Below are 60,948 nucleotides of genomic sequence, written 5' to 3' on the forward strand. Positions count from 1 at the left end.
TTTGGTAGAACACCTATTAGACACATTATTGTTACAATCAACATCAAGTACCATGATTTAAATCCATGTTAATCATTTCTGTGGTTTATATATTTTTAGGAAAATCAGGTGTTACTCATCATTTATTGCTATGTTTTAGGATAGTAATGAGTCTTGGTAACTGCCAGATATACCAGAGGTATATAGACATTTAACACTTGAAAAACCATTTAACCCTGCGATTCTTGATCATCTACTCACTCAACAAACACCTGATGATATGGCACAAGCAGTTGCTTCACCTGTTGTAAGAAAGCTGTTTATTTCGAGAAAAAAAAATCATTAGCTCGATTATTACCCAAACTGGGCCCATTTAATCACTTCTAGCTGGAGGGGATTTAAATTTGTTATGAATACATTGCAATGAATGAACAGTTAGAATTACCATTAAAATCTTCTATTTTGAAGTCTTCTCAAAAACCACTTGGCCAGAAATGCTGAAACTTGTCTGGAAGCATCCATAGTTTTTTAGACCCATACTTTGTAGGCCCCTATAGTGATCAGTCTGTCTGTCTCTCCTTCCAACTGTCCATCGCAGATCACTTGTCCGGGGCATATCTTCTCTCCCTTGGCCCAATCTGGCTCATACTTCACCTACAGAGTGTTTTTAGCTGGATGGCGTACAGTGCTCTTGAACCAAATTTCAAGGTTTAAGGTAAGGTCATAAAAGAATAATTTGCAAAATCCTTGTCCATATCATATATTCTCTCACCTTGGTCCAATCTGGTCCATACTTTACATACAGAGCGCCTTTTGTCATAAGGTGTGCATTTTGAATGACGTTTCTAGATCAAGGGTCGATGTCATATTGAACTACACAAGAAAAGCACATCTCTTCCCTTTGCACAATTTGCCTTATACTTCAGATAGCGTGTGCAGTGGCTTTAGTTGGTATGGGACACCTTTATATTGTGACGCACTTCCTATCAGATTAAACAATGAAATTAAATATTGATAAAAGTTTTCTTTTCCTTTGTTGTTACATAACAGCAAACGCAATGTGTTAGATCGTTAACGACGGGTCTGTAAGTCACTAGTTCGAATCCCACTGGGCCTTTTACAATTTTTACATTTTCAAATATTATATTTAAACTTTTTTTTGCTCAAATATTGTAAAATTTTAAAAATTCTAAACCGGTGAAAGTATTTAAATTTTTATATAGTTTTATCCACATTTATACCAACAGTGTCCTACACAACCTTAAACCACGTTTCAATGACAAATGTAAAGGTAATAGCAGTCTCTTTAAAATTTAGTTTTAGACCACACATTATTTTCCATTGGCTTAATCTTGCTTATATTAAACCTCAAAAAGCCTAAGGTAAGAGATAATGAGCTTGACTTAGAGTTCTATGCCAACCCGAATATAGGTCAATGTCAAATCATCTGATATGCCTTCATCCTATTTTCCATTATATAAGAGCGGCCCTTTGAGATGGCAACATCTCAGTTGTGTCTAGTACAAATTATAATCTATAGGAGAAGAAAGTGGCTATTATGAGGACTTTTCTCAACTGTTTTGATCTAGGCCTAACACTATTTATAGAACGGGAATTTTCAAGATAAACACTGTCAACAAAATGCAAGGTTGTGTCTGTTTTATTGTAAGAAAACAAAATGAAAACACAACCTTGTGAATATAAAAACTTGAAAGTTTAACCTTCAAAAATAAACAAAACACATTATTTGATTCACGAAATAGAAAATTAAGCGTCTTCTCACGATTTCGTCTGCTTGACATCAATCAACATTACAGCAAGGCTGGCTGTTCCTTTTCCAGGAATATTATAACGAACATATATGCCTATATACTTTCACGGTAACACTGCTGTTCAAATTTTTAAATTTACACACGTACATGATCGGTCATCAGAATAAGCGTCGTAAAGAAAAGCTATGAGTAATGCATCAACTCCTTTGGCGAATTCCAAGCGGCAGATATACCATTTAAGTACATCGCTGGCTATCTACATGTAGTTACCACACCGTTTACAAAAGTCTCTTATACATACTATTCTTTGTCGACATATCAGCTATTTTCGTCCACGATCGCCTTTCCTTGGATGTTTATGTCCAGTTGCATATTCCAGCGATCTCAATTGAAAATTAGTTTAATTAGTTTTATTACGAGTTTATCTGCACATTGAATAATATCACAAGCTATCGCATGTATTTTCCTTTCGTTTTCAATTCAGCCGGTTCAGATTTTAACTCACTATTTGTGTTTAATCCTTTAAATTCAGCTCAATACCTCTGCATCAGCTGAAGGCGCATCCATTTTGAAAATTGTTGCTGTTGTTGTTTTGTATTCATACGCGCCGCTTCATTGACACTATTTACATTTTTATCAATGACTTTTCACGTTAATTTTTTTTTATTTGAAAATGTTTTATTAAATGATAAGAAATGAAGATAATAATTTTTCTATTGATCGACGTATCAAAGAAAAAATTGACTAGAAAACTCTACGCGCATTGATAAAGTTTTCCGTTAAATTTTTTCTTTGATACGTCGATCAATAGAAAAATTATTATCTTCATTTCTTAATTTAACGTCAAAAATCACGTTTGTAACAGTAAAAAGTCAAAACCCTTACGGACAAAAACTAATTTGGATTAAGGATAATTTGATAGCAATAATATATAATTATCTTATGGTGCAAACGTGTATTCTTATAAAATAAGTCTGAACAATAGTTTTTACTATCATAACAATCATATTTACCGTTAATTTGCAAAACGTTAAATACACCTTTGAAAAACCACAATAAAATATTTTTGAAATTCAATTTCATTAAAGAAGAAACGTAAACTTAAACAACAAACATCTTTGACAAACATTTATACGCTTTAACAATGTTGGATCAAATGATGAAGAAAAAAATCAGGACGATTCTCCAGATTTAAAAAAACTTTGTAAGGGTAAAAAAAGGTGTAACGGAAAAGACACCACCTGTGCTTACTGTGTAGTGACTGGGCAACACCCACTAATAAATGGTTACATATCAAGTGCCGCAGTAATCTTTGACCAAATGTCCGGCCAAATTTGAACATGACGATTTGTCACATGTTCCGGTTCCGGGAGAAACATTGGAACGTGTTCATAATCATACCAGATTATGTTCAACATTGGCCAAAAGAAGCGATTGATACCTACTTTCATGCATCGACTTCAATTCAGCCGAGTCCTGGTCTAATTCTTGAATAGTGCCTCGATACGGCATGTAATCGTATACTACTACACACCTCTTTCCAATAATATCTGCGTCAGCATTGCCATGAGTAGGAGGATACATCTGTATATCATGTAACTCATTTTCCTCTTGCTCTGGTACAGATGCTTGAGAAACATCTTGCTGTGGTGCAATGGATTGTAAAAGGGGCAAAAAGAAAGTAGTATCTTTTGCATTAAAACAAGAACAATCCACAGATTTTGTGCAGAGACAGGATAGAAGTCGGGTTCGCACTGCATTGGGTTCATTGTTGAGCCGTGACTGATGGCTTGATGAATCATCATTGTGCCTGGTATGGCTTTCAATGAAATAGAGGACATTTTGTCCATACTCTTTGTTCAGGGACTGGGCATATTTTGCAGGATCGTGTTTCTTATTTTTACGGTACTTTCGCATTCTCTCTGACGCTGACATACCCATGTTTTAGCAGTAACAATTTCAATTTGTCCTTTCCCTGAAGATATTCTCTGGTGTTTTTTTCTCATCACCTTCTTATAATTAATGTTTTGTAGAGATAATCCTGATTGTGATCACAGAAAGAATCTGGTCGTCAACATCAAACATCTTAACATTCATTAATCTTTGGATGGGAGCGTCTACCTTGCCGAACAAAATTACATGAAGGTCAAAGGTTTCTCTTTACAAATACAGAATTGTAGTAAGGGTATAGCTTGCTGGATTGCACAATTAGGTATTTAATTTGGTCAGCCATGTATCACATCGAGGTCCTGTGGTTGCTCAAGTGGAAATTTTTTTTTCCCAGTCAACCCATTCGAATTCGTATTGTACTATTGTTAGGTTTGTGTAAAGAATATTCTCTTGGCAAGCAAATCGGAAAAAAATATTCAGAGATATTTACGACAGGGAATTCTTAAATCAATGACTTGCAATACACAAAAATCTCTTTAAAATTATTTATGGCTTTATGGTTTTCCCCTCTAAGACCTCTAACTGTTCAGGAACAATTAGTCTACTAGTCTTTTTATTAATTTTAATATATCTTCAGTAACTCTAACTCATATAAAATTTTCATGAATATTACTATTCCAGAAGAAAATTGGGTCCGTCGTCCTTAAGATGTAAAATAATTTTTTGGGATAAGAATCATTTTGTGGTAGCTTTAACATATAAATAGGTATTTGTATTTTGACGGTAGGCATTAACATTGCTTTTCTTGAATTTAAGTAGATTGTGTGGCTTTGAAATGTAAATATTAACTATAATTTTACGTCAGTAACTGTCTCAGTGTCTCATTCATATGAAAAAAAAGAAATAGGCTTTGAAAACAAATTTCGAACGGGCTACACATGATAAAAATGAACTTCCGCCTGCAAACGACTTAACCGTTAACGGCAAAGAATAACAAATTACATGTAATAATGGTTGAAAATCGAAATTAGAAAAATAACAGTCTTTTATATGGCAAGCGATCCACCCTGTCCTCAAAAGCCTTATAAAGTTTAGAAATATGACAAAACTATGGGCAGAATAATAGTTGCATCAAATCTGGAGAAACTGCAACTGAATGGTGGGCTAATGATTGTAGTCATTTGAGTTCAAAATACGTGACTTTTTGTGTTATATTTTACAAATATTAAAACAGTTCATTTGTTATAGGCATAGAAACGCTATGCAACGTATTTTTTTCTGTCGATTAGTGGAGTGTTACCTTTGATAATAGGATATATCAATATGCACTTATAAATGCATACTAAAAATTTATTTATAGACTTTTAGACGGCGTCTTTTCATCCATAACTTAAATCAGAGGATTAGATACTCACTCTAACAGATACAAAATATTGTGATATACCTTTCCAGATATGGGGGGGGGGTGTTGGCATAGGTTTTGTAGATGCCAGGTAACTAAATTGTTTACGCAAATGACTACATAATTTTCTTGAATGGAATTTAAGTTTAGCATTAATATTTTTACACTGTGTTTACAGCAAAGAGAGAATTTGACATTAGCATCAACATTAAGTTAGTATAAGAAGATGGGTGTATAATTGATGATGAAGAGGCCTTCCAAATGCTTCAGGGTAGCATTAGTGTATTCCGAATGCTTCAGGGTAGCATTAGTGAAGTGATTTGCAAAAAAGAAAGTGGAAGTTTGTCCTTTGCAGGACCATCCACTCAGTCTTCCCCGTCAGGTACGATTTATTGTGTAATGATGGTCTGAATAAATGGCCGATGTTTTCCGAGTTTTTCAAAAATAGTTTTAACTGACTCTTAGGACTCTGATGCATTCGTTTGTTTAAAAGTAAGGGCAGTTTAGCTTATCAATATTTTTGAACCCATTGAGGCAGTGTTGATATTTTTTTCTAAAGACTGATACGTATTTTAAAACATTTTTCTTGTTGAAAATTTACTTTGCTGTGCTTGATTTTCTTAAATTTACATTGCCACAGCGGGTAATGCAAGCCATCTGTGCACCTAGGACAACGCATAAGAAAAAACAAACTTTAGTAAGAATGCTTGATTACATTTAGCAAATACACAGGTCATATGAAAACAAATTCAATTTATTAAATTGAAATGCTTTAAAACAATATTGAAAAAAAAATATTCATTTTTTTAATTAATACCCTCAGTCATTAGGTCTTTCCACCATCTTTCTTCTCTATTTTCCAAGAGACAGCTTTTTTATTATTAGACATATTGAAACAATTTTTTCTTCATGTAATTGGCCATTTAAAGGTATGGAACAAAATGACCCTTATTCCTGATAACCCCCAGAACTTACAAAGTTATTGCCCTTGTTAACGGAAAGCTTGTTATCGCTACTCCTCTGAAACCATAAGAGATAGATACTTGGAAATTTAACCGATGTCTTCAGTACACTTAGAAGTTTCTTTAATCTATTCATACCGAAAGGATCCGAGGCCCCCTTCTAGCAGGTATTGCCCCTGAAAGTATTTCAGTTTCTATGGAATCACTTCCAACTTGTTTATTATTTTTCGTAGAAACTTCGGACCACTTGGGATGGAAGCGTCTACCTTGGGCAAACAAAAATGACATAAAAGTCAGTTTTTAGATCTCTTGTTAAAGGTGGTAGAAAATTTTATTTCATGTTTGTAGTAGGACATCTGAAGACAATTCAAAATATAACTCTTAAACCCCTACCTTGAAACAATTATAGAGTTATTGCCCCTATTGAACAAAATGCTTGTTGTCGCTACTCCTCATAAACCGTTAGAGATAGAGACCTCAAACATATATTAATGTATTTAGTACACTTAGGCGCATGTTTAATCTATCATACCGAAAGGATCTAAGGCCCCATTCTAGCAGTTATTGCCCCTTAAAGTTCCGATCATTCAATTAAAACACTCACAACTTTTGAACCAATATTCATAGATACATCGGACAACTTGGCTTTGAAGCGCCTGCCTTGTTCGAGCAAAATGACATAAATGTAAAAGGTCAAGGTCAAGCAATAAAAATGCATACTGAATCTTTTGGCACTTTTTTAATGAAGTAACGCAGAAAAATAATTTATTCTATTGAAACAATCTTATTTAAAACATAAAAGACAATGAGGTGGTAAGACCTCTAATTGTTCGAGAACAATAAGTCTACTAGTTGTAATATGAAATTTATCTCACAATAAAGAGCTATAAGGTCCCATTCAGACTAAATGTTACTATCTGAAAATAATGTAATATGTGATCAAGTGATACATGAAGAAGCCTCTACGGTGTAATTTCAAATATAGGTTTTAAACTTGTTATAAAAAAGCATGATTTAATTGCTTATTACGTGTAAAGAACTTACTTATTATTTCTCTAATAATAAGAAATGAAGTCCTAGATATTTTGAAGTCTTTTGTTTGTTGTTAATTTTTTACATTATTCACTACTTCTTAAAATCGTTTTATTAGTTTCAACCCAGATTGGGTATTGTAGATTAAAAATTAAAGGTGAGGAAATAATATCTGCATAAACTCTCAAGAAGACCCTCACACCCTAAAAATGCATGCTGCAGGCAATTTTATATTCTTGCAATTTGATACAAAAAGTGGATTTACGGAATTGAGCACTCGACTAAATTAAGATAACTGTCACATAAAGTAATGCAAAAAAACAACATGAAAGCCAAATAAACTAGATCTGCATTATTTCTTTAATTTATTCTGCCTCCGTGCATTAACATTTGGTAGAACACCTATTAGACACATTATTGTTACAATCAACATCAAGTACCATGATTTAAATCCATGTTAATCATTTCTGTGGTTTATATATTTTTAGGAAAATCAGGTGTTACTCATCATTTATTGCTATGTTTTAGGATAGTAATGAGTCTTGGTAACTGCCAGATATACCAGAGGTATATAGACATTTAACACTTGAAAAACCATTTAACCCTGCGATTCTTGATCATCTACTCACTCAACAAACACCTGATGATATGGCACAAGCAGTTGCTTCACCTGTTGTAAGAAAGCTGTTTATTTCGAGAAAAAAAAATCATTAGCTCGATTATTACCCAAACTGGGCCCATTTAATCACTTCTAGCTGGAGGGGATTTAAATTTGTTATGAATACATTGCAATGAATGAACAGTTAGAATTACCATTAAAATCTTCTATTTTGAAGTCTTCTCAAAAACCACTTGGCCAGAAATGCTGAAACTTGTCTGGAAGCATCCATAGATTTTTAGACCCATACTTTGTAGGCCCCTATAGTGATCAGTCTGTCTGTCTCTCCTTCCAACTGTCCATCGCAGATCACTTGTCCGGGGCATATCTTCTCTCCCTTGGCCCAATCTGGCTCATACTTCACCTACAGAGTGTTTTTAGCTGGATGGCGTACAGTGCTCTTGAACCAAATTTCAAGGTTTAAGGTAAGGTCATAAAAGAATAATTTGCAAAATCCTTGTCCATATCATATATTCTCTCACCTTGGTCCAATCTGGTCCATACTTCACATACAGAGCGCCTTTTGTCATAAGGTGTGCATTTTGAATGACGTTTCTAGATCAAGGGTCGATGTCATATTGAACTACACAAGAAAAGCACATCTCTTCCCTTTGCACAATTTGCCTTATACTTCAGATAGCGTGTGCAGTGGCTTTAGTTGGTATGGGACACCTTTATATTGTGACGCACTTCCTATCAGATTAAACAATGAAATTAAATATTGATAAAAGTTTTCTTTTCCTTTGTTGTTACATAACAGCAAACGCAATGTGTTAGATCGTTAACGACGGGTCTGTAAGTCACTAGTTCGAATCCCACTGGGCCTTTTATAATTTTTACATTTTCAAATATTATATTTAAACTTTTTTTTGCTCAAATATTGTAAAATTTTAAAAATTCTAAACCGGTGAAAGTATTTAAATTTTTATATAGTTTTATCCACATTTATACCAACAGTGTCCTACACAACCTTAAACCACGTTTCAATGACAAATGTAAAGGTAATAGCAGTCTCTTTAAAATTTAGTTTTAGACCACACATTATTTTCCATTGGCTTAATCTTGCTTATATTAAACCTCAAAAAGCCTAAGGTAAGAGATAATGAGCTTGACTTAGAGTTCTATGCCAACCCGAATATAGGTCAATGTCAAATCATCTGATATGCCTTCATCCTATTTTCCATTATATAAGAGCGGCCCTTTGAGATGGCAACATCTCAGTTGTGTCTAGTACAAATTATAATCTATAGGAGAAGAAAGTGGCTATTATGAGGACTCGTGGTAGTGGAAAATTTTCACATAGCAAAATAGAGATAATTCTGTTAAAACTTTTGTCTCATAACTGAAAAAGAGTGTTTGATGTTTACAAGGAATATGTGGAGAAAAAATGTAGAGTTCTTTTTAAACAAGAAATACTCTACTTATTTTTCAAGATAATTTGTATTTGATGACATAAAGTTACTATAATACTGTGCTGAAGACTCTGGCTATTGTTGCTCTGTTGAGGAATATGACCCTTGGTTGCTGTATTACGGTAATAAATAAATCAAATATGGTATTTTATGAAAATTAATAAAAAAATACTACATTTAGTTTTTACTTGTAGACTATTAAAAACCCTCTGATGCCCGTATGCACAGAAAGATTCTCCGACACATTTTTTTATCCCATGTGGACATATCGCCTGCACAGTTTGTGCATTTTTGTGCAGCAAAATTGGAAAATAGAGGGCAACAATATGTCATATCAGCAGAGGAATTTTAATTCTACCTTTAAATTATTTTCTTTTTTAGATGTATACTAAACCAATATTTCTGTATTAGTAGAGAGAGAAAAGGTGCTTTACAAAATCCTGGAAGTTTAACTTCAATTTCACTGTTTATTTCCTTTTTTTTTACTTGGTCCATAAAAAAGAAGGGGGCAAACCCCATTTCATTTAAATTTATGTAAATGTAATGTAAATTTAAGAATAGTTATGTCATAGTCCAAACTGTATTTGATATATCTCCCAACCCTGGTAAGTAAAGTAGCCCCCTTCTCTTACCTGATATAGGTGACCATGATATTGTGTATACTGAGGCAAATATAAAACCCCTGGTAAGCAATATTAACCCAGAAATGTCTATCTGTACAAAAAGACAGACAGGGATGGCTTTAGACACCATATTGCTCAGTATAAAGACAATGTTTTCACACAATCTGGATTTGTGATATAGTGCTAGAGTTGGCGTGTAAAATTAAGTTCGGTCGGGTTAACGAAAACGCCCATATTTTTGTTTTAGCATTACTACACGAATAACAGAATGCCAATTGCCAGCTTGCTACAAATTGGTGTTATTCAATGAGTGAAAATACGTGATTGGTAGAAGTTACATGTATTACAAGCAACTAACAAAAATGATCAAGCTTGCATAATGTCGTGTGGAATAAGAGATGCTCATTCATAATTGTATTTAAATGTATATTGCAGTCTAAGAATTATACATAATACACATACATTTATTCAATTTTTAACGAAAATCAACCATTTTGCACTATTTATTAATATATCAATCAAGCAGAAATTAATCAAGCAGAAATCACTTGACAACCATTTTACACATATTTTTTTGTGTAATAATTTATTCGATTTTTAACGAAAATCAACCACTTTGCACTATTTTATATTATATCAATCAAGCAGAGATTACTTGACAACCATTTTACGCTGCATGTGCGAAAACATCGACACAAGAAAACATCAGCTGTTCTGATTTTAAGAAAATAAAACGATATCTCTTTAACTTTAGTTTCCTTGAAAGTTATTATTTCGGCTGATGGCGTACTATTTGATCGTAAAATCAAATAATAAGTGTTCTATTAACAAGGAATTGTTTTACTTTCGAAGTTCATCTTGCTAACATATGCACTCTTGGGTTCTGCTCCGAGTAGACGATACACTTCTCTCATTTTTAGCTGGATTGACAGAAGATGTATCTTGTCTATTGGATATCATGACATCCAAGATGAAGAGTAATGTCTTTTGATAATCATTGGTATTATCCTGTAAAGTCTAACGGGTAACTCATGCGTTGATAAAATTAGAAATAAAAACAGCAGCGTAATCAAATTATCACACCTATATGAAGATGCCATGAAGAGAAAGTCTACGACTAATAAGTCCAGTTTTTCAACCCGCGTTAAGGTGGTATAAGACACTTCCATGTTGTGACGTATTGTTTATCGAAATAAACAATAAAATAAAGTGTAACATTACTACTTAGTAGTTTCTTTCCAAAAATGGTCACCTAACTCCGTAGCGCGATGGGTTAGAGGGTTAACTACGAACCTGTAAGTCATGAGTTCGAATCCCGCTGGGTGTTTTACAATTTTTACCTTTTCAAATACTTTTAAAAGCTATTTTTGGTTAAATATTGGAAAATTTTAAACCGGTGAACATTTTTAAATTATATAGTACTTTAATCCACATTAATATCGACAGATGTCCCATACCACCTTAAGGATGGCGTTTACTCATCAAAATGAAAAAATAAATGCCACTGGTGATGATGAAAAACCATTTATCATTAATTTATTCCTTTGATTGAAGGGTTATTTTTCAGTTAAAAAAAAAAGTAGGTCAATGACCTATTTTAGAGTTATAGGCGTTTGGATTTTTTTTTAATAAAGAAAAATCTGTCAAATGTTTACACTATAATTTCTTAGTAGTGAATATATATATATATATATATATATATATATATATATATATATATATATATATATATATATGACAAATGACTTCACATTAAAAAAAATTATAAATTATTCCAGTCCGAATTTCCTACACCAGGTTTTAAATTTCTACCGATTTTTAATTCGATTTAACAAAAACTGAATGACGATTACACTAAAACTTTAATAGTCAAAAACTAAATCTAAATTGTGAAATTCATGTCTCTACCACCTCCGGGGCGCCACATGTGGGGCCAACTATGAAAAAAAAAGCTACATTTTCAAAAATCTTCTCTACTCCCACACATGTGAGGAAAAAACTAAATCCATGAAGCCCTCTACCAAAATTGTGAAATCCATGACCCCTGTGTCACGGGTTCAGGCTTAGGGTGGGGCCAATATGGCCATATTGTAAAAATGTATTAAATCTTAGAACATCTTCTTCACTACTCCCATATATATTTGTTAAAAAACTAATGCATGGTTAAAATGTCAATGAGGCCCTCTACCAAAATTGTAAAATTCATGACCCCTGGGTCAGGTGTTCAAGCTCTAGGGTAGGGACAATATTGCCATATAGTATTAATGTATTAAATCTTAGAAAAACTTCTTCTCTACTCCCATATATAATTGTTAAAAAAATAAATACATGATCATAATGTCCATTAAGTATAGCATTATATTCAAAATAACAAAACGGAGTCAAAATAATACGTATTTTCTTCAATTTCTATTGAATGATTTTTCAGGGTTAAAATCGTCAGAATGCAAAATCTTCAAGGGGCTTCGCTTCCTAGTCCCTTACCAGGTATTCGCCCTCGACCCTATCTATTCTGAGCATGCACCTTATTTTGTGACTAGGTAAGCCACTGGCAATGGCGAAATTTACAGATTTTTATACTCCAGTTGCAAAAAAATCCGCGTCAACTGTATGTAAATTGTTTCAGACGATAATTTCAAACGTGTTACTTTTTTAGTTTATAGTTTACTCACTTGCACATAATAGAGACGTAGTAGCTATCATCTTTGCACACAAATGTACATAGACCTTGTTTGTACATTTTCTCAATAATTAACTGATGGAAGCAATGGAAGGAAAAGTGAGCAAGCTCATAATTATACTCCACGCTCCCCGATTACTTGACAACATTTAGACGGAGAATGCAGATAGTACAGAGAATTATCTCTTAACGCAAGAAATATTTTTAACATCATCAAGCTGCTTGTGCTTCCCTTTCCCCAATGAGAAAAAATAAAGCTGATTTCTAGTGGTACTTAGCACCATATGAAAGTAACATGAATTTCATGACAAAAAACGTAAAATTGTATTCTAACGAAGACATCAAACAAACAGAATTCACGGTATATTAAAACATTTTTAGATTTTTCTCTCATTCATTTATCATCTTTACATTCTCACATACTAAATGTTTCTAATAGATTTCTATTGAAAAAGACACCAAATGCCTCATTTATTTATTACTTTGTGCATCAATATTACCATCGTTGTTCACTACTCAATCTGGCAGAGTGAAACATCGTCCCCGATGATAATAAAATCGTTTAATCGATAATCTAATTTACAAACAAAATCTGTTGCGCGAGCGCGCGGACGCGCCGAATACAGTTAGCCCAAAAAGGCCTAAGTTTTGAGAAATATAATGGAATCGGAATTTCGTGGTAATATGCACATTTGCATATTGTGTCCTAAATGTCTACAAATTCATGCAACGGTATATGAAGAATTGCATTACGATATTCAATATATTCCCATAATTCTAAGTTCAAAAGGGACAAATTTCTAGAAAAATAGTAGAAACAGATTTCCCGTGTAATGTGCACATCAACAGCAAAATTATATCATAATTACCCACACAGTTTTACAAAATTCTGTGCAGCGATTTACAGTGTAAGAGGATTTGCGCTTACAACAAAACAATACTTACGGACTGACTGTCTCGTCAAAACAATACATCCCTCACAACTTCGTTGCGTTTGGTATACTAAATAAAGCTGCATATTTTATAGATCGAGAGTAAGGACACATAAATTAAATAAACTGAAGACGAATCCCGATGATTCGATGGGCGCCTGTAAAGTGTGAAACGAAACGAAACGAAATCAAACGAAACGAAACGAAACCAATCGAAACGAAACGAAATCAATCGAAACGAAACGAAATCAAACGAAACGAAACCAAAAATCGAAACGAAACGAAACGAAACGGAATTTAAACAAAACTAATATCAATTTTGACTACATAAAAGTGAAAATAAATTCATTGAAGTAAATTTTTGAACCATAAAATATAACTACCTGTATGTTTCAGATTGGCGCTGTAAATTTTTAAGCCGATTATCCGAAATTTGTAAAAATTATATAATTATGTAAATAAGTGATGTACATTCCTATACCTTTTAATGTTTCTAATTTGTTTCATTAAATGATAAAAATGATATTCAGACGTTTTGAGAGAGAGAGGAGATGCCTTAAAACTTATCAGCGACATCACATAGCAAAGTATATACGCAAGTTTGGGAGAAAGAGAAAGAGAGATAGAGATATGAGGATGATACTAAAGGGGACATTCTAACATCAATTTTCTTTCTGTCGATTTGAAATATTGTAAAAACGAAACGATCGAATACTATGTGATTTATAGCATACTGGTTGGTTACCAGTTTCTAACATATAATAAGAATTGTTGTAATATGTAAAGCATGAATTTGGACGTCGTAATTTGACAAAATTAACCTGCAATATAAAGATGATTATACTGTAAACGTATTATAAAACTGTCTTTACCCCTTTGGCTATGTATTCTATTTTGCGTTTCTGGTGGAAAACGGCGTCCGCAAAATCAAGTACATTGCCAAATGTAAAATATATAAGTAGATAAAAAGGTAAATTCAGAAATGCGCTAAATCAAATCCATGCTAACTTGTTGAAAAATTATATTCCGCCAAATATTGTACACCCTAAATAAAGTGCGTTAACAGTATTTACGGAGACACTCCAACTACACGATTTTTTTTAAATCGATATGAAATATTGTAAAAATGATTCAAATACATTGTGCGTGCGTGTGAAAGGGAGAGAAAGAGGAGATCATGTTTGATTTAAGGTAAAAAAAAAAAACCAGGTAAAAAAACCTCTTTATATTGCACTTTAATTTTATTTCGTTTCGTTTGATTTCGTTTCGTTTCGATTGGTTTCGTTTGATTTCGTTTCGCACTTTACAGGCGCCCTGATTCGATTGTAACTTGCCTGTGTCGGTGTATTTTTGAATAGGGTGAAAGAATTTGTTGGATCTGTCTATTACTACTGCGAAATCCCACAAAGAACCGTGAGCCTGTATAGGTAGAGATAATGATACATTTGGTACAGGATGCCACTTAGTATCTATTCCGTCCCACTCCGGATACGCCACTGCTGTGATATGGGTAATGATCGCTATTCCACCAAAAACCAGAGAAGTAACTACCAAAGGCGTAAATCCTGTTCTGTTTGGACTCATTTTTCTCTAAAGGAGAGGTTTTCTGAATTAGTTTATAATATAATATACATAATAATAATAATAATTTTAATCATATCTTACATCACCCCACTATCAGTTTTACTGTTGTTTACGAAACTCGTACTAACGAATGTACATAAAAGATAAAGACATACGATTTAAAATTGTACTACTTTATAAGACATTACGTCACAAGATGGCGATTCAAATGTTTTGTTAAACTGTTTGTATCAAATGATTCAGATGTATATTGTCATAGCTCAGTGGTTACAGTATCAGGCTTTTAAACCGCAGGTCATGAGTTCGATTCCACCTGGGTTTTTTGTATATGTTTACTGAATGAAATTTTTGAATATATCATTTTTTTATCTAACATTGAACATTTTTTCGCCTATTTGACATTATAGACTTCTTATCAATCATGCTTTCTATCATAATCAAGTAATTGTTTGCTGATTTGAAACACTATTTAAATGCGTAGTGAGGCACCTTAACACGTGTCCACCGCTTAAAGTGGTATCCAATATAAATTAAAACGTTCTCTGTCAAACTGTTTTTTATTTCTTTTCTCTCAGAACGCGTTACTCCACTTCCAAAGGACCGACCACGTATTTCGCGTTGACATTTTGTGTACGTTCTTAAATTAGATTGTAACATCACGTGCTTATGAATTTTTCAAAGACCCGGTCAGAAAAAAAATTAATTGGCAGTTATATTTAATAATTTTAGGTGCGTTTGATTTAAACTGTATCATTTGCAGAAAGTATAACTTTCCGCAAATAACTTTTGTAGCTTAATTGGAAAACGTAAACATTTCTTTATTTTAAAATTTTCATTTCAAACGGCATATATACTTTTAAATCGATAATTTACTGACTGAGAAATCTAAAATCAGTTACCTTTCAAGACGAGTGCACATCGAAATACTGTCCAATCTATAACGTGTTTATGAACTTGTTCAGAAATTTATTGGATATTTAAGTCTTATCATAACTTCAGCAAAGGCTACAATTATAGTTTAACCCGTGTTACAATTAAAAACCTGAGCCAATCAAAAGACGGATACATAGGGAACACACAATTCAATAATTTAATTAATGGTAAAAAGGTATTTTTAATAACATTCATTCAAAAAAAAATTGTACGCCAATAACTATGCTTTCAACCTACATCACCTGAAGTAGTAACGCACACACACTTTACGAATTGCGAAAACGTGGGCAACAGTTGTGTATTCCTTAATTAATTTTCGTGATGCTGTTTATTGAAAGATAAACGTTGTCAAATAAATGCCTTAATTCTGCAATTGTATTTGTTTTTATATTAGTGAAAAACGCTGTCATTATTGTAAACACTTCAACACAAACTTTGACAATACTGATGAAATCGATCACACAGTACATGCCTGGAATGTTCGGCGGCTATTACTTTTTCTGTGTTGTTTGATTATAAAATAACTATTTTTATGTAATTACTATTCATGATAATTGCAGTAGTATGTAATATATGCATTATACATACCATTTTTACAAATCCGAACCTCTTCTTGTAAAACTTGTATACGTATCATTTAGATATCAGACACACATTCTTATTTTTATGATAACGGTCAAACACACAAAGATTTCGCCAGGCCTTTTTAAATGTTACAAGTGTCAGGAGACGTTTCTTTCTGAAACAGATCTCGATCACCACCAAAAGATAGAAGCTGGAGGCCTTCATTTTCGGTGTAAAGCCTGCGGCGCAAAATTTGAAGATGCTGCATACATTGATCTGCAAGACCATAAAGGATTTCTCACCGGAGATAAAAGACATATAATTTCTGCAGTACCCGTAAGAGAAAGCTCGCTATGGTCCAAATCTGAGTAGACACATGAAAGTGCAATAAAACTGAGGATAAAAAATAATTCTTTTTATTTGACACAAACATTCAGTATAGTAAGTTATTTTGTTTTGCATTTTATTTTACATTTGAAACACTTGTTAGATTTCAAAAATTTCAGAAATTGCACTTCGATGAACATTTTATTTCGTGGATCAACTTAACAATGAAATCCACGAAAATTGGTATTCGACGGATAATGATGAAACCTCAGCATTGTATTGCCCTTTCGAAACGAAATAAGATTTAGCCCATCCTGTAGTCTGTAGAAAGTTTGATTGATTAAGTCGTGTCTTTTCACACCTCACACCAACTGTCTTCTTTTCAGTTGCTGTTCGAATTTGTTGATACAATCGCCGCCTTTAATTTTCCTTTTCGGTGTTTTAAGACTTCAAGATCATACGTTTAATGAGTTATTTATCAAATCGACTTAATTTATTTAAAAAACAGTAGGTATTTAAAATAAAAAATTATTCGTACATGTATAAATATTTCGGTAAATGTAAATGTTCTATTGAATATCACGTTAAACAAACCCAATATTTAAAGTCTTTGTTTAGTTTGCCTTAGAAACAAAACACTCGTTATTTTTGTGTACAGACAAAGAAATAACCCCTACCCATTAGCAGGCGTAGATTTTCCGCCTTTTTGTGGAACGCAACTTAGTTTTTGCGGTTTAGTCCTTGATTTAGTCCGGACTTAGCTTACGCCTGGATATAAGCCTTTCAGAGAAACGGGCCACAGGACATTACGCAGATGAACTAAGTATATAGTTATGATTAGAAAGAATGCCTCTTCCAAAATTGAGAATTTCATGGCCCCTGGGTCAGGGGTTCTGGTGTTAGAGTGGGGCTTTAAAAGAATGCAATAATTCTTTGAATATCTTTTCCTGTGCTCCTGGGTATTAATCCGATAAATTAAGTACAAAGTTATGATGAGGAAGAATGCCTCTTCCAAAATATTAACTTCATGGCCTCTGGGTCAGGGTTTCTGGTGTTAGGACATGGCTTTAATGATTATATAGGGTAAGGTGGTGTAATTCAATCCATTATTTTTTTTTGTACTTAAGATTTGTTAAATTATATCACTGTATGTGATGCTACAAATTTTTTTTTAATACTTTTTCCTGAATTCTTAAAGTTTATTGGATTACACAATCCCGGAATATTAAAAATGATTTAATTAGCCCTATAATTATAATGGACATGGATATACATTTCAAAAGCCACACTGCAGTTACTCGGGTAATCGAGAAGACCCATGCGCCTCTTGTTAATATCTTACATCGAGCCAATAGTTTTACTCTCACAGTTGTTTCTGTGGTGTAGTGTATGGGATATTAAAGTTGGTTTTACTTTAAAGTCAGAATAATTGCTAATGATGTGAACTTCCGTAGTTGTAATTTACGGAAATTATATCATATCTGTTTAAATATTGGAAGCAATTCTGATGCAGGCATTTTGGGGTTTTTGGCAAAATTAATTCATTTATAAGCAACGACGTTTAGTAAAACTTCTAACAATTGTGATGAAGAGGTGCAGTGTTTACAGATGCACAAACAGACACACGTGCTATGGAAAATAAAGCGAATAGTGAGGGTGTATTATGCTTTATGCTCAAGTGAGCTAAAACAAACGCAGTTGTAGAATTTACAGTAAAAACTGAGGCTGTCTTATTTTACCTCGCGCAACGAAGTTGCGAGGGGTGTAATGTTTTTGACCCGTCTGTCAGTCAGTCTTTTTTGATCATTTTTATAAATTGTAAGCGCAATTCCTCTTAAACCACACACTGTGTAGATGTGCATTTTACCAGGACATTCCGATTCGAATAACTTTAATAAGAATTTCCGCCTTTTTAAATTGAGAATGTTGGCCCTATATTGAATTTATAGTAATATGTAGTTTTAGGCGCAACTCTTCTTAAACCGTTGCATGTAGTTTAGTGAAACGTGAGAGGTATTAGGACACAATATGCATAGGCGTCGGAACCGGGGGGGGGGGGGGGGGGGCAGGGGGGCTTAGCTTTTGTTTGAAAGGTTTTTTTTACATAATATGTAGCGTCGATGACTTCATTTTTCTTTCATAACTATATTCGGCAAAAGAGGATGTTAAAAAGAAAATTGGATGCAAAAAACGCTTCATGATGATCTATTTAACCAATAATATTAATAGGCTAGGGAATGTTTAGATAACTTTCGTAAGTCGTATTGATTTATCAGTCATTTAATTATGACCGAGTGTCCTTTTATCTCTAATGTATCTAAACCTCCTTTTCCTTCTAACAACCAATAAACGACGTATAATTTTGTTTACATTCATGCTTTGAATTTCTAGTACCAAATACCTATGCGTTCATCACCAACTACTATAGTGGACAAATTATCAGGAAATTTAATCTTTAGTAAAGTGTCAAAATTAAATTCATTAAGTACATGATTGAATAGGTCATGTCGTTTTGCCTCAATTGAATGCCTTATTGAAATGAAATTAATATAATAACGTAAGATTAAATAAAAAGGATCTGTCTTATCTTCAATAGTAGTCTTTAAACAGCCAGCTGCCTATAGAAATCTAAGAATTTAAATGAACGAAATTTTCCAGTTCAAAATTAATAAGGCAAATATGTTCCTTTCAAGTCTATCTTAACCGACTCAACTGATATAAATGTGTCTGTCACCCAGTTTCAAAAGAGTTATTAACTGAATACAAGTTTCCTTGTATTCTAGTATTTTAAATTGAATAATTTATAAAGCCCAGAAGCTTAATAAAATTACCATATTAATAATATTTTGAGTGCTTGTTTTTCTACAGCTTTACCTCCCATACGAGCAAGATCTCATATTTAAAAAAATGAACCAACGCGTATTTTTATGGAAATCAACAGACGGGTTAGAAATTTTAAACTGATGTATTTTCTTTACTCGAGGTTTTCAAAATGTTTTTTTGAGAAATTATTTTAAAATTTAGAACTGTAAAATACATGACCACTTGGTCAGTGGTTTTGGGGTAGGTTGAACTATTAGAGTTCTCTATAAAAAAAATCTTGTTATAATTACATGAACTCTGGGTTGTTCAACCGCCGATTACCAGAACTGGCCTCGGGGCCATAAAACTTAGATGAGCTCACTTTTGATCTCACTTTTCCACTATATATTCCTTTTGTAAAAGTGAGACTGAGATCAAAAGTGAGCTCGTCTAACTTTTATAGCCCCGGGACCTGGTCTTGTGTTTAATTGAAGGTAATACTTTCAGCAAATCGGTTGCCCTTATAGAAGTCATCACGCGTTTTGAGTGTATTTATTATTGTAGAATTAAATAAAACGTTTAAACGTACATAACCAATTTGATATGTAATTATAAAAAATAATCATTAAATTATATTTCTTTAAACTTGTCGTCTAACACTAACTCTTTATTACCTGCTATATTTTTTCTCATGGAATATGAATTGGCTAAGTGTATTCAAAGTAAATTTAACGTCGCAGATTTCCAAAGAACACATAAGGGGAAATATACGCTGAAGGTAAATATTAGGGTATTTATTGTCTACATATAGTGTGTGAACGTAATCTTAAGAGTTTACCTGCTATTGTAAATTAAATGTCTTTAATCTTCTGCTTAATAATTTTTTATATCTAACAACAAATTGAATACATTATTTGCCATTTTCTAATTATGAACGAAAAAAAATTAATTTAAGTCACTTGTATTGAACAATGCTGAATGTCAAATATGGCATGGACATTTCGTCTTAATTTAAAACATTAAAATATTTATTATTTTCTTCTTTAAAGTCAAATATAAAAAAGGTGATTAAGAAAGTGTCTTATCTTTAGGACTTCCAAAGTTTAACGAATTTGGTGCTTGAATGTATCTAACTTAATAAGAGTCATGCTCAAGATCATCCATTGGATTGTAATCAATAACATCTGTATTTATTAAAAACAGCTTAATTTCATGGGATAAAAAGAATATAAATATAATGTTATCTCCAAGGCTAATCAGTGTGCAGTTCATTGATGGATTACTTTAATTGCTCATCAAAACATTGTAGTCGTAATGGTAATTATAATTTTCGGGTTCTTTAGTTACTTTAATGGCATTTTATGACAAGTAAAAAGCATTTGAGCATTGCATAATGTGGTGCGTTTCAGACAACCCCAATCTATTTTTGAAAATAATTGAAACATCTGAATAATTTCAATTTATTTTAATTAAAACGTGTTTTTGATATGATCCTTCGTGTCAATGGGTTGCTTTTCTACACATTGTTATTTATACCCACTAGCAAGTTGAACATAAATCACAAGCGGATAAATTACTAAGCTCTCTATTACATGTACAAGGTAACGGACCTTTTTTTTATAGTACAAGGTGATATATCCAAACTCCACCTGATTGAAAAGGACAACATCCCTTAAAGCTGCTTGGTCCGATTTTTTTGTAATTACAGTATCAAAATTTTTTCCATACAAATCATTTATCTTAGAAAGTTATGGACTTTCTCCTATTTACACCAGCAGAATCAGTCTCCTTTCAAAGTTAGAAATATTCAAAGTAAATAAAAATAATTTCTCTTTGGGCAAACGAAAAAACAAACCAAAATGCATCACGGGAATGTTTAGAAAAGGAAACCGCTTGGTTTCGTCCCCCGAATGATTGCGGTTATTCAACCCGCATGCTATGCATCGCTTGTAAAGAAAGCACACTTTGGAAATATTAGCGAACAAAACGTACACATGTTTATTTGTAATTTGTCTGATCACTTCGACCTTTATTTAAAGCGATGTCAAAGTCGTAATACAACCATACCCGTCTCGTCGTCTGGGGTGAAATTTAACATGAGGCGAAATAACGCGGTACCTTTTAATGTCGTTTGTTTTGTTAGCAAATTTTGTACGTATTTTTCTTCATTGAAATTTGGCATAATTGACGGGTAAAACTACTGCAATGTCTATTATTATACATATACTAAGCGTAGCCATCGTTTAAAAGCGTGCATAAAATTTGATATAAAATAGGACCAAGCAGCTTTAACATATATCAGCTGCCCCTTTGAATACATTGAATTATAGGAATTCTAGAATGGTTTTGAACAAAAGTGAATAAAGATGACGTCTCCTGATAATTGTCGCGAGTTTAGATCAATTTTTATTGTAAAGCCTGATGCATTATCCCTGCAACGACGCGTTTCGTTCTGATTTGTGACCCTGTCCCTTGAATGATTAACGAGAGGCCCATTAGCAACATCGCCTACCTGAGTGACTTTGTACATACAAATCTAATAAGTACGCGACAGCGTTTGGAACTAAGGACATACTATCCAGTCTAAAACAAACAATGGAATCTCATTGCACAGTGTCAATCTGTTTCAAGGAAGGCACGTTTTTGAGTACCGCACAAGCTTTTGTGAGGCCCAAGAGATTATACCGGTACATGCTTCTGTTCCCTCGTATTAAATTGAGGTGCGTAACCAGATGACTATAGATATTTACGTATGACGTCACAGTGATCTCGCCTATATTTCCCGCGATATATTAATTAAGAGGTTGATCAAACATCTGTAATGCGTGTACTAGCTATTTAAGTATAAACTGCGATAACTGCTTCAAATGAGTAGTTTTTAAGGCGTCGAGCTAATGCTCGGCAGCCTTCTAGCGATCGTCTGGATTGGCAATCGTCCGAAAATTCATGCACTGCACCGCCTTTTAAATGCGCACTAAAAATAAGTTCCTTAAAGTATTAAACGTATTACAAGATTTTTATTCCACTTATTCAACTACATTGTGTACAAAAAATCCAACTTTGCCTCCCTGGTTATTGATAACTCTTTGCATAATATTCAAGAATGGCGGATGAATACAAAAGGTGTAAACATTCACTAAATATTATTTTAGTTTATCGATTACATTTTTACTGGAGACCGTGCCCGATAGAAATAAAATTTGATATGTAAATTTATTTCTTATCGGGCACGGCCTCCAAAATGAATGTAAGCGATAAACGTATCTAGTGATTTTGTTGCAATAAATAAACACGATAATGCAGTCGGTTTGGTCGAGTGGATTTGTTTGTAAACAACCATACCATAGGTAATCTTGTTTCAAACGGGAAATGAAATAAATAAAAGTATGTTTTATTATTATAATTAGAGACACACTGTAATCAATGTATTCACCTTGAAAAATGTTCAAAGACTGTTTAAAGCAGAAAGAAAATATAATTTTTTTTAACTTTGAAATTTCTTTGATTTTTGTAACTATGATGAGTTATTGTATTATAAACGCATCACAACCTATTATATATGGAAATATAGTGATTTTTGTTTTTAAAGAACGCAAAACATAATTCATTTACTTTTTTTATTCTAATATGTATTATTTGATATACGACTATTAGTACAAAAATTCAAATTATTGATATCTTTTTATCAATCTAATTAAAAGAAAATGTCAGCTCGACGCCTTTGTGGCCGTTCCGGCCTTTGATTTAAACTTTGGTTTTGAAAGAGAAATTACATATTTATACAACACCCCTGCGAATGTGTTCGGGATGTTTTCTTTATCGTTGCTAAGTATGTAATAAATCCAGAGGTGCCCGAATGAAAGTTCACGAGACTTCACCGAGATGTGCTCAGTTCCTGTGAAATTTCGAGCGGAAGTATGAGTGCTCGGATAATATTCTCAAAATACGTAAGTACTGGTCGTGTTTATATCATATCCTACTTGGATTTATGTTAAAACATGAAAACCTTTCAAGATGTATGTCTTATTTCACCATCTAGCGGTTATTTATACTAAACGCTAATATTCAGAACAGAGTTATCGTTCGTGTTCAACCACGTGTAAAGTGGTTGAAAGTATAAACATTAGGTTGCTTAATAAAATCATAGCCATGTTTGATGCTTGTGGTGTGCAATACCATGTTTTTAGAGAAATAATGGGTGTCTGTTCTGTATAAAAACTTAGTATATCGAGCCATTTTCAAGGAACATTGTGCATAAAATAGTATAGTCTGTTGCACTATTGATGCTATTACTAGGTCAGGCGCGGATCGAAAATTAATCATCAGGGGGGATCTCTACAAGCATGTTAATTGTTGCAAAAGCAGACAAGAACTATTTTTTGTATTGTCGCATTTATTTCTAGAACACATTTTATCCACCAATTATCAATGAAGATAAAGTTTAGAATCAATAAACCTCTAGATTTATATTTGACTACAAATACCTAGATTCTAAGAAATAGACTATAAACACGAGGCATGATTTTTACTGCGAAACTGAAAGGGTCAAATAAAATCACGTGGTCTAAAATTTAAATGACAATAACATTCGCAGGGGTGTACAAGTAAGACTCATACCTGAATGTCATATCGAATAAACTTTAAGCTAATTTTGCACACACATACATGTATACAGTAACGTGCGCGCGCAGATATGTCATTTTAAATTAAATTAAATAGAAAAAAGAGAAAAAACCAGTTACAGTCAAAAAATCTATGCAGATATTGCATATTATCAAACTATTGGTAATTATTATGCCTTCTGTCAGTTTGTCACTATATATTCAATACCCATCTATTTTCGCATAGTATCAAAGGATTTATATAGCGTAAGCATACTATGCCGAAATTGAGCACGGCAAATGTTTCCAACGAAAATCTTTCAAGCGCCGACAGCGGGATTCGAACTCACGACGCTAAAATCATTCCAGCATGAAGCCCAACGCGTTACCGCTACGCTAAATAAGCCATTATTACAATCAACGGTATTTATATATATACGTTATTATTATTATTCATTTTTCCAAAAACACTTCATTATTGACGATAATTTTAAAGTTAAAGATTCATATAAACTGTTGAACAAATTGATTGAACATTTTTCAAAGAAATTCTATATGAGTATCACAAAAACGTTTTTTTAAATGACGCTTGATAAAGAATGCACAAGAAAAAAAATCAATGAGATTTCGTCTGCTAAACAGTTCGAGTTTTCTCGGTAAAGCCAAACGTCTCTCATTTCTTTAAAAGAACATAAACCTTTGTTGACTCTTTATTGTACAACAACTTGTTGATTAAATAAACAATCAAATCAATTGATTAATTTGAAAAAAACAACAACAACTTAACGCTTGCTTTTCCGGTGATTATTTTTAGGAACTTGTCAACACTCGAACGTCACAGCTATACTTATAGCAAAGCACGTCAGTATATTCAACAGTCGGCATAATAATAACAATAGTGTTGTGTTGTGCATGTACTATGCCTAAATAGTAGTCAGGGTTTGATACATAGTTCACTCGCCTCCGGCTCGTGCACCATGTATCAAACCCTGACTACTATTTAGGCATAGTACATGGACAACACAACACTATTATATAAATGGTAATTACACACCTAACTACATGTGCAAACAGGGACCTGGGACACAGAAACAACGTAGTGAACGTATGTAAATACGAATGCAAAAATAAACAAATAAAAAAAAGTATGAATCGGGAAAAAAAAGTCAGATAACAACAAAGTACAAAAGAAAATATAACTATGTTTATAATTTAAACTATTGACCAAATCAAACACAAATTATTTTTTACAGACAAACCAATAATCTCAAAACTAAACAACGGTTTTAGGGTTAAGCAATTCTATAGTAGGACTTGGGCAGATCTTACAACCTACATAAGTCCTGCTTAAGTATATCTTAAACCGTAACATAAAGCAAACTTAGCAATGTCTTAGCTAAGCCATCCTTGTGTTAAAAAGTAAAACCAAAATTTTCATTTTGTTTGTCGAATTCGAATGCATTGGTAAAAGAATTATTGTCTTAGGTTAATAGCTTGTTATACCCCCCGCAAACGAAGGCATATAGGAATCACATTGTCCGTCCGTCCGTTTGTCCGTACGTCTGTCTGTTCAATTCGTGTCCGGTCCATATCTTTCTTATGGAGAAACATTGGAAGTTCCTACTTCACACAGATTGCTTATGACCTAAGGGTGTGGCATGACCTTGACCCAAGGTCATTTGGGCAAGGTCAAGGTCACTGGATGAAAAAGTTCAAAATTCGTGTCCGGTCCATATCTTTTTAATGGAGAAACATTGGAAATTCTTACTTCACACAAAGATTGCTTATGACCTAAGGGTGTGTCGTGACCTTGACCCAAGGTCATGTGGGCAAAGTCAAGGTCACTGGCAGAAAAAATTCAAAATTCGTGTCCGGTCCATATCTTTTTAATCGAGAAACATTGGAAGTTCTTACTTCACACAAAGATTGCTTATGACCTAAGGGTGTGTCATGACCTTGACCCAAGGGCAATTAAGGAAGTGCAAGGTCATTGTTTTAAAAAAAAAATCGGGCTCAGTATACTTATAATTCAGAATGTTTTTATTAAATGGCTGCTTGACATGTGGAATTTTGTTTGATTTGAGTCATGTTTGTTAACATAAGGATGCAAATGTCCTCATGCATTAACAGTTAACTTGAACTAAAATGGAATTTAAAGAATAGAAATTGGTTTGTGTACTCATACTAGCATTAGCGGTTTAATTAAAAAAAATAGAGCAGTTGTTATTTATAGAAAATGGACGGTGAAAAAGATTCATCCAATATTTTATAAAATAGAAAAAATGCATGAGTAATGATTTTCTTAGCGGGGGTATCAATTGTGAGCTTGCTCACAGTACCTGTAGTTTATTCTTGATATATTTGATATTAGACTGGGTAGATCTAAATGTGCAGACACAATTCAAGTTGGCATGAATATACATACATATGTACCTAATTTTTTTAAAAAGCCTCAAAGCGATGTATTTAGTCTATTGCTTTGTATTGACAAATATTTACTAGTCGTTTTCGAAGCTTGCCTGTGGCGTAATATGGCGATGCCGTTAGAACTTGATAGAATAATATACTTGGTAGTGAATTTCTTTATATCTTTTGTTATTCATCTTACCTCACCAATACGGCAATTCACATACTCTGAGTATACCTTCATCGTGAAGTCAATATACATTGTAATGAAAGGAGGCAATCGTCATCTATAAAATTGCAAAGGGTTTGTCCTTTTTTTAATAACTAAAGTTTCGCGAGTTTACATATATATCTACTTCTTCTCAACTGACCATCTCGTGTTGACAGCCTATTCAGCAGTCAAGCTGCATACTATATTGAAAATGTTATAGCTTATTACGACCACTGATAATATTTATATCAATAACCATAAGCAGGAACGTATATACTAACGGGATGGGCAGCTTCTACATTCGCCATTTTTACTTCCCATGCTATCACGCGAGCCTTGACAAGTTTGTAGAACTATGTTCAATCCCAGTAAAATATATAGGTTTTTTAAGCGATCTGGTTAGACCATCATTGGCGAGGCACTGTACTCGAGAACTTGTGTCTCAATTTGTTAAAAGCACCGAATGATTTACCAAAGATCACACATGTGTTTTCTTTTAAAGTTTATATTTACAAGCACTGCGATTGGATCAGCTACTCGCAGCTGCAGCCAATCATAAAACGGAGCTCGTCACCGAGTTTTCGCAATGAAATCCGCCAAGGGTTTATGGGGAGCAAAGTGGACCGAAAACCCTTAGCTAGCGAAGATGTTTGAATTATAGCTCTTTAACATATCATCTGACAATAATTTGCAATTAATTTATTTCATCCATCAAGTGAGTAAGGTTTTGAAACGTCATACGAAATGTATTTACGCCTGGTAAACGACAATGGTTTGAAATAGAGACGATTAATTAAATTTATGAATGTTTTTAATTGAAGGAATTTAGCGCATTGAAGTTCACTTTTTGTTCACATAAAGGAATTTTTTAAATTAAATACAATAACTAGTGAGTGTGTACCTTATGTTCTCGTGTATTTTGATCGCTTTATAAAGTGGTGGGGAGGGGCTAAATTAAGGGAATTGGAAGTAAATATAACCGCAAACACCTGGAAAGTTTCGTTATGTATATTGCATATGATCTTATCGTAGGTAAAATGGTATTTCATGAAGATAAATATGTCAAAGATTATTCATATGCAAAAATAATTGTATCTTTCCGATATTCTTTTTTCGTTTATCTACTGACGGGCCATATGGCACAATATCCTTTAAACGCCTATATAAAGCCAGTGTTGCTCAGGTGAGAGATGTGGGCCATGTGCCTCTTGGTATTCATGCAATGTCGATACATTAATATCTCGATGGAATAATTAAGATAACATTTATTGTTTTTATAAATGAACTGTATAACATTGTTTTAAAATGTTAAAAACAATTACATCCTAAAAACTGATTGTGAGGTTCATCATGAGAAGACACCTGCTCACTTTACCATGTAAATTGTTAAACTGACATATAGTGTAACAAGGAGACATTACTATCTTTTATTTTCCAGTGTAGTAAACAAGTCGTCGAAATGTCGTATAACATATTAAAGAACAAACTAGCAATAAATATGTTTACAAAGTTGGATTGATACAATTTCAATATCATATGTAAAACAAGATATCTGTGAGCCAATGCTCACTAGTGATACCCCCGCTCTGATGTGAATATGCAAAATAAGCAAAGTCGACATTTAACAGAAAGCTGGCATCCGATTGGTACAGAAATATATCCAACAATATGGCATGCCTAAACAAATAGTGTGTTAAAATTTCAAGCATCTGCGATAAACAGCTGCTGAGAAATCTTAGAGGAAAATTTGTTTGAAAATTTTGGCTAAAATAAACAAAGTACATGTACTCATTTAACAGGAAGATGACGTCCAATTGGTACAAAAATATATCCCACAATATGGCATGCCTTAACAAACACTGTGTAAAAATTTCAAGCATCTGCGATGAATAGCTGCTGAGAAATCTTTGACGAAAATTTGTTTGAAAATTTTGGCAAAAAATAAACAAAGTCATTATTTAACAGGATGTTGACGTCCGATAGATACAAAAATATATCCCACGATATGGCATGCCAAAACAAAGTCGACATTTAACAGAAAGCTGGCATCCGATTGGTACAGAAATATATCCAACAATATGGCATGCCTAAACAAATAGTGTGTTAAAATTTCAAGCATCTGCGATAAACAGCTGCTGAGAAATCTTAGAGGAAAATTTGTTTGAAAATTTTGGCTAAAATAAACAAAGTACATGTACTCATTTAACAGGAAGATGACGTCCAATTGGTACAAAAATATATCCCACAATATGGCATGCCTTAACAAACACTGTGTAAAAATTTCAAGCATCTGCGAAAAATAGCTGCTGAGAAATCTTTGACAAAAATTTGTTTGAAAATTTTGGCTAAAAATAAACAAAGTCGTCATTTAACAGGAAGTTGACACCCGATTGGTACAGAAATATATCCCACAATATGGCATGCCTTAACAAACACTGTGTTAAAATTTCAAGCATCTGCGATAGATAGTTGCTGAGAAATCTTTGACGAAAATTTGTTTGAAAATTTTGGTTAAAAAATAGGCAAAGTCGTCATTTAACAGGAAGTTGACGTCCAGTTGATACAAAAATATATCCCACAATATGGCATGCCTAAACAAATAGTGTGTTAAAATTTCAAGCATCTGCGATAAATAGCTGCTGAGAATTCTTTGACGGAAATTTGTTTGAAAATTTTGGCAAAAAATAAACGAAGTCGTCATTTAACAGGATGTTGACGTCCGATAGATACAAAAATACATCCCACCATATGGCATGCCTTAACAAACACTGTGTTAAAATTTCAAGCATCTGCGATTAACAGTTGCTGAGCAATCTTTGACGAAAATTTGTTTGAAAATTTTGGTTAAAAAATAAGCAAAGTCGTCATTTAACAGGAAGTTGACGTCCGATTAGTACAAAAATATATCCCACGATATGGCATGCCTTAACAAACACTGTGTTAAAATTTCAAGCATCTGCGATAAATAGTTGCTGAGATAAATGCGACAGAAATTTTTGTTACGGACGGACAGACAGACGGACAGACAGACAGACAGACAGACGGACGGACAGACAGACACACAAGGGTAAAACAGTATACCCCCTCTCCTTCGGAGCGGGGGTATAATAAAGATAAAAATTTAATTATCCTTGATGGAATGAAACGTGTTTGTGTATATTATATAATTTTCTTTTACCAACTGCTACCACTGTACGTGTGCGAGTTTGTCGCCTTTCCAACTACTTGCTTTGTGTTGACGACACTTTTTCCTCATTTAAAGTTGGATTGATTGACGATGTGTCCTGTCTATTCGACATCAATGCATCCAAAATGAAGAGTAATGAGTTGAATAGGAATAGTCCGCCTGCAGCACATTCCAGAAAAAACCCTGCTCGAAGAAAATATTCGTCGTATGGAAGAAGCCAATCGTGGTTCAGATCTTTTGGAGCTTCTTGTTTAGTATAGTTATCCTTGTACAAAATGGCCCCCATAAGACATTCAAACGCTGTGAAAAAAGCAGGCAATTTTACATGTAAGTATCATAATGATCAACATGAAATATTGCCTAAGATTTAGCGACCTGTAGCCGTTCTCTGAAAAAAAAGTTGAGTTAATGTGTAATTTTAAGCCTATTCTTTTTTTATATAAATTACAAATCTAAAGAAACTAGAAAACTGACCAGTCAGGAAGGGCCCCGCTATGACAATTAATATAGAGGAGTGAAAAAAAACTTTGAATTCCATCCTCTTTATATTAACAATGATGGAAAATAAATGCCCGGCATAACCCTGATGTAAAGAACTGCAATATATATAAGGTGGTAAAAAAATATAAATTTTTTAGTAACAAGTGTATTTTTAAAATTTCAAGATAACTCCTGAATGTCCAAAACTCTAAATAGTAACCTAGCTTGTATCTGCATAAAACAGGGATAACCTCATGTCTTATAAAAAAAACTAAATTAAATGTGTATTTAAAAAAGATTTAAACAGGTGTTTTATAAAATGCAAGCCTTCAGTGAATGCAAATACATTGTATCACCCAGGGTTGACCTCAACTTCAAAACAAACATCAGTTGCAGACAAAGGTGTTCATTAATCTTCATATGACAGATAGAGATAAGCCTCGAAATTTTTTGCAACAGGCAAGCTAATTAATCCCAGGGGATTAATTGTACTGCTCTCTCATCCTTTTCTTCTAAATTTACAATAATATTTTTTTCTTCAGAAATGACAGAAGGGGATTATTATCTGATTACCTGTTAAAATTAACAGCATAAGGGCAGAAAAAAATAAAATTAATAATTAAAAAATAAAATAGTGAAAAAGGATATCTTAATATATATCTTGATTTTAGAACTCAATGAAATTATCATAAATCATTGTGTACGGTATTTTAACCAAAAAAAGTATGAATATGATATATTTTAATCCATATTTCAAAGAATGTACACAATACTACACATCATTCAAAATTGACCTTAACTTCAAAACAAAGTTCATTTGCAGACACAGGCAGTGCAGTAATTAATCTCAATGTGACAGATAAAGATAAAGCTTAGGATTTTCTTCCTGTGGAAGGTTAATTAATCCCAAAAGACAAATATTGCACAGCCTTCCAAGTATACAATGGTAACATTCTCAGCAGTTATTTCTCTTTGCCCGTTCATTATTATGCATAGTTAAGGAATCTACCCCACCACCCAAGCTCTAAACCAGAAGACATAGACAACCAAACTTAGCATCAAAATATGTATTTCTGTCTACTGAACTACCATACCAAATTTGAGCTTGATTGGGCAACCATGAAAAAAGTTATTAGAAAAAAACAGAAAATTTGTGGACGGAAGAGTGACAGACGGACAGACAGAAGGACGGACAGAGTGATTACTATAGGGCACCCGCCAATCCTTGCGGGGCCCTAATTACCATAAAAGTAATTCCCAGTGAATAATGTTGACTATATTCGTCAAAATTTCTTAAGAATATTTAACCTGTCCCACTCTTAGTAATTCGGAAAATACGGCTCGAAATTCGACTGAGAAGGCGGCTGGTGATTTTGAATTTATAAAGAGTTATTTTTGTTACTGAAACAGTAACCGACGCATCCACGAAAGTACATCCCCGCGAATAAACGAAATAGTCACAGTTCACGAAAATTGGCCCCACGAATTTCAATGATTCTACAGTATATTCCAACGAATTGCATGCCTAGACAAACAAAATTTGTTTAAAGCTGCTTGGTCCGATTTTATATCAAATTTCATGCACGCTTTTAAACGATGGCTATGCTTAGTATATGTATAATAATAGACATTGCAGTAGTTTTACCCGTCAATTATGGCAAATTTCAATAAAGAAAAATACGTACAAAATTTGCTAACAAAACAAACGACATTAAAAGGTACCGCGTTATTTCGCCTCATGTTGAATTTCACCCCCGACGACGAGACGGGTAATGTTGTATTACGACATTGACATCGCTTTAAATAAAGGTCGAAATGATCAGACAAATTACAAATAAACATGTGTACGTTTTGTTCGCTAATATTTCCAAAGTCTGCTTTCTTTACAATCGATGCATAGCATGCGGGTTGAATAACCCCAATCATTCGGGGGACGAACCCAAGCGGTTTCCTTTTCTAAACATTCCCGTGATGCATTTTGGTTTGTTTTTTCGTTTGCCCAAAGAGAAATTATTTTTATTTACTTTGAATATTTCTAACTTTAAAAGGAGACTGATTATGCTGGTGTAAATGGGAGAAAGTCAATAACTTTCTAAGATAAATGATTGGTATGGAAAAAATTATGATACTGTAATTACAAATAAAATCGGACCAAGCAGCTTTAAAAATTTTGGCTAAAAGTATTATGTCGTCATTTAACAGGAAGATGAGGTCCGATTGATACAAAACTGGCATGCCTAGACAAACAAAGTTTGTCTGAAAAATCTGCCTAAAAATAATATAAGTCGTCATTTAACAGGAAGTTGACGTTCGATTGGTACAAAAATATATTCCAAAGTATGGCATTTCTAAACAAAGAGTGCGCTAAAAGTTAAAGCATCTGCGATGAATAGTTGATGATAAAAATTCGACCGATTTTTTTTTACGGACGGTCAGCGCACAAGGGTCAATAGAATATCCCTTTCTCCTCCGGAGCGTGGGTTTAATAAGTGAAACATTATGACAATATTTAATTGTAAGCAACCAAATGCAATATATAAAATATTAAAAGTACAATATCGAAAAATAAACAATACACATTAAGTAATTCACGAAATTGAACATAAAGTGTCCTCTCACAATTTTGTCTGCTTGAAACGACAATCAACATTTATGGCCAGGCTGGATGTTCCAAGAGAAATATAATATACACATATAAACACTGCCGCAGTGACGCGGTTGTTTCCAACATTTTTAACGATGAGGTTTTGAATTAAAACACGTACATTGTCGACCAGAATAAAGCGTCGTTGGCTATCACGTTACCACAACATTTGCAAATGTCACACGGACTAACAATTTAACATATGTAAGCCCAAAATCAAGCAAGACAGGTGTAGCAAGGCAGACAATCAATAACCGATTCTCCAATTTGAAAAGGTTACATGTATAAACAAGAGGCCCGTGGGGCCACATCGCTCACCTGAGCAGCAATGACTTTAAATGGGCATTCAAAAGATATCGTGACCCTTCGGTAGAATAACAAAAAATGTTTGTGAAGTATTCAATTTTACACTTATTTTTGCATACACGTAATATTAGACATTGTGCATGCCCTTTATGCAATACTATTTTTACCGAGAAAAAGAAAACCCTACGCAAGATATAAAACTAAACATTTGGTAGGGGTACACTGTTAACTTCAAATTCCCTATATTTTCGTCCATCCCCCCCTTCCCCCACTTTATATAGCTATCAAAATATATCAGAGAATATCGGTTCATTTCTTCCTCAACTACTTACTAGTTATTGTATTTTTTTTTAATATACATATATTATAATATTAATTGTATTTTATTAAAAAAAAAATAAAAATTCCAATAGATGTGAAGAAGATAATTGTACCTCAATGCGCTCAATTCCTTAAATTAAAAACATTAAAAAATTTAAATTGTCTTCCCCATTATAATTAAACGACTATTGTTTACCTGACGTTAACGCGTGTGACTTTTATAAACTTACTCACACTTAATTGATGAATACATTGGAATGAAAAATGTCACGTGACATGTTAAAGAGCTATAAAAATCAATGAATTGACAGGCATATCACTCTATTTTACTAAAGCCCACCTATTATTTTCATCTTTATTCAAAAACAACAAATGGCTACAAACCAGGATGATTTTCTGCTGTAATATTTTCTTAGGAATAGCGATAATACTTTTATCCCCGTAACAGAAATGTGTCAGAACTATGGCCACTGTTTAAACGGTATCGTTTTTATTAAATCGTGTCTGAAAAACTATTAAAATTGGCGTAGGTTTCATATTATACATTGTTTAAAGAAGGGGCCCCAGCTGAGGGTAGTAACAGTATATCATCTTTTAATTTTTCTGTACAAGTATTTAACGTTTAGCGAGAGATTTCTAATGATCAACCAAAATTTCAGTGTCAATCGTAGAATTCTGAGAAAGATGCAGAGCTCACAATTCTGCTAGGTTTGAGTCATATTTTGTTCACATGAGTTTATTACATTCAGATTAAGATTTAACTTGGTATATCCTATTCAGCATTTAAAATGGGTAAAAAAGAATTGCCTAAGATCTGTGTACAAAAATTAAACATAAGACACATGCACTATAACAAATAAAGAGCAATTTTTTTTTTTCAAAATGTAACATATATAAACCTAATATATTTCTGTCAGCGATAGTAAACTCTGTTTAAACAGAATAAACTCGAGAAAATTTTGAGCATCTCAACAAAACACATTGCATTAATTAACCATTACGCAAATGATCATACCGAATTACCTGTAGAATGAATTGTATTTTTAGTACTATAATTATACATCAGATTTTGCTTAATTTGCACAGGTAAACAGTCAACTGTCGGATTTACTGAAGTCTCTGTTTGATTTGATACGTAAATATTACAAAATACAGGCGATAGTTCCCAGGTTACAAGGCATAAATAATGAAAACGAAACAAAAATCAAAATAAGCTAACACCACCGTCTTATGTGAAAACTGTCAACGCATTGAACTATTTAGCCTCAATTTACTTCACAAAATCGGCACCAATATACATGTAGATTGTATGTTTCAAAGATTCCCTTCGCACGCGAACTGTTGCACAACAAACAAATTCATCTTGTCAGATCGACTCGTTTATCATACATCATGGCTGCCTTAAACAATGAACCTCGTTTTAGAAATATGGAAAAATTACATTCCACTCGTAACCAAGTGACTCGTACCCAAATAGACTTGTGATCATATAATACTATGCCTTTTATTAAAGAGTGAAAAGAATTTATAAATTTGTCAAGCTAATTAATTGATTTTTTTAAAGAAATGATTGCATGTATACAAATTTCTATCAAATGTTGATATACCATAGGGACCCCTTTTGAAAACCTATAGAAGATGACAATATATTATTAAAACTCTACATTCATTTATCTCAATTTTCTTAATTATTGTAATTATATCAAAACCTAACCTTAATAGATTATCTTTTACATTTACAACCCAAGTATCATTGCTTACGCCGGACCATTCACCAATGGATTATTAGTTTGAGAAAATCTTTAAAATGCACCCCCCTTTTTCTACATTTTCGAGGTCTTCCCCGCTTTGATAAAGATCGGTCTTTCATTTCTGCAATTTATATTTGCCTTCCCATAAGAATGCTTTGTGCCAAATTTTGTTGAAATTGGCCAAGCGGTTTAGAGAATAAGTTCAAAATGTTAAAAGTTTACAGACGGACAGACAGACAGACGGACAAAATGTGATCAGAATAGCTCACTTGAGCTTTCAGCTCAGGTGAGCTAAAAAAGGAAAAATGTACGAAAAATGTTTTTAAACGATATTAAAGTAGATCCAGTGTTCTGTGATGTCACACCTTTTTGTAAAACGGTGAATTCTTTAAGAATTGTGCAAGATAGTTTTATTTATTTTATGTGAATTTTATCACATGGATGTAATTAGAATTATTGGTATGTTCAAGATATTTTCGCACTTAATTTTATCCTAAATTTCCAAATTTTTATATATCTTATCTATGCAAAGGGGAAATAACTCTTTTTCTGACTTTTCTCTCAGTTGTATGTCTAAATGCTATTTTTTTTCTTATTTCAACGATTAATTCTAAAATATTTTTGTAATTTTAGTTTTCTGATAATGTTGACGTTAAAATTAAACAAGAAAAACAAATTTCTGCCTACAAGATTTTACTTTTAACAAAAAAAATACGGTTTTCTAATGCTAAAATATGCTTTAGATTATGTTTATTTGGCATCTCAAAAAGTGTGATGACATGTATATTTTTTCAAACAATTGATGACATTTAAGTGTATCAAGTCGAAATCAGTTCGGTTTTTCAACTTTACTCAGAGAATTTTACGAGTAGGGAGCTACCTTAATAAGTGTTAATATATTTTTCTTAAAGAATTCACTCACATGCACATAAAATGGATGTTGTAGCTAACATCTTTACACATACATGTACACCGACTCTAGTTGTACATTTTATCAGTAACGCTGCCAGAATCATTAGTCCCTCTCCCAGTATTCCAAATCCAATTCCAGTGGTTGCCATTAGAATAATGGGAGTCTTCCAGGCTGTAAATATAAACTTGTTATGTTGTTTTTTTTTAATTTCTTAGAATCCCTGCTTATATACCCACATATTTTTTCACAGCATTAAAGAATTCATTAATTTAAGTATTTGATTGGCTAAAAATCTTAAAAGAGCATGGTCACGATTTTGGTCAAAAATTATTTTTTCGATTTGAATAATTAAAATGCTTCAGTGAGGCCTTTTTAATAGCCAAACAAAATTTGAGTGTCATTTGTTGAGTTAAAAGCGAGTTACAGAGCTTACAATTCTTGAACTATGTAAACAAAAACAGGGCACGAGCCTTGTTTACATAAAACAGATTTGTGAGCTCTGTATCTTGCTTAAAACTTAAAGACTGACTGTCAAATTTCATTTGATCGTTAGAAATGCATTTATAAAGCATTGTAAATAATAAAAATAGAAAAATGGAATTTGACGAAAATCGTGACCACGCCCCTTTAATTGGCTTGGCTTGTAAAATTTACCTATAATGTATAAAATAACTTCTTAAAATTAGTGCATTTAATTTTCTTAACTAAATAATCGAAATTTAAATAATATGAAACAAGAAAATATTGACGCAAGCCTAAAAAGATGATGGCCTCAAAACTAACAAGAACAGTCTTGAATTTTCCCGAACTTATAGAAGCTGTCTAATACATATTATAACAAGCACTCTGAGAGAACTGCATAGGCGATACACCTCCTCTTCCGGTTTGTATTATTCTGTGAAATCTAGGTAACATACGACTATTTCAATTTCTGAACTTTTATAAACGAAATGTTATGCTTTATAATTCAGAGATAAAGGAACAAAGGAAATTTAAACTATATAGCATATATAGACGGTAAGAAACTATATTGTTCATAACAGTAAATTGTTTTCCCAAATTTCTACCAGCGCACACTCAATGGACTTGGCAAAATTACAGGAGATAAAATAAAGAGTATTATTTTACCCACTTTGTATTAATTCGATATGCAATATATCGAAGCATAACTGAGAAAAAAAACAAATTCGTAATCTTCAAGTACCAATGACGTTTAGAATATATAAAACAAAAGACAGTATTCTTCCGATTTTTCGGTATATAAGACCAAAATTTTGAGTCTATTATTTTAATATAGTTGTATAGATATAAAAAAAATCTTTTAAAATCACAAACACCCTCAGGTTTTTTTTCGATTTTTAAACTGCAAACTATCACACAATTTATACTATGTTATCCAATATACATGTAACATTTAATTTAAAAAATATATTTTTTAAACTATTCAATTAATAGTGAAATCTCGTAAGGAACTGTTAAACTTTATTGGTAATGTTATTGACATTTTAAATTGACTTACTTAAAAACATGTTAACAAAAAAAGATGGGGGAATAATATGGCACAACTGCCCATTTGGTTTGGTCGTAAAATACAATTTCAAATTGAACAGATTTTTCAATGAAATTTGATATGTTATAATACGAGTTTACAAAAGGGTAATTTCTTACTAAATTCAGTTTGAAATATTAAAAAAAAAAGATAAAAAAATTAATAAATCCTAATGATTTGGTGGTATCAAACCCACAACCTAAAAACCTTTGTTCTATAAAGTTACCTAATGTCTGGTGCTCTGACCACTAAGCCATTTCATTACAACAAAGAGCGTTGTATAAATTCTTTATGATTTTATGCTTTATGAGACGTTGGCCACGAATTTATGGCATTATTTTTCTAAAACATTCAATTGATGGGCAACAACATGACAGTTTTAAAGTATATTGGGTCATCTCTCCACATTTTTGTCGATAAAAATCGGTTTAAATTCCATTAAATGACAAAAATATGGAGCTCATACCTACTCTATAAAAAAAGGCATTGAAGTTATGAGAATGACACTATTTGGAGGTTTTGACAAGCATACGCCAGTATGAATCAACCTATTACAAGTATTTAAAATATTTAAGGGTTACAAACCGATGTTACGTTAAATATGCAGTTTTTTTTTTTATTATTTTTAGACATTTATCAGATTTAATGATATTTTATTTTTACAGTTTTTAATCATTCCTCATATGGGCATATTACACGCCTTATTCACCCATCTTCTTTTTTCCACTTCACAAATAAGCAACTACATATGAGTCATGAAAGTTTTAAAAAAACTACAAATTGAAAAACTTTGAAAATGCATACTTTTTAGGGATTAAGACACAATTTGAGCGTGAAATTTTAATGTTTTCAATAGTTAATAACACATGAACGTATATTTATATTGTCTCCTTAAAATGTGAAAGTCAAATATTGAGTTACATGCAAGATTCAAAGTTTGGAATTCTTCGCTTTGTGTACAAAGCTGGTCTTGTTATTGTTTACATATATATTTTATTGGTATAATTTCTGTTGATAATATTAGTTTTGAAGATAGATATTAAATCCATTTATCTTGTTTACTACGAGTCATTTTGTCACAGAAATGGCAATTCCCTACTTACCATTATATGTAAAGTAAACCAATATAAGACTTGTTCTTTGTATTAATAATAGTATTTCTATCTTTGTATCTCTCTTGTTACTTGACGTCTACAATGCAAACTTTGGTCAACTATTCAAAATGCACTATAATCCATCTAATACATAAAGATTAATTTTTTTATTTCAATTCGTAGGTTAGGTCCCCTTAACTCATAATAGTTACCTTTATGCTCTAAACAAAACTCATGCTGATTTCGATCACCTAACAAACATGTAAATATCAAATTTTGAATAACAAAAAATCATGCCAAGAAAATCATGCCTACTTTCGAATATCAGTATCTTATGTGATACCAAAAGCTAATTTTAGACCACTGTACATAAATGGTTTGAAGGTAAACACCTTCAGAATTGTAATGATGTTATATCACGCGGAAAAGGATATTTGATAAATTGGTCCTTTATATGAGTACAAATAATAAAAAAAGAAAAACACAAATGGGTGAACAATCAGGGACGCACATGAGAATACTTCCCTTAAACAATGACATAATTATGTTTTTCCCTGAAGACTACTTTTATTCGTTTGAGTGTAAATATCCTTGCTGACGGTCTGTAGCTTCCAGTCTAAAAAAAATCGGATGGACGACCTGGGAGCTTAGTGCCACCCATTGAAAAAAAACGTGCATTTATTGCATGCGCTAGTTTTGGATTGATTAACCATATTTATAGGCAAATTATATAAAACAATTGGTACCATTAAATTCTTCATGCAATTTACTACTGATAGTGTATCTTAACTTGCATCTGATAGTCTTTTAACACCATTACCAGCTCCGTAAAATGAACTAATGCAGTTTATATACATGTGAAAATGGCGACTCTCGATCTCAATGTGAATTTAACATTCTTGATTTTCCGAGATCGGTAGGCTCTTCCGGAGAAAGTCTGAGGCAAGTTAAGATGTATAAGTATCATAGTTTGATTTGCATAGAACAACTATTGCATAATCTTTATACAGATATAGTTTCAAATCTCACAAGAACGCTTTTCCTCATTATGTTCAACTGAAAAAGAAATCATGCAACTTTTGATCTCCACTAAAAATATAATTCGATTTTTACATTATTTTTTGATTAATTTTGAACTTTAAAAGCTCTAACTCTTAAAAAATGTCAAGAAAATAAATTACTATTGTAGGAATGATTTAGGTCCACAGTCCATACAAGTTTACATCTAGATGGAATTTAGCATAAAGATTGCAATTTACTTATTATTTAAACGGACTTTGAGTTCTTTTATATGTGAGTGTTTTACCGTCATTCAAAATCAACAGAAATTATAGCGTGTATAGCTTACGGAGGCTGTAAGGTCAACAAATTAACCATAAAATCTACCAAAATTGGTTTGTGTCCATATAAACTATAATTATTTAGAAAAGGAAACGTCTATATAATTTGTTTACCTTTAAATTAGATATGGACATCTTTCTTTATTTTGATAAAGCGCTTTTCTTCTAAAGAAAATCATTACAGTCTAAAATGACATGTCCATTAAACTATCTAAAGAGGTATTTTGTACTTGAGCATGCGAATAATTTTAAATTGAAACTTTTTACCCTGAAAAACTTTGTTTGATTTTTCGATAATGAAAACAACAAGATATTAATTTACAAACAAAGAGTACAGAGCAAGAACTTATATAGTTACATTTTATCATAAATAGCATAATTTGCCTGTGTCTGTCAAGTGTTGCAAAGAAGGGTCGAAAAACATCTTTCTTGTACTGTCGTTTACTAGAGTAAAATCCCACATTGAACCATAAGCCTTTACAGGTAATGCAAGTGGTGCGTGTGCTGAAGGATTTTTAGATAATGACAACAAGAGAATAATTTACAAACATAAAGTACAGATTGTCTTTTATCATAAGTAGCATAACTTGCCTGTGTCGGTCAAGTGTTGGAGAGAAGGCTTGAAAAACATTTTTCTTGAACCGTCTTTCACTAGAGTAAAATCCCATAAGGAACCATAAGCCTTTATAGGGTATGTTATTGGTGCATGTGGTACTGGACGCCATTGAGCATCTATTCCGTCCCACTCCGGATACGCCACTGCCGTGATGTGGAAAATGATCGCTATCCCTCCAGCTACGAGCGACGCTATTTTCAGTGAAGTAAATCCTGTTCTCTTATGACTCATTTTTCACGCAAGCGAAAATTCCTGAAAAAAATATCGAAGTATCAATATAATAACAAATCTAAAACCCACTTTTTAGTTTGTTATGCTGCTACATAGCAATTCAATATAGCAAATACATAAAGGAATAAAAGATATTGTTATGTAACTTACTATGTTGTAAAATGTTGTTAAATTGATAATTTGCTGACTTGTATCTAAATATTATTACCATTAATGACGAACGTACATTCAACACAAACCAATATACTACTCCATAACAGGACATCTGGCTCTTTAAAATAATGGGGTGAGATAAAGGTCAGCCCAAAAATAGATACGCAAGAATCAGACAAATCAGTAGTGTCATTTGTGGTTAAATGCGGTATCTTCAATTACATTTTTTCTTGTTTGTCTCTTATTTTTACCCCATTAATAAAAGCAACATTATTACAAAATGTTAGTGTTTTCCTGTTAAACATTATAACTTTGCAAATAGTGTGATTGCTTTATCTCACTTTAATTAAGAATGAAAATATTTACAAAGTGGCTTTTGTTAGCTTTAAATGATTTATGAAGATTTCTAAACATGGACACACCTTCCCGCCCCTTAGCAAGTGCAGGTATATTCTGTATAAGTAAGTCAAATATATCACTTGTGGGTTTTTTTTCACAAAAATAATCTATATTTAAAAAAAATAAAGAATAACCTATTTTCTTTTATTTTTACGATAAAGTTTTAACCTTCATAAGGGTTCTTGAAAATCCTGAGTCTTTGTGTAAAAAGATTATTTCGTTTTTGAAAAATTTTATTGTTATTGGTGTGATCAACTTGAAAAGTATTCTGACCTTTGATTTGATTAAATCTTAAATCACCGATCCAAAGATAATAAATGTATGTGCTATGTTTTGGTTGAATTGGCCAAGTGATTTACGGTGTCACAAAAGAGTGTCACCGAAGATTAACGTCAAAAAATGGCTGAGGCAAAGTAATTATATATATATATAATTTCCGAATTCTCTTTATTACCTGGACTCCTTAGTTAATATCAGGACGATTATTATATTAACAAAGATTCAATATTCCTTTTGAAATGGACAGGCCGTGCAATGAAATAATAAACGACTAACAATGCTTTGAATCAAGGAGCGTTTTGCCCGCGACATGGACTGATTTTTATGAAATAAAAAAAACAACGTGTAAGATGTCTAACCATTCCTGTTTATTAATAATGTGAGGTCATTTAAAGCAATATGAGCTGTATTTCTTCGAATTTTTTTTGCTGCAAAAAGCTGCTAGAATGATAAGTCTGCATGTAACTTAAGCTTTAATGATAAATAAGATTTTTAAAATAATTAATTTTGTAAGAAGAAAGATTTCTCTTCTAAGGAATATATAGCATATCAATTTTTGTACAGGACGACAATAATTCAATTTTGCTCCAATTAAGGCTTTTTAACGGCCTTTTCCACAAAAATATGGCTAACAAAAATTTAAAAACCATGATATATTTTGTCATTTTAGTAAAAAATATCATTTTCGTAAAAAAAAATTTCAACATGAAAATTGCAGCTCATATTGCTTTAAATGTTTGATGCGTGTTGTTTCCCGACAGAGGTCAAAGGTCCGGGCTTGATTTTGAGCACATTTGTAACCTCGACCTAAACAAAGTTTTATGCATTGCTAGATGCATCTGCCTGGTTTTATTTGCTACTGTACATTGTAAATAAAATGTTGTTAAAAAGTTGTCGATAGGAATTTCCCAGAAGTTCGTTTTAAATTCATAACATGTATCTAAAGTTTTCGCAATTTTGATAAGATTATAAAGGAGAATTTAATACTTCAGTGACACCTTTAGAGAAAAAGTAATTTGAACATAAATCAATTTCCGTATAAAATATACAGATGAACAGACAGATAAACGATATGACTTTTAGCTCAGTCTGGCTAACATACAATTATAGAATACTTCAAAAATACATTCAAAGCTGCTTTTAGATTCTAATATTTACAACAATAACATATATATGTTATTCACAAACTAATTAAGTAAACAGAAAAAAATCTAAAATTGGAATGTGTCTCTTAGACGACTTGTGACGAAGTCTTAATGTCACGTTGAAGCCATGTAATGATTTCTTATCTTTTTCATTGAAATCTTAATTCAATGTGCATCTTAAAAGTGTAAGGTTTAATAAAGTGAAGTGTTATAAAAATGAGAGAATCTGACTTATCATCGGGACTATTTTTTATTAGCTTCTTAAGATATTAGCGATTGAAGAGATGAAATGAATAAAAATCAGTTTAAAATTAAAACGTTTAACATATTTTTTCCAGGCGAATTTATTGAATCAACTTACCCATTTTCTATTGCCTTCTTTCAAAAGGAAATGTATGCCTTAGTAGGGATCCCATATAAAATCTTAAAAACTTTGTTGCATCGGATACAATAGGATAGGACAAGTCCTAGACTCAGGCACGTAGCATCAGGGGGCTTAAATAGACTTATCATGGAGTTGGCCCCCCCACTTTTTTGGGAGTATGTAAAAAATTGATATAAAAATAAAGAAATGAGGAGTGAAATTGAAGTTATATAGTACGCCAGCCCCCCCCCCCCCCCCTCACTTTAAAAAAGTATAAACTGGCCAGAAACGATTTACTTTGTATCGTTTAGTCATATCTAATGAATGATTATCAACTTGTTGCTGTCTTATTAATATTCTCATTAATGTCTATCAAATATGGCATTGTATTTAATTGGCTTTAGTTGAGTACGAAACGGGAAAAAACAAATGTATACGAATTATGAAATATTAACATGATTAAACGAGTCAATTGGTTATCACTTTTTACTTATTTTTCTTATATAGTATTGCTGGCATTTCAGCGTAACGTGCGCAGTTAGTGGAAACGTTTCATGTGTTTTATGAGTATTTTTATATTTCAAATATGATGTACATCGTAAATCAACATTGAATTTTCAGTGTTTTATACGATCTGAAATCATACAGACGATACAGTATCATCGAGATGAAATTAAACCGTACGAAAATTGACGAAATTCAAAATTAAAATACATTACCCGGTACTTAGTGAAACTAGTACATTTAGCAATGCAATTTGTTTACGTTTGCATAACTTGTCAGTTGTTCATTACTGCAGATATATATAATTATATGTTTTAAATAGTGTTCTAGTTTGATTTTTTCCGATTATACATTGGGACTATAGTCAGTAGAACCCAAAATATTCATGCAGCACATTTAGACGATTTAAAAAAAAATACACACGCCTGTAAAAGATGCAATTGAAATAGATGTAACGGGAAATATCCTAGCTAGAAAACTTCATTGACATATCATCATTTTTTAATCGGAAAAATCACAGGATCGAAAACAGATTTCTTACGGACATTAAAAATGGGAAATGTTGACATCGTTTCTCCATTTCGAAGTCACTCAGAAGACCTTGCTCAATTTTACAACGTTATCATCCGGGTCTGTTGAAATGAAAAACCCCTTTGACTTATTTTTAGCCGTGTATTGAAACCAGGTTATGAGCTGGAGAGGACGTTTTCAAGAAGGAATAATAAGAATTTTCCATGCTTCTCAAAGAAAATCGAGTTATTCAGCAAAATGTGAATCAAGGATATTTTGGGACATAATATAATGGCCATGCATGTCCAGTTAATTTTGAGGAAATAATGATTCTTGAATAAATAATCTAAATGGTTAATGTTAAAGATTAGCAATATTAAATATTGCTAATCTTTAATTAAAAAAATCACAAATTATATAAGTATATTGTTTTTAGCATGATTAACAAATGTATCAAGTAAATAACATTAGATAAGATTTTTCTTTTTCCGTTCTGCTTTCCGTTCCGCGTTTTAGCAACACCCTTACCCCTATGGTTAAAAACTAGGGAAAAGGAAACGGTCTTGCACCTTTACAATATCAGGTCATGCACGCAATTATGATCTTAATTTTTTCGCCAAAATTATGCGTTCCATGGTCTTTTTTGAAAGATATCAGGCAAAGAGGTGATCGTTATTACAATAAATTATTTTCTGTTTACTCCAGAATGAAATTTGATTAAATGCATTTATGTTATTCCTCGAGCGGTCTATGCATGGTCTATGGTACTAAGGTTACCGTTAAGGCCCGTCGGGCTCTTGTTTAATTTTCATTTATCTTTTATAACATTTATTAAAATTCTGCTAACCGTCATTTACGGGTCAATTTAAGCCAGGTGATTGAACTATAGAACAATGCCAGGTAAATTTCAATCATCCATGACGTTAAAATATGTCATTTAAATACGCTCTAAATTGGTATATGTACCTATCAACGTACTACATAAAGTGTAAAGACATATTTTAACAGCATTCCATTGTACGCATGATTCTTTAAGTCTGCTTCATGATTCTTTGCCCTGTATATTGTATATTTCTTTTATCTTCATATGCAGTCAGTATGTGACTGCTTATGCTTATTTATGCTGACTGTGACATCACAGTTTGATTCCTATATACATAGTTAATAAGTGTCAAAAATGAGTGACAAATTTCTTTTCGTTTCAATGCCTAATCATTTCCATTGATTTCTTCTTTGAAGTGCAATATGAGATAATATGAAATGTGGCAAACGAAGGAAGAAATCTGTCTTATCTTGTAAACTGAAATCTTAGGACTTCAAAAGTTCATTGACTTTGACGCATAAATATCATTTTAACTAATAACAATCGTGCTCAAGACCATTTGTTCATGCTTTAATAAAATAACTGTATTCACAAGCAAATTTAAATCGATTGCTGAAAAACCCCCGAGGTCCACATGCTTTAACGGGGGACACCAGCTGGGTAACTTTTGTTCTTTAAATATACTGAACAAGGGCTGAAATCTGCTCTTTAATATGCTGACATAAGACATGCTGCTACAAGTTTTCCGAACGTATATATGAGAAATAAAGAGGAGTAAATATAACGCCACACACTAAACTTTGGTGCATTTACCTACTAAAAACATAGAATGAATGCAAATTAAGTGAAGTAATAAAGACCCCTTTTTAATTGGCGCACGAGAAGAAGCGACATAGTATTCGTGCTACCGAAAAAGTTAGACTGTTGCTGAAAGAATTGTATTAAATTTTGCGATCTATGTTGCGACTGTTGTACAATGAAAGCGAGTGTTGTGAGATAATGCGTTAGGATGGCGCTAGTGATCAGGTAATCGGACGATTGGACGTGTGCTGATGCGACTGGAGCATTACCGTCGTACTATCGAGGGTATATTGAAAACCGCCCGGTGTAAAAAGTTAAAAGGGAAACGCTAAATTTATGGCTTATCGTCCCCTCTGGATTTACCGGTAAGGGACTAATAAATTCAGATAACAAAAAGTATATTGCACTGGTTGGAAGATTATTGACAAGCTATCACACACTGCGTAATTAGGGGGAATAACCAGCAGGCATGCTTATGAAGGTGTCTTAAGACTAAGACATATCTTACGATGAACTTAAGCAACGTCTTATTCTTAAGTCAGTCCATCGATGATGTCTCAACTTAAGACCCTTCTTAAGAAATATCTTAAATTTAAGACAAACAAGGGCTTAACTTAAGACATATCTTTGTTTAATACTAAACAAAAATGGCTGCTGTCTTATGGTTTTTTCAACTGAGGAGACGTAGACGGCGAGACAGGATATTCAGAGACCGAGACAAACCGTTAGACTACGAGACAGAAGAAGCTATTGTTAGCAAGTATAGGCTGCCGAGACATATAATCATTCAGCTGTGTCAACAGTTCGAACACGAACTCCAACGACCTACATTGAGGTCATGTGCACTCACATTTTCTTTACAAATCATGGTAGCATTGAGGTTTTTCGCCACTGGAAGTTTTCAGGCTGTAGCTGATGACATTCATAACATTTCTCGGCAGAGTGTATCGTATGTACTCAGTGATGTAATTGAATGCCTTGTAAGAGTAGCCAACACGTACATATTTATGCCAACAAATCAAGGCGCCCTGAATGAAATTAAACGTGGGTTTCATGAGATAGAGGGATTCCCCAACGCAATCGACGCAATAGATGGTACTCACATCAAAATAAAAGCCCAAACTACCGACGAACACCTTTATGTTAACAGGAAACATTTTCATTCCATCAATGTACAATGTCTATGTGATTCTAAACTGAAATTTTTGAACATTGTTGCTAAATGGCCAGGTAGCACTCATGATTCGTTCATTTGCAACAATTCATCTTTATAACTTATTTTTTACAATGGCACTATTTTTATTGTATCGCTTGTATATGTTGAGAATTTCTTTCGAACCTCTTCCACAGTCCTCACATGGCGTTCGTGTTCACAGAATTTACTTTATCACATATACTTTCCCAAACTCTTTTTTTCTGGTTGTTGATGACGATATTAGACAATTTCGACAAAATCACGGTCCTATTCTTCTCAACTTCGTTTGATAATATTTGGATTTCGGCCTCTGAGAAGTTTGGGTTTCGTGTTCCGCCCAATCTGCATGTACATGTACTACATAGCACCGACTGCACAGCCTTTTTATATGGTTTCTAAACAATGGAATTGTTCCTTGATTTTAGGTCTACTGAGTACTGTTTATTACAAAGAAGGAGTGGATCAAAAATTTAGTTTTATTTGAGAGAGAGAGAGAGAGAGAGAGAGAGATGTTCTAAAAACGATGAAGTAGTGCTAAAAATGAGTTCATATCATTGATTGTTTTTTTTATATTTTGTATTAGATTATAATAAAACAAGTTTTTGGCCATTGGTATTGACCGCTTAATTATAACGGTCTCGTTTATCCATTATCATTTAGAATTGTACACGTAACACAGCGGAAAACTCGTTTGTTTTGTACATGAAAAAAATTAAGATGAAACTTAAGACATCTTAACCTAATACATTTCTAAGACGCTTTCGTTTTACATCCTAAGAGATGTCATAAGAATGTCCTAAGATATACCCTAAGATATCTCTTAAGACGTATCATAAGAAATTTTCATAAGCATGCCTACTGTACTAGTGTGCTACTTTTGTTGGCGTAGTAATACGCCCACCATGTTCAGTTCTTTAGTTTCAGTTGCCGATGGATCCGCAAGGTGATGAAACGTTATCAAATCTGTGGTAAGTTCATGTCGTTGGCGGAGACTCCAAAATCCAAGCTTAACTGTACAGCAACAATAAACAGTCTGTGTCATGCCTTTGATAATGCCAAGCATATGGTAGATGCATTAGTTCGCGCATTTACAAAACGTACCTATGAAAAAAACTTGTGTACTTCCCTCCATAACTTTAATGATCTATTTCTGTCTTGGCCTGATAATGGTGAACTCTCAATCAAAGACGTTGCTCCTAAGTCGATTTCATCAAGGACAAATCATCGAAACAGCAAAATAATATGTTTCTATGGATCAAGTGATTTTCAGTTGTGGTGGTGGCATGATCATTTAGTTTCTTTAGCATAATAAATGACACTCATCGGGATGGATTCAATGTTAATATACCACCCCACACAAATTCCAATTGGACGAAGTAATTACTTTAAGAAATAACATTAACAAAACTGCACAGTTGGCTGCTGCAAGTTCAAATGCAGTTTTTAATATCTTAGTTTGAAATGCACTCATGAAGCCATCGAATCAACCTCTTTAATAGCTGCAGGACTATAGCTCCCGGTCTGAAAAAATTCGGATGGACGACCTGGGAGCTACAGTGCCTCCCATAGTAAAAAACTGCAATTTACTGCGCACAAAAAATGCGCTAGTTTTGGACGATTAATCTCATTTACGATCACATTCTGTACAAATATTTGATCCAAAAATATTCCTCGGACATTTTACTACAGATATCGTCACTTCACTTGCCTCTGATATTCTTTTAAACACCATCAGTAGCCCTGTAAATTAAAGTGGTGCAAGTTTGTTTACATTTAAAAATGGCGACTCTCGATCTCGACGTAAATTTACATACTTCATTTTCCGAGGTCGGTTATCATAATTAAGAGAAAGTCTGAGGCAAGTAAAGTGACGATTTCAGTAGTAAACTGGCTGAAGAATTTAATGGTACTTATTTTTTTTTTACAGACTTTGTGTGAAAATAAGGTTAATAAGTTCAAAACTAGCGCAATTTGTAAGACGTTAAAATTCTTTGCTGTTTTGTTTACATTTTAAATTTTGAAAATTACTCCATTTGTAGACCTAAAATGAATGTGAAAAACTTTGGGAAATGTTTATTTATGCTCAAAATGAATGATAAGATAGACAAAATAGCTTGGAAAAGATTTTATACTGGTATATTAAAACTTTGTAAACAAAAACAGGACACAAGCCTTGTTTACATGACAAAGAGTTGTGAGCCCTGTATCTTGCTTATAACTTTAAGACTGGCTCTCAAATTTCATTTGATTATTAGAAATACATTCTTAAATCATTGTAAGTAATAATAACTGGGTTATCAAATCTTGAAGTTTACACTGAGCAATAAAGTGAGAAGTACTCTTTTCTATACATCTTTTTAGTACACAGTTTTTTTTCTCTTGGTGATAACGCGAGACATGTTTCTCCTAATTTTTATGATAGACAGACAATTCTTATTTCGTTCATTGACTACATACAATCTCTAGCTACAGGTCTGTAGCCGCCGGTCTGATAAAAATTGGAATGACAACCCGGGAGCTATAGTTCCATATGTGTTAAAAAATTCCAATTTACGGCTCACAAAAAAACCTGTTTTACAGATATTAAAGAAACTAACAGATTCATTGATAAGGTTTCTTTATATAATTTATAACAACAAATTTTTTTTTACATTTAACATCAAAACAGTTTCTTGAGGATTTTTTGCGAGTTGCTGTCAAGATACTCAAATGTTAACCAGTGGCTGTTGGCTTGAGTATATTGGAAGATGCATCGCTTCGTTTGGCACATACCGTATCCACAATGTAGAGTAAAGACGTCACAAAGAGTAGGCCACCAGCAGCACATTCAATGTAAAAACCAGCTCGGAGCCCATGTTCTTCATATGGGAGATGATAATTGACATCTGAAACTTTTGGAGCTTGGTGTTTTGTAAAATTATACTTATATAGGATGGCTCCCATCAGACTCTCAAATGCTGAAAACAAATGTAGAGACTGAAGTTTCCAAGAAACACGCGTGTAAACATTACAACATTCCAAAACAGGTAAAACACACGAATACCATGAACTTAAAATTAAAAATTTTAACCAACCAACCTCTGGTGGTCTGTAAAAACTTTGTCAAAGATTGTGTTTAAAGTTTTAAACTTTCCTCTTTCACTAAGAATACAAAGTTCATATCACAAATTTATAAAAAGGACTTCATATATACATGTACCTCCCTTTCATGAAACTCACAGAAATATAATTGCAGTTGTTAATTAAAGTTCGCCGGCTGTACTCACACGCAATTAATAGAAACATGATAGCCATCATATCCACACATGTGAAGACGATGGCCTTTTTTGTACATTTTTCCAACAAAGCTGCCAAAACTATGAGACCCTCTCCCACAACTCCTATACCAATTGCAGTGGTTGCCATCAATATAATTGGAGTCTTCCAGGCTGTGAAAATAACATATTTGTGTCAATATCGAAGTGTTTGTCTACTTAAGTTAATTAAATTACACGTACTTTCCATTTTGTAATACTGGTTGTAGTTTTTACTTGAAGAAAAATACAAAACAATTAGTACATAACATGACTTTTTTGATAATGCTTAGACATTCTTTATATTTTTAACGTTCTTAATTTATTAATTGTGATAAACGTTTGAGGCTTTTTCGATAGAAATACAAATGCACAGTATTGTATGGGGGATGGAAACATTTTATATTGAAATGCTTGTAGGGATTCCTGTTGGTATTTTTCAGGACAGAGGAAGAAATTGCTTTGACAACCATACTTATGTTTATGACAACCATATGTATTGTTATCATTAACAATTATTATTATAATACAGGATTTTACATAAAATCCTCAAAGATATTTTTCACAAAGTTTACATATATACTGTTTCAATTTTTAAGGGTATGTTTGGCTTAGAATCCATTGAAAGTAAAGAAAGGAATTAACTATGTGAATTATTTTTTAAATTTTGAACTTGTTACAAACTGCTCCAAAGCAATTTAAACAAAACCGTTTACTTATTTTATAAACGCCTAACTTGCCCGTGTCCATCAATTGTTGTGCTGAAGAATTATAAAAGAATTTGTTTGTGCTGTCCTCAGTAACAGAGAAGTCCCATATCGATCCATAAGCCTGTATTTGGTCCGATTTCCCTCTCGCTTCCCAGTGAGCATCTATCCCGTCCCATTTCGGATACGCCACTGCTGTAATGTGGGATATAATCGCAATACCACCGACAAAGAGAGTAGTCAGAACCATGTATCTGAATCTTGTTCTAATTGTTTCGCACATTTTTCGACATTCAATCGGGTAATACAGTGATTTACTTTAAGGTATTCGATGTATAACGACCACATTTTGTACCTAATAAATGAATGGTCCGATATTCTTAATCATGATATCATTTTGAAGGTATTATCAAATAAAAATAGTCCACCAAAGGAATTTTCAAAATTTTGATTATGGTCCAACTAATTACATCTGGAATTTTGCATTGAAGTCTATGGGCAACGTATGTTTTCTTAAGATATTGTAAAAAGTAACTTAAAATTTGCAAAACTCTCTTGGTGAATACATGCATAAACTTTCTCTTTATTAAAATATGAAATTAAATGAATCATTTACCGCAGATATTTTGACGAAGTTAAAATTTTATTTTTTTTTCATCAAGGGGAGATAACTCTTAAAAAAAAATAGGTGCAAAATGACCGGCTCCTTATATGTTGTCTGTCCTGTGAATTTGGTTCATTTCACTTGGATAGTTATCTAGCAATAAATATTTAACTAGTTTAAAATGATTCAAAATTGTTCAATATCCCTCCATTATACATTGAATACCTTAAAGCCTGCAGAATGGAAAACGTAGAAAGAATCTCAATAAAACCCACAAATGTATAATCTTATTGGCCAACCAAATCATACAGATTGACTATTCTTTTCTTTTTTTAATTTTAATATTTTAATGTCCCAGACAACTTAAACTTTTATTTGATGTCAGGGTTGGAAGGCCCTGAGTCATCAAATTTACAATATTATTGTGAAAAAAGCTGTCCATAGGACATATTTTGCATACACACACACATTCATCCAGTGTTTATGGTTGTGTTCACAGAGTAAATTTATATACTAGTATTCTTTGAGTTTAAAACAAAAGAAAAAAAACAGAAGTATAAAAAATATAGAGTATCCCAAGTCTAGATTAAAAAAAAATCAGAGAACACTTATTGAAGGGAAGAGAAAATATCCCATCGTTTTTAAAAGTTGTCTTCATTGTTATCTTTTTTATACATATAATGTTTTAAATTTCTTTTATACAGTATTTCTCTCTTTAAGCCTTCGAAAGAAGGTAAGATTTTGTTATTTCTTCTTTTCTTATAGATATGGCGTTTTACTATAATGATCATTAGATTGTTTATATTTTTGTGTCTTGACAGTTTACCAAACAAAAAAATCAACAATATTGGCATCAAACATCGCAGGCACGTAGCATCGGGGGGGGGGGGGGGGGGGGGGGCTGGCCCCCCACTTTTTTTCGCAGCAACTAATTTTTTAAAATTTACATATAAAAAATTGAATTATCATGGAGTTGGCCCCCCACTTGTTTGGTAGCATGTACAAAATTAATATGAAAATAAGGAAATTAGGATAGAAATTGAAGTTATATACTACGCCAGCCCCCACAGAATGGAAGAATTCAACACCTTATCACCAACGTACACGTATTTTCTTTGTAAGAATTGGTCCGTAGGACATTATTAATTTTTACGAGATAACATTCTATATTCACTCTCCTAACAAATATAATGTAACTTTTTTGCATATAATCAAATATTTATGTCATCACGAAGACAAAATTAAGTACTTAGTTGAAATGTATATTAGTTATTTTATACTTTTTCTCATAAGAAATCATTAAAATATATATATGAACAGAATATATAGCAAAAGTCCATTGAAAATTTACCCGTATTTGTATTATCATTTCTGAATTTATTCATGCAGATGTGATATTGTGGAAATATAAACTATAGATCCCGTTAGCGTGAATGTATTGCGCTAGCGCAAGATTTTAAGATCCAAAAAATCCAGGTGATTTCCGGGATTTTTGAGGAATTTTCGTTGATTATTAATTAGCGAAGCTTAACTGAGAAAAAATAAAAACAAATTGGTAATCTTCAAGTACCAATGATGTTTAAAATATATAAAACAAAAGACAGTGTTCTTCCGATTTCTCGGTATTAAAGACGAAAAATTCGAGTCTATTATTTTAATATAGTAGTATAGATTTGTAGATAAAATTCTGTGAAAAATACAGATTGACTATTCTCTTTGAATGTTACAATTAGTAGTTAACCACTGTATTAGACTGATTAATATAATATTCTACATGTAGTTATACTTTTTAACCTACCTGTTTTCAGTGCTGTTCAATTTAACAACTAAATATCGCAAAGAACCCTACATATGAACTTTTTTAAGGGAATCCATCCAAAGATACGAAGTTGTTAGAAAAACAGTGTATTATTCTTTTATAAAACCAATACCTGTGTAAGCCTTAGCCTGCAGAAGATATGAAAATCATGAATTCTCACAATAAGAAAGTAATCTCAATCTTCTTTGGCTGATAAATGGATCGATAGAGCTAGACTAAAATCTTTGTATCGAACACGGCGCGATTTATGATGATTTGATTTCCATCTGTTTGACCTATTTTCTTCTTGATTTTGATATTCTCTAGTTTTCTGATTGATTTGGTTTGTAGAAAATTACAAAGATATCCCGGTTGTTGCTGAAGCAGAATGGCTTATCTCTTCATCTGGAAGCACATACTGGTTGAATTGTCTTTCTACACAGCTTGCAGCTATTTGCGTAATTGATTACAATCCTAAAGCAAGGGAATTGTTGGGGTTTTTTTAAATCCCAAAATTACTGCATTGAAATTTATAGATATATATATGAACAACAGTTATTACATAATATAATAATATGAAAAATATATGTCCTTGTATTTGCCTACATTTGTCAAAACACATACCAAGACATGTAGTCTCCAGATCAAAGCAGATGAACGTATAATTTCCATCTGCAAGAGTTGATATTGTGGGCGAGGATGTTGGAGGAGGTATCTTATGATTATCATCTGCCGTAGAAGAGTCTCCCAAGTTTACACCAGACGCATACGTGATACCCTCTCTCATTTCTTTGCACTCTAATGCTGATTGTGTCTCAGATTTCAACGATGACCTTCTCTTTTTGAATGTAGTTGATGACTTCCGTTCACAGTCCCTTGTCCTTTTCAAATCATGTTGAACTAATTCTTTCTTTGAGTGCTCTCCTGGTGACAACAGCAGTTCTTCATTTACCTTTGAAAAGATTGTGAAAATAATATAAATAATTTAACACTTTCAAAAATGAAATACAGTTTATGAATACTAGTGGCACTAAATAAATACAGAGCTATAAAATTTCAGCTACCTTTTTTTTAAGGATTCCAGTCCGAAATTTCTCTATCAGCTATCATTATCAAATCCCTACTCATTTTTTATCTAATCTTACAAAAAATTGAATCAAGATAATACAAAAACATTTATAGCATTAAACTTCTTATATTGACCTCATTCTGTTGGCATAAGATTTATTGGTCATTGATCAAAATTTTGAGATAAGGTGTCTTTTATTTATTTTAAGCCTTTTTCAATATTTCTGAAATTCGTTACATACGATCATTTTAATGAATAAGTGAGGTGGAACCAACAAAAAATATGCAAAATTATAAAGACTAAATTATAAAATTATCTTTAATATTAGGGTGCTGCCAAAAATGTTTTAGCGGAAAACAAATTTTGCAAAATTTTGTCCGAACTTCCTCTGTTTAGCTAAAATTCTATTTTTGTTTTGAGCCTTATTCCATAATATAGTAGAAATATCGAATGTTACATGTATGTCATTAATAATTCATTTCATAAATACTTTTTGTGATTAGAACAAATTTTACTCATGAAATTGAACTTTATAACAATCCAAATTTGAGAACTCAAACCCTGAGTAAACAACACCCTCATGAATTACATCTTTGTATACAACATTGTCTGTGTAATAACTACAGAGTTATTGTACACTAGGCAATACAGAAACAGAGTCAAAAAAATCTCTCTCGAGATAAAGCTACATTAAATTGTCCATGGGTAAAAACATGTTGAGTCAAGTCTATTCCCACTTGTTCTAAAGTGGCAATTATTGATTGACGTTGCAAATGCTGGATTTACTGGAAACTGTCGACGTTGAAGTAGAAAGAGTAGACCTGAATCTGATGGTGTGAAGGTATTTCAAGGTGGCAAGAACACCATTTTTCCAAAATGTTTTTCAGTCATAATTTTTGTATCTATGATGCGACGAGCTAGAAATATCAGCTATAATGTGTCCATTTAGAAGTCCTTCTTTTGGGATTATAATTCCGTATAAGTATTATAAAGGAAATATCTTTTCAAGAGCAAAATGTGGAGAGGGCAAACCAGATGGAGTCAAGGAATTCAAAAATTCCGTTGGCTATTTGGATGTTTGTGGACGGTCTTGAACTCTGTCTGCTCTTAAATAAACTTAACAGCTGTCCGATTTCAAGTCCTCCCTTATTTTGGTTGATTTGGTCTACTCGCTCATTGGTTGCTGCCATAATAGCTCAGTTGCATATTTTTTCATTAAAAGATTTTTTACACAAGTCTGGGTAACACGCTTTATCAAATTCTCTTAACAAATTTCATCAAGTGTGATACAAATTTCAGAAGGAAGTTCCAAGCTGTGTGTGATATTCCTCTTTGCCATTTCCAATGTTCAGGGGACAATTTTTCCTCGAAATGAATTTTCACTTTTCTGTCAGAGGATGCTCTGTGAACTCATATAAACACATAACTGTGCATCAACTGGACTTTGTCTAATATTATGCTTGACGCATTTCGAATACATTCTGCTAAAGAACTCTGTACTGAAATGTTGCTAGAACTTGTTTCAAGTATTGGTATTTGTATTTTAAATCATCCATCCACAGCTCTGCAGCAGTTCCCGATGATGCTACTGCTTAAGCTATATTACCAATATATGATTGCGCCCATGAGAAAAGGGTCCTTATGACAATTTTTACACATTTTGAGATTTTCATGGAATTTGACAGTAAACATGTTGACAATTTCAAAAAATGCAATTTTAGATCCTTCGGCAACTTTAAAATTATATTTTTATGCATTTATATCAACAAGTTTGTTTACTGCAGTGCAGCGTTCGGCAGCGTAACGTCAGTGACGTCATAATGATATGCGGCAAAACAAGTGTTGTAAAGTTTTAATAATCATGTTTATGTAATTAATTTTAATCATGTTATTTTCATTATCAGTAATAGATCACAAATATATGACAACACACTGGTACACATAAATTATATACATCAATAAAAACAACAAATACATCAATCATTTTTACAAGTAATTTAAAATTTCAGCAGAACAAAATTTCAGAATTTAACAAAAGTTCTGGCGTCGAACAACCTAAAAAATAATGTTACACCAGTCACTCTTCCAGATCTGCAGGAGTTGGGCACACTTCCTCCTGATGAAGTGGCCTGACGTAAGGGCGGACATTCCTGTAGAGGTACGTCTGGCGATCTCTGGATAGTCCAGGTGGCGTGATCAATATTGGTCTCGCATGAGGATCCGAGATGGGACTCTTCATGATGGATACGCTGGTCTCTTCTGAATCAACGCTCTCCTTAAGAAAGACGTACCCAGGATCTTGGCATGAAAACCGAAAGTGGTGGTACTTTCTTATGTTTCTGACGGCCTTGAAGTTTGTAGAGAGAAAGCTCTTCCAATCCCGCCATTCCCAAATCGCTCCACCGTCCTCGTGCTTGTATGGGATGGCAACATTGCTGGAGGCTGATTTTTGCACCACGTCCACCAACTGATTAAAAGAGTCCACATCACTTCGGCGGAAAAGTTTTCTTATGTGGCCAAATCCTCCATCAACAAGACATCTAGACAAATATTCATAATCATTATCCCAAGGTGATACATGTAAATGTAAACAGAAATCAAAAGAATATTTACACTGAAACATACAAGGTAATACATTAAAAATTCAATACCTTGTGTGTCCTGGAATCTGCATTTTTAGTGAGATTCTTTCGTGAAAGCCCATTAGAACTCTCCAGCACAGATACGCCAACATATACTGATTTTTGTTTTGACCTGCACAAAAAGGAAAAGAATTTTTTTTAATAAAAACTGTTAAAGTTTTACGAACGGGTAAATATCATAATAACAAACGTGAATTTATATTTAAATTTAAAAAGATAACTAATAAAAAAAAATAATATCAATGACAATAATAAAAATTTATACCGCTGCAGTTATCTGCATGTAAAGAACATGACTTTTCCCCAAATCCATATTCGTTGAATGTGTAGTCCAACATGCTAATAACCGCGTTTGCGCCATTGGTCAAAGTCCCATCTTGGCCTAAATTAAAATACTATAACATATTACACATATACAGTTTCTGCAAAAACAGGTAAAAAAATGTGTAAATAAAAAATAAATAAGAATTAACAAATTTTTCAATTTAACAATAAAAAAAAAATGATATTATTTACCGATTGTTTGATTTTCGTCAACCAAAAAGTTCAACTGCATAGACGCACTATCAATGCGGACCCCAAAGAGCTGGACTCTGCGAAGCATGACAAAGTATGTCGGTCCCATTTGTCTGGTGTGGTGCGGTAGCTGGAAGTGTTGGGCGAAATCGAAGGTGTAGTGCACGTTCTGAAGCTGCCCGCCTTGCCACTGCCCCATTTCTTCGACTGCTTCTTGTATGCACTCCCTGTAATGTTGTCGTTCTTTCCTAGCTGCTTCAATGTGATCCTGGAAAGCTCTTACGGATGTTAGTTTCTCCTCTTCTGTCCTAGCATCCATGATCTTCTTACGCAGGCACTCACACTTCTGACACACATCATCACGGGGAGTGCTGATCCGGATGTGTGGAATGCATTTTAGCCAGACATCTTCAAATGATGAAATTTTCATAGCACGGATGCTGGACTCCTCACAGGACTTCACATACCTTTGGTGTATTGCTTTCTTGGTATCTGATGCTGGCAGGTACACAGGGGGAATTCCATCGCTGCCTCTGGGTGCCTCGGGCTGTGGGATGCCGAACTCTTCTGCATAATTCTTTATAAATTTCACAGCATTTTCAATCTCCTCAAATTTCAATGCATGAGCTGGCTTTTTCCTCTTGTTTCCGTGTTCTCTAGGACAAACTCCATTTGTGTTCACATGAGTCACAATACTTGACAGTACTTTGTCTGACACATCATATATTGCCAAAAATGCGTCTCTGCATATGCTCTCTCCTTTGAAGTTATATGTATAGTGCACACGTTTTCGCTTGGTGTTTCTCTTTGTTGTTTGTCCAAAACAACCAGTTTGTAGAGTGCCCATGATGTACAACTCCTTCTCTACCTTGGTCATTTCTCTCATATTAAAGATATGTTCCTTAATCTCATTATCTGAAAATATTCCAAAGCAGTTCTTGGTACATGCGCATCTATTCATAAACGAACCATCAGAAGCGACACACAATGTATCCAAAGATTCGTCTGTTTCTAGATCTACAGCTGAATTATGCTCATTCTGTGTCTCCACAAACTCGGACATTCGAAGAGCGATCGTTGCGTCATGGTCAACATCTTCATTTTCATCTTCATGGTCACTTTCAGAATGATGATTATCATCATGTCGAGTCACATTCAAGCGCCCAAAATGTTCTTCAATTTGTCTGTCTAATTCCTATTAAAAAATAACTTACTTAAAAACCAAAAAAAGTTCCCTCCTGCAATCTCTCTCTCTCTCTCACACTCTCTCTCTCTCTCTCTCACACACTCTCTCTCTCTCTCTCTCTCTCTCTCTCTCTCTCTCTCTCTCTCTCTCTCTCTCATGAATGTAAATTTTGTAGTACATTGAATTATAGTATGTATATTGTACATGTTTAAAATACATGTATAGTGTATTTTAAAAATGTACAATTATTTTGTGTCCAACTTCATTTTGATTCGGTTTAATATCAAAATCATTATTTATTTTTTTGAAATTGTGTTAAATAGACATTTCAATTTTTTTTAAATATCTAATTAAATTATTTTAAATAATTAAAATCATATAAAGATAAATAAACAGAAGACTTCTAAATTAGACTTTGTGTCGTGTTAATTTTGATTAAATAAAGAATTTAAAAGAAAAATAATAACTGTTCAGGCACGTAGCATCATTTTTGAAAGTGTGTGTGTGGGGGGGGGGGGGGGGGGGGGACTCATCCAAAAAATCTTGACAAGCAAAAAAAAAAAAAAAAAAAAAAGGAAAAATTAGGTATTTCCCAAAATCTGGCGTAGTATATAACTTCAATTTCAATCCTAATTTCCCTATTTTCATATCAATTCTTTACATACTCCCCAAAAAGTGGGGGGGGGGGGGGGGCAACTCATTGTTAATTCAAATTTTTATATGTGGATTTTAAAAAATTTGTTGTTGCGAGAAAAAAGGGGGGGCTGGCTCCCCCTGCCCCCCTTCCCCCCCTCCCCCCCCCCCCCCCCCCGATGCTACGTGCCTGCTGTTTAAAAATTAAATTGATAGTCATTTTTAAATTGATACAGATTTCCCGTCCTGAGCCCCAAGTTAATGCATGACTGAGTTATCTCTCTTCTATTCACTCGTACGGTTAGATTTCACTACTTTTTCTAAATATTAGAATCGTTTATGTAAAACTATAGATTAATTAGATACAGTTAACTATATTTTCTTGCAAAATACGTTTCGCTACTAATTACATGTAGCCTACAACAACATGTCGGATGGTCGTCTGTCACAAGTCGGCGGATCATTATTAATTGATGTAAATATAAAAAAAAAAGTTTGATTTCATAATGTATTCTTTGAAATAAATGTGTGCACATATTTTCTATACCTCAAACTGATCCATGGTACAGAATGAAAGCAGTTATACAGAGCTTGCTCTCATAATTTGACTGCAAATGTACATGTATTCTTGAATCCGCTCCTCGTAAGTTTGTTTATCGTCGCCATGGTTGTGTAGTATTTAAACCAAAACAAAATCCGAAAAACAAAAATCGATAAATAAATAAAATATAAGCGAAAATAAGACAATGTTTCATATTTTTACCACAACTTTATTCTTTATTCAAAATAGCCTAGCATAAACATTTTTATTCGTTCATTTATAGTATAACGTTACATGTGGCTGGAATACGGCGCTATGATTAAACATCCAACGTTTATGACGTCGTTTCTCTGTTTTGTAAAAAAATGACATAAGGACCCTTTTCTCATGGGCGCAATCATATCTTATTTTTGCTAAAATTGTGTTGCAAGGAAAAGACTTTCCAGTACCCCAGAAAGAAAAGCGTGGATTTGGCTGTTGGTGAAAAAACAGCTTCAGTTATTTTATTGTATTGTACACTTTAATCTGATCCTTTATTCATTGTTTTCATGCTCCAAAACAATGTTGCAGAAGTCCTGTGCACA

At 33.0% G+C, this 60,948-nt stretch overlaps 3 protein-coding genes across 3 annotated transcripts; all 3 read right to left on the bottom strand.

Moving 5' to 3' along the window:
• Nucleotides 1-29,878: 29,878 nt before the first annotated feature.
• Nucleotides 29,879-40,846, bottom strand: LOC128155469 (uncharacterized). The gene is made up of 3 exons (XM_052817188.1): nt 40,740-40,846; nt 36,382-36,543; nt 29,879-30,257 (listed from the first exon to the last, which is right to left on the bottom strand). Exons 1-3 carry the CDS (start codon nt 40,816-40,818, stop codon nt 29,992-29,994), a joined length of 507 nt encoding a protein of 168 aa, XP_052673148.1. The 5' UTR covers nt 40,819-40,846; the 3' UTR covers nt 29,879-29,991.
• Nucleotides 40,847-49,503: 8,657 nt separating this feature from the next.
• LOC128161096 (uncharacterized) lies at nt 49,504-51,692 on the bottom strand. The gene is made up of 3 exons (XM_052824340.1): nt 51,409-51,692; nt 50,642-50,803; nt 49,504-50,332 (listed from the first exon to the last, which is right to left on the bottom strand). Exons 1-3 carry the CDS (start codon nt 51,656-51,658, stop codon nt 50,088-50,090), a joined length of 657 nt encoding a protein of 218 aa, XP_052680300.1. The 5' UTR covers nt 51,659-51,692; the 3' UTR covers nt 49,504-50,087.
• A 4,778-nt stretch (nt 51,693-56,470) lies between these two features.
• LOC128156935 (uncharacterized) lies at nt 56,471-60,744 on the bottom strand. Its single transcript, XM_052819278.1, has 5 exons — nt 60,371-60,744; nt 58,005-59,199; nt 57,754-57,870; nt 57,498-57,600; nt 56,471-57,386 (listed from the first exon to the last, which is right to left on the bottom strand). The coding sequence occupies exons 1-5, from the start codon at nt 60,383-60,385 to the stop codon at nt 56,924-56,926; spliced, it is 1,893 nt and encodes a 630-aa protein (XP_052675238.1). The 5' UTR covers nt 60,386-60,744; the 3' UTR covers nt 56,471-56,923.
• Between the last annotated feature and the right edge of the window lie 204 nt (nt 60,745-60,948).

Source organism: Crassostrea angulata, chromosome 1 (assembly GCF_025612915.1).
Source record: "Crassostrea angulata isolate pt1a10 chromosome 1, ASM2561291v2, whole genome shotgun sequence".
Classification (NCBI taxonomy): Eukaryota; Metazoa; Mollusca; class Bivalvia; order Ostreida; family Ostreidae; genus Magallana; species Magallana angulata.

Coding starts and splice junctions, on each gene's coding strand:
- LOC128156935 (XM_052819278.1), bottom strand. Junction 57,601..57,753: donor ACATGCAGATAACTGCAGCG/GTATAAATTTTT, acceptor CTTTTTGTGCAG/GTCAAAACAAAAATCAGTAT. Junction 57,387..57,497: donor CAGATTCCAGGACACACAAG/GTATTGAATTTT, acceptor ATATTTGTCTAG/ATGTCTTGTTGATGGAGGAT.
- LOC128155469 (XM_052817188.1), bottom strand. CDS start 40,818: ATGTGGGATTTTACTCTAGTAAACGACAGTACAAGAAAGATGTTTTTC. Junction 36,544..40,739: donor GCAACACTTGACAGACACAG/GCAAATTATGCT, acceptor TTATATTTACAG/CCTGGAAGACTCCCATTATT. Junction 30,258..36,381: donor AACATCCATTTTATGTGCAT/GTGAGTGAATTC, acceptor CTTTTTTCACAG/CGTTTGAATGTCTTATGGGG.
- LOC128161096 (XM_052824340.1), bottom strand. CDS start 51,658: ATGTGCGAAACAATTAGAACAAGATTCAGATACATGGTTCTGACTACT. Junction 50,804..51,408: donor ACAACAATTGATGGACACGG/GCAAGTTAGGCG, acceptor TTATTTTCACAG/CCTGGAAGACTCCAATTATA. Junction 50,333..50,641: donor CATGTTTCTATTAATTGCGT/GTGAGTACAGCC, acceptor ATTTGTTTTCAG/CATTTGAGAGTCTGATGGGA.